Source organism: Amblyraja radiata, chromosome 10, assembly GCF_010909765.2.
Source record: "Amblyraja radiata isolate CabotCenter1 chromosome 10, sAmbRad1.1.pri, whole genome shotgun sequence".
Classification (NCBI taxonomy): domain Eukaryota; kingdom Metazoa; phylum Chordata; class Chondrichthyes; order Rajiformes; family Rajidae; genus Amblyraja; species Amblyraja radiata.
This window is the reverse complement of record NC_045965.1, coordinates 52,316,229-52,374,860: the sequence shown is the minus strand read 5'-3', so window position 1 is coordinate 52,374,860 and position 58,632 is coordinate 52,316,229. Positions and strand designations below refer to the sequence as shown.

Sequence of the window (58,632 nt, the reverse complement as noted above, 5' to 3'; positions counted from 1 at the left end):
TGTGATAGGGTGGGAATCTAGACAACATCCTTCTCTGCTAAAAACATTTCTGATTTGTAACTTTGCCCACTTGAGAAATATTAAGGAATATTTACAAATCTTTGCAAATGAGAAGATTAAGAAACTGAATAAATATTTGGTTAAATTGAAAGTGTTTTTGTATTTGTAAATATTTAATTATATATCATGTTTGTTGATACCTAATTAATGTATGCAGGTGGTTCATTATTACATTCTTTTCTCTCCTTTTCAGTGGTTATATATTGGTGTGTACATGTATCTTTTGAACTGGAGCGGCATGGTGGCTCAGCGGTAGAGTTGCTGCCGTACAACGGCAGAGACCCCGGTTCGATCCTAAACACGGGTGCAATCTGTACGGAGTCTGTACGTTCAAGTCAACTTTATTTACATCCACATACAAGATGAGCAGTGAAATGAAAGTGGCAATGCCGCGGATTGTGCAAAGACTACCGAACAGAATAGTATTTACGTGTTAGAAAATAATTTTTTACAAAAGACACAACACAACAGTAAATTAGTCCCTGGTGAGATAAGAGTTTACAGTCCTGATGGCCTGTGAGAAGAAACACCATCCCATCCTCTCTGTTTTCACAGCATGACAGCGGAGGCGTTTGCCTGACCGTAGCAGCTGGAACACTCCGTTGCTGGGGTGGTAGGGGTCCCCCATAATGTTGCTGGCTCTGGATCTGCACATCCTGGTGTATAGGTCCTGCAGGGGGCGAGTGTAGTTCCCATACATACAATACAATACAATAAAAAACAACAATAAACACATATTAACATCCACCACAGTGAGTCCACCCAACATCTCCTCACTGTGATGGAGGCAAATGTGTTAGGTCTCCAGTCTCTTCCCTCCTCTTCTCCCTCTTCGCTGAGGCGATACCCCCCGGGCGATGTTACAACTGTCCCGCGGCTCAAACACGGGATGGTCGAAGCTGCCGCCCACCAGTCCTGCTGACGCAGCCGCTGGCCCGCGGCCGAACCCTGGACTCAGACCGCCGCCAGAACACCGTCCCAGCCACCGGAGCACCGTTCCAGCCCCGAGCCGGATCGCCCTCACGTGAGTACCGTTACCGTCTCAGCCTCGCACCAGGCCGCCCCGACATGGGCGCTGCTCCTCCCTCGGGCTGAGAACGCCGTACCTCCCCGAGCTCGGCCACTCCGACGGGAGCACCGTTCCTTCCTCGGGCCAGGCCGCCCTCCCGGGAGCGTCACAGCCCCTCACGAAAGCACTGTTCCAGCCCCGAGCCGGGCCGTCCTCACGGGAGCGAGCCCAGTGCGAGTCCTGGCGGGCTCTGCCTCCTGAGCCTTGAGGTCGCCAGCTCCGCCATTAGGCCTCAGCGCAGACGGAGGCAGAGAAGGGGAATACGACAAAAAAAGTCGCATTCCCCCGCAGGGAGAGACAGCAAGCCCCGTTTCAACCCCCCCCCCCCCCAAAACAGAAACTAAAAACCAAAACTAGACTAACCAAAACGAAAATAAACAACACAAAAAACACAAAACAAACAGGACTGCCGGAGAGCCGCTGCAGCCAGAGCCGCGCCGCCACTAGGGACTTCGGTCTGAATGACAATAAAGGCTATCTAATAGTGCATTCGGCCGAATGCACTACTCTCTGCAGAGCCTTCCTGTCCTGGGCAGAGCTGTTCCCAAACCAGATTGAGATGTTACCGGACAAGATGCTTTCTACAGCCCCAGAGTAGAAGCACTGAAGGATCCTCAAAGAGACTTTGAATTTCCTCAGCTGCCTGAGGTGGTAAAGGCGCTGCCTTGCCTTACTCACCAGTGCGGCAGCGTGTGTTGTCCATGTCAGATTCTCTGTGATGTGATGTGGACTACCAGGTATTTAAAGCAGCTCACCCTATCCACAGTAGTCCCATTTATCTCCAGTGGCGTGTACGTCCTCAGATGTTGTGCCCTTCTAAAGTCCACAACCAGCTTAGTTTTTGTGACATTCAAGAGGAGGCTGTTGTCCTGACACCAGAGTGCCAGGTCAGCCACCTACTCCCAGTAGGCCTTCTCATCATTATCGGAGATCAGGCCCACCACCACAGTGTCATCAGCAAACTTGATGATGGAGTTGGAGCTGAACCTAGCCACACAGTCATGTGCATACAGGGAGGACAGTAGGGGGCTGAGGACACAACCCTGGGGGGATCCTGTGTTCAGGGTGAGGGGGTTGGATGTATGTCTCCCCATCATGACTACCTGGGGCCTGGCGGTGAGAAAGTCCAGGACCCAGGCACACAGGGGAGTGCTCAGTCCCAGTTTCAGCATCTTCTCAGCCAGTCTGGTGGGGACTATCGTATTGAAAGCTGAGCTGAAGTCAATGAACAGCATCCTCACATAGCCCCCCTTCTGGCTGTCAAGGTGAGAGAGAGAGCGGTGTGCAGAATCTGGGAGACCGCATCATCCGTGGATCTGTTCGGACGGTATGCGAAACGCTGCGGGTCCATGTACGAGGGAGGAAGGCGCAGATGTGGTTCTTGATCAGCCTCTCGAAGCATTTCATGACTACCGAGGTGAGGGCCACCGGTCGGTAGTCATTCAAGCAGGCTGGAGAGGCATTCTTTGGCACTGGAACAATGGTGGATTGTTTGTAGCAGGCAGGGACCACAGACTTGGCCAGGGAGAGGTTGAATATTGTGGTGAACACTGGAGCAAGCTGAGTAGCACAAGACTTTAGTATTCGTCCGTCTGGGCCTACAGCTTTCCTCATGTTCACACGCACCAGAGCCCTCCTCATGTCGTGCTCGGCCACCGAGAATGTGTGCACATCCCCAGCGGTGGGCCTCCCTCCAGCCTCGCTAGCCAGCGCGCTGGCGGTGTTGTTGTTAACCGGCGAGCTGGGGGTGATGTTGCCCGTCTTGAATCGTGCGTAGAAGGAGTTCAGGTCATCAGCTAGGGAGGTGCCGGCACTTCCGGTTGAGGGGGGGCTGCTCCAGTAGTTAGTTATAGTCTGTAGCCCCTGCCAAAGGCGTCTGGTGTCCTGCTGCTCCATCTGCGACTCCATCTTGTCCCTGTACCTCCTTTTTGCGTCCTTCACCGCCCTTCGCAGTCGGTAGGACTCTGCCTTGTAGACGTCCATATTGTAGGTATGTTGCAAAGCCTAGCTGAAGCGTCGCTGAAAATCTGTCCCAGCCCGTGTGCGCGATTTTAGCGCCGTTTAGAGGGGGGCGGGTTTAAAACGCGATTTTCCCTAGGCTGTTCAAATCGCGGTTTTTCAGCCTAGTTAATTATTAACGAAAAATCACTGGAAGATTCCCTCGCTTGAGCTATTATAAGTTTTAAGGGCTTTCATTACTTGTTATAGTAGTTTAAAAATTAACCTCTAAACCCCCGACCGCCGACAACGGGCCGGATCTCATACAGGGGAAAACGGAAGTTAGGCTGTTTATTTTTACGTTAAAAAGGGCTTCTTAAGATCTCTTTATACAAAGTTTAATATTGCGAGTAGCTAATTTTGGGTCCATTATATCCCGCAGTATTTTTCTGGGCATTTGGGGGCACAAATCTACCGCAATGTGAACGTTCTAAACCAGCGCGTTCACAGGAACCCACTGGAAAGCTGATTTAAATGGACTTTAATTTACAGCAATTGAACACTAAATTCCTTCCATTTGGCCTATAAATTAATGTAAATGAGATTTAAAAATCATGTTTTATTGTGAATTATTTGTGAATATTATTTGGACACTTAGGCTATTTAAAAATGTTAATCATTTATTAAGAAATGGATAGATGTTTAGATCTAGTAATTGAAGTTTGTAATTAGCTACAATTAGGTAACTAACTAATTATATGCTTTAATTTCATCCAAGTAAGATTATTTTATATTTGTTTCAGAATGGTTCAATCTATGATAACTGAAAATTTCATTCAGTTCTCTTAATTTTTAAGAAAGTTATGGGCTTTTGACTGTCCACGATCACAGCTTTTTTGTTATCTCCATAGAAAATCAATAGGGAACAAGATGCTAATTTCCGAGTATGAAAATGGCCATAACTTTTTAAATACTTGAGATATGAAAGTGAATTAGGTGTCAAATTAAACTTATTTTTATGCTTTATCTGATGGGATAAATTGCAGACTTGATTTTTTAAATCTCAAAATTTTGTAACATTGCTACATATTGCCGGATGCAAGGCCAGCGTTGTAAGCAGCGGTGCGAGCATTCAAGGCAACGCGAATGGACCTGTCCACCCAGGGTTTTTGATTAGGAAAGATGCTAATCCTTACGTGGGGACAATGTTATCGGCTATTGTTGTAATGTTGCTTCCGTGAACTCACTGATGTCTCTGGAACTTGCTTGGAACACATTCCAGTCAACATCGCTCAGTGCATCTTGCAGCATGGCCTCTGAATGGTCAGACCACCGCTTTACGTCCCTCGTCACTGCCACTTCCCAGCTTCCCCTACTTTCCGTTGTTTATACTCTGGCAGCAGGAAAATGGCAGCGTGGTCAGATTTTCCAAAAGGAGGGAGAGAAACAGCCTTGTAGCCTTTCCTGAATGGCGTGTAGCAGTGGTCCAATGTTCTCTCCCCCCTGGTGGCACACATGATGTGTTGGCAGAAGTTAGGCATGACCTTTTTGAGATTTGCCTTATTAAAATCTCCAGCCACCACCATAACCGCATCAGGGTTCTTGTTTTGGTGTCGACATAACACATCGTGTAGGGCCGATAGTGCCACGTCGGTGTCCGCATGCGGTGTAATGTAGACGGCTGTGACGATCACTGAGCCGAACTCCCGGGGAAGGTAGAATGGACGGCATGAGATCGTCAGATGCTCCAGGTCTGGCGAGCAGGTACGAGAAAGTGTCTTAATATTCCTAGGGTTACACCAGTTATTGTTGGTCATGAAGTAGTCTCCTCCACCCTTGGATTTCCCAGATTCTTCCATTCTGTCTGCATGGAAAACAGTGAAGGACCCAGTTGGGCAGATTACCTGATCCGGCACCAGCGGGGTCAGCCATGTCTCGGTCAGACAGAAGATGTTGCACTTCTCCCCATGAGCTGCTAGGGTTTTCTCCGGGAGCTCCGGTGCCCTCCCACACTCCAAAAATGTACAGGTTTGTAGGCTAATTGGCTTTGGTAAAATTGTAAATTGTCCCTGGTGTGTGTAGTGTTAATGTGCGAGGATTGCTGGTCGGTGTGAACTCGGTGGGCCAAAGGGCCTGTTTCTGTGCTGTATCTCTAGACTATAAACTAAACTCAGTCCCGTTATTAACTAATACTAGACTAAGTGGGACCCATTGGGTACCAGTCACACGGGAGGCCTGGTCCCCCAACGTAACCCATTCCCCAACGCAATATTCCACCACTCACCCGTTCCCCCAATGCAAACCGTTCCCCTAACACAATATTCCACCACTCACCCATAGCCCCTAACTGCGCAGGCGCGGCTCATTTCCCCTCGTCCCCGAGCACCCCCTCCCCCTCCTCTTCATGTGTGGGAGGGGAGGGAAGTGGAGTGTGTGGCGGGCAGAGGTGTGGGGCGGGAGTGGAGGAGGGGTGTGGGTGGACGGGGAGGTGCAGGAGGGAGGGGAGAGATGGTGGGGTGGGGGGAGGGGGGTGTGGGGGTGGGGGGGGTGTGGCGGGGAGGTGTGTATGTCGACGGGAGGGGTGGGGGAGGGATGTGAGAAGGGGGGGGGAGGGATGTGTGTGAAGGGCGGAGGTTGTGTGTGTGGGCGGGGGGTTGTGGGGGCGTGTGTGTGGGGGTGGGAGAGTTGTGGGGGAGAGGGGTGTGAGCTCGGGGAAAAGACGGGGGAAGAGCCTTGGGCGAGAGGGGGGTATCACGGGGGGGGGGGGGGGGGGGGGGGAAGAGCCAGCGAGGGGGACCAGAGGGATAGTGGCTGGAATTGTCAGTCCGATGGGAACTCACAGCAGGCGCTGGTCGCAGGTCGTTCTCCTCCGCTGGGATCAGAGTCTCTGCTTTACGTTTGGCGACATCGGCGACATCTCCGACTCTGGGCTGGGTCTCCGACTCTGGGCTGGGCTGGGCTGGGCTGGGCTGTGCTGGGCTGGGTCACCCATGCTGGGTTGTTGCTTGGGGCTGGGCTGGGTCTCCGACGCTTGGCTGGGTCAGGTCTCCGATGCTGGGCTGGGTCTCCGACGCTGGGCTGTTTGAGGCTGGGCTGGGCTGCTTCGGGTCCCTCTGAAAATTGTGTCTGGTTGGAAACCTCCGCCGGCCATCCTCAGCTCCAGTAAAGACACGATGGCGCAGGAAGGGGCGGACCGTCCCAGTGAGTGACAGGGGAAGAGACTAATCCACGCTGCGCTGAACGGCAGGAGAAGAGATTCAACCGATCGGAATGAAACTTGGTTCAATCGTAGCACAGGAGAACGGTGAGTGTACTGGTGAAAAATCATAGTGCTATTGCGAACCGTTTTTGCGCAAATAGAAAGACCACACAAACCGGAAGATAACAAGATCAGAGTTTTAGAGATAGATAGATAGAGATAGAGAGAGACAGACAGACAGACAGATAGATAGATAGATGCAAAACCCCACGGCATCTATTTTTAAACAGAGTATGGCCATTCGCAACATGGGAATATTCTCTCATTAGACAGATAATGAACTTGAACTGTTTAATTCATAATGAAGCTTGAGGAACAAATAACTAGAGTGCCAGCTGGATTGAACAGTAACTTGGCAATGTGAAGCTGGTGATAAAAGGAAATGTCTCTGCTCCAATGACAGTGAACAACAGCACAGCATACAGATCTACACTGGTTCCCTGCTGTTCACATAATTCATAAGTAACCTGGAGGAATGTTTGTGCATCAGTGTTGGTGATGATTTCCAGCTAAGTGGCTAGGTAATAAACCTTAGGAAGATAATCAGTGCTCAGAGCCCCAAACCAATTATACATATGTGCTCAGAAACCATAGGTGGATTCTAATGGGGTTTTATGCAACATGAAACCACAAATATCTGCATTAGGAAGGGAGACACTTGTAAAGAAAAACTTTACCAGCGCAGTGGCCCAGCGGTAGAGTTGCTGCCTTACAGCGCCAGAGACACGGGTTCGATCCTGACTAAGGGTGCTGCCTGTACGGAGTTTGCATGTTCTTCCCATGACCATGTGGGATTTCTCCGGGAATCCGGTTTCCTCCCACACCCCAAAGACAAAGTTGTAAATTGTTCCTAGAATGTAGGGTAGGGTTAGTGTGCAGGGTGATCGCTGGTCGGCGTGGACTTGGTGGGCCGAAGGGCCTGTTTCCGCACTGTATCTCTAAAGAATAACTGGAACTAGGAAGGGTGGAGATGCAATGAGCTATCCAGGAGACATTTTCTTTTGGCCTTCTAATTAAGGTGAAGGAAAACAACTTGAATGTTTAGTTTAGAGTTTTGAGATGCAACATTGAAACAGACCCTTGGTCCCACGCTGACCATTGGTCACCTGTTCACACTAGTTCCATGTTAGCCCACTCTCACATCCACCCCCTACATACTAGGGGCAATTTACAGAGGCCAATTAACCAACAAACCCACACATCTTTGGGATGTGGGTGTAAACCGGAGCACCTGGAGGTAACCCACGCGGTCACAGGGAGGACGTGAAAACTCCACACAGACAGCGCCCAAGGTCAGGATTGAACCTGTGTCTCTGACGCTGTGAGGCAGCAGCTCAACCAGCTGTGCCACTGTGGGAACAACAACAAAAATAATACCGGGAACTACAAAATGAACTGCAGAACTGAAATTTGATTTTTATTAAACTGGGGTAGGGACTCGATCCAAGGCGTTTAAACTGTTGAGCTACCATTCATGCAGAATAAAGCAGATTATTTGAATGCGAGTCGATGATACATCATATGGGTTTAATAATTAACTCTACTTAGTTAAAATGAGGGATTAGATTTTAAAACCAAAATCTACAACTGCTGGAAATTGGAAATAAAACCAAAACATTTGTTTTACTTTATGATGAATTAGAAGATTCCGTGTTCATTACAGCGTCAGAAAACAATCAGAAAAAGCTGCTGAAGCTGAGAAGATTAATTCTTTTTTTTTATGGAAAAGCTGATTACATATTTCGAATCATCCAGTTACGATGACTAACAGAGCGATGGACTTGTTCTGCACTATCTTTTCAGGAATGGATACAATGATAACCGACGAGCGTCACCGAATCAAATGAACATCGCCGAGTTTCATTCGATTATCTGTCGGGATCACGACATCTTCTTGTGGAGCTTTACCAGGTGAGGCGGGTCCCACACCACCCAAGGCTGGTGAGCCAAGCTGCAATTTGGTATTTTCCAGCTCATTTTCCAGTTCTCTGGATTATTTGACGAACATTTGCTCAAAGAAATTTGTTCTTGTCAGCTAGCTGCATTGTCGGACTGAATTAGAAACTGATTGTGCAGAAATTAGACGGTTATTTGCTGGTTGCTTAGCCATCTATTCTTCACCCTCATTGGCAACATTCAGCAGGACCAGTCAATGTTCTGTCCATTGGGTCCTCAGCCAGCCAAGACCATCTATTGTGTTGCCTGTTTTAAGTAAAGATAATAGAGATTAAGTCCAGGTTTTCTAAAAATGTATCTGCAAAACCTCGCGTTTTGTCTTTATTGTTCTGATGTACAAACCTGATGCTCTGAGAATTCATTGGCAAAAATAATTAAACAGAGGCGACGGTTATTGACGATTTTTGTTTCAATCTTGTGAGTTGCAATGATCTGGAGTGAACTGTGGGAAAGGCTGGTGGAGGAACATTTTTTTGAACTTTATAAAAAGAATGGGATGAATTCTATAAGAGAAAGAAATTCCTGATCTATGATGAAAACATATTTGTATTTCTCTTTCAATAATCAACCCTAGGGTTAATGGGCAAGATGTGTGGGAAGAAACTGCAGATGCTGGTTTATTCCGAAGATAGACACAAAATGCTGGAATAACTCAGTGGGACGGGCAGCATCTCTAGCGGGAAGGAATAAGTCTGAAGAGAGGTCTCAATGCAAAACGTCAGCCTGTCCCGCTGAGTTACTCCAGCATTTTGTGTCCATCTTTGGTGCTGTAACAGAGGAAGATTACTAACGTATTCCTGTTTGAAGAAGGGTCCCGAACGGAAACGTCACATATCCATGTTCTCTAGTGATGTTTCCTGACATGAAGAGTTTCTCCAGCACTTTGTGTAAACCAGCATCTGCAGTTCCTTGTTTCTACTTACTAACATATTCTATGTTTGATGTCTAAATAAAGTCAGCTAAAATCAATAATTTCCCAGGTAATCTTACCTTTGGGAGTATATTCGCAGCCGATATACCCTTGATATCCTAAAGTTTCCAGCAGTTTGAATATGTAGCTGTAGTTGATCTCTCCAGGACTGTCTGGTTCATTCCGGTTGGGGACCTGTGCGACTTGGACGTGTCCTGAGGCAAAACACATTAGACGAGTACTTTATTCTTCGGGAATCTCAACTGAAAGCACATAAAATTGTCTATTGGAGATCTACGCGCATGTTACTGAGTGTGTGATGGCATGCAAAGTGCGATGCATCGTTTTAAAGAACGGCAGGAATGTTTGGCATATTGATTACACTAATTGAATAGATATTTAGTGGCCAGGACAGGGGAGGCGAGGCGGAGAGTGGCCGTGGCCGTGGGGGCTGTCCCGAGGGATGCGTTCCTTCGGCCACTTACAACTTGGTGCTTGGGTTCAGAGTGCTCAGTCACCTATGGCTTGTGTTGGAAAATGACCCCCACCCTCCCGTCTCCATCGGCCAGTGATGTGATGGACGCGGGGGTCTGGACTAATCGCTGACAAGTCCCGTCCACCCGGCGACGTCATGTCCATTATTTGACTTTTCGGATGAGCGGCCATTCGGTTAGTTGGCTTGTAGGCGACGCAGCCTTTCGGTTAGTTGGCGTTTCGGCAGAGCGGCCTTTCGGTGAGTTTGCTTTTAGGCGACGCAGCCTTTCGGTTAGTTGGCTTTTAGGTGTCCCGCCCTTTCGGTGAGTTTGCTTTTAGGCGTCCCACCCTTTCGGTTAGTTGGCGTTTCGGCTTTGTACGCTTTCGGTTAGTTGGCGTTTCGGCTTTGTACGCTTTCGGTTAGTTGGCGTTTCGGCTTAGTTTCTGTTTGGTTATTTGGCTTCCACTTCTTTGCTTCGGCTTCTCATCCTTCAACGCCACTTCCGCACACGGATAGACACAAAGTGCTGGAGTAACTCAATGGGCCAGGCAGCATCTCTGGAGAAAAGGCTGGGTGACTTTTTGGATTAGGACCTTTCTTCACACGGGAATCTGAAGAAGGGTCCTGACTCAAAACACACACAAGCTTTTTATCCAGAGATGCTGCCTGGCCCGTTGAGTTACTCTAGCAGTTTGTGCCTATTTTTGGTGTAAAACATCATCTGCAGTTCTTCGTTTCTACAGATTACAATCCACTTCAGGATCCCCTGTGTGTCAATGAGGACCTCAGTCACATTCTGTACCGCAACTTATTCCATTATTTTGCAGAATAAAGAAGTTTGTTACTTTCGAAATTTGGATTCCCAATGGCACATTAGAACATTTCTCGATTAGCCAATGTTAGCTGATAGCAAGTTCCAGGCCCCCAATGCATAATATAGGGTCACAGTCGAGAACTGCACTGAATGAAAACTTAGTTTGTGTTTCTTGAAACTTGCTTTCCTTGGAATGAGATGTTAAACCAACCACATCTGCCCATTTCTGCAGGAACGTAACACATGATGGACACATTTTGTCCCGTTGAGGGTTTAGTTTGTAGCGGGTTTTTAAATGTGTATGTGTGGGGTGTGGGGTGGGTGGGGGAAACTTTTAAATCTCTTCCCTGCATGGAGACCCGACCTTTTACCTGTCGGGTCTCCGTTGCCGTTGGGGCCTAGCGGCCTCCAACCGGAAAGACCTGGAGGCTCAAGTCACGGAGCCTGTGGAGCTGTGGAGCTGTGGAGCCGCAGAGCTGTGGATCTGCGGACTTACCATCGTGGAGCTAGCCAGCTTCGGAGCGTGGAGAGCTGCGGTGGCGCGCTGCTGCGACCCGACTCCGGTGGATGGTGACACCGGGAGCCCGCGGGTCCCTGCTGGGCACCGGCAACGGCGACCTCTCCCGCTCGAATTGCGGGGTTCAGAGTGACCTGGAGCGGGGCCTTACAATGCCCGGCATGGCTTTAAATTGCCGCGGACTTGCTAGCGCCCGCCGGGGGCTCCAACATCAAGACCCGGGGCAGGGCCTTACATCGCCCGGCGTGGCTTTGAGTGGCCGCGGACTTGCTAGCGCCCGCCGGGGCCTTTGACCTCGACTTCGGGAGAGGAATGGAGAGCAGGGGAGAGATAAGACTTTGCCTTCCATCACAGTGAGGAGGAGACTCACTGTGATGGATGTTTGTGTGAATTGTGTTGGTGTGTGTCTTGGTTCTTTTCTTGTATGGCTGCAGAAACCAAATTTCGTTTGAACCTCATGTGAGGTTCAAATGACAAATAAAAGGTATTTTATTGTATTGTAGTTGAGGCTGGGATTATCCCAATGTTTAAGAAACAGTTAGACAGGTACATGGATAGGACAGGTTTGGAGGGATATCGGACGCAGGCAGGTGGGACCAGTGTAGCTGGGACATGTTGGCCGGTGTGGGCAAGTTGGGCCAAAGGGCCTGTTTTCACACTGTATAACTCTATGACTAACTATGATTTTCAAGGGAGTTTTTCCGCAGTCCCGCCCAAAGAGCCTCATCTCAAAGACCAAGGAGAGACTTGCAGACCCGTTGATGTTATAGCCAGAAACGCCAATACATGTAAAACCAGGGATGAGCAAATTGGACAGAACTGCAGGACTAGTAAAGATCCCACCGAGATCAATTGATCAACGCAAGATGGATTTTGTAGAAGTTCCTTTCAAATGGTAGAATTTTGTATGACCTCCAGTTTATGAAAGGTAGAATCTCAGATGCTGATCATGAATTTGAATTATTAAATGTAAAGGGAACAAAGGCAATGAGAAAGGCAATCTTTAAATGTAATTCACGTTTTCCTTTTCAGTCAGCTAGATATTTAATTTATTTGACGATTACTTCTGCATCACTGCAAAGGGGATAACAACTAACATTCATACTCTAGAGAGCTCAAATCATAAAAATGTTGCAGGTTCATATTTATGCATTGCACAAAGCATAATGTGCAATGTATAAATATGATTATGCATTATGTCCCACATCTATAATGCTCACATATAATGTTCCACATCTATAGGGCGTGAGTAGCTATTGCTATGTAATGGTTTCAATAAAGCTTCACTCTGGTACATGGGGAATTCATTGGGCAACTTCTTATAAAACACACCCAAGGCCTGGATTCAAGGGTTTCAGCTACAGGGAGAGGTTGGATAGACTTGGGCAGTTTTGTCTGGAATGTCGGAGGTTGAAGGGAGTCTTGATAGAAGGATATAAAATGATGAGGCGCAGATAGGGTAGACAGTCAGAACCTTTTTCGCAGCATAAAAATGTCCCAACATTAGAGGGCAGAGCTATAAGGTGATCGGGAGAAAGTTTAATTGAGATGTGTGTGGCATGTTTTCTACACAGAGAGTGGTGGGGACCTGGAACACATTGCCAGGGGTGGGGGGTGGAGGCAGATACAATAGTGGTGTTTAAAAGGCTTTTAGACAGATACATTAGAAGTACAAGGAATAGAGGGATATGGATCATGTACAGGAAGATTAGATCAGTTTAGCATTGTGGTGTACTGTTCCGTGTTCTATGTGCACTGAAAGATAGTACTTGCCTATGAGAGGGAAGTAGTTGGTGATGTTCTGAGTGAGATTCCCATCCATAATCTGCCAGTGAAACAGGTCCTGTATCCAAACACAGCAGTTATCACAAAGGCACAACCCACCGCGTATTGTCACCACATTAGGCATCAAACACAAGCGCAATTATATGTGTAGAAAAGTAGTCACTCACCAGAAAACAATTCACAGCACAAGAATGCGGACGGTATCCTGAGATCAATCGCTGGGTCACCAGGTGGAGTTTCCCTTACCTTCCTCCCATCTTTGTTGAATTTAGTAACCCATTCATCCCAGTTTTCCTGTCTCTCACGCTTATCTACTTGCCCTAAATGCATCAATGGAATCTCCTCTCTACTATCCCATTTAGTAGTAAGCATTTTTACCATTCCCCTGATTCCATTACAGGATGGTGATTCTCAATTTTGGGCAAGAATGAGGCAGTGTTTTCATTCAGAGACTGCGGATATTAACGAGATAAGAGTATGAACCGAGAGTATATGTTGTGAGCTGTGACTTTCAAAGAATTCGTGCCACTGATTCCTTTGGAACATTGCAGACAGAGGCAGCAAAGTGGTTTTAGTGGTAGAGTTGCTTCCTCACAGCCCCAGAGACCCGGGTTTGATCCCGAGTACGGGTGCTGTCTGTGCGGAGTTTGTACGTTCCCCCTGCCCAAAGCCGTGCAGGTTTGTAGGTTATTTGGCCTCTGTAAATTGTCCCTTGGGTGCAGGATGCAAAAAGTGGGATAACATTGAACTCGTGTGAACGGGTGATTGATTGTCAGCATGGACTCGGTGGGTCGAAGGGCCTGTTCCCCATGCTGTGTCTCTAAAATATGTCATGCAGATAAGATGCATGCTTCGCACAAAGCCAACTTGTGGTAATGAACCCTTGCAAATATAAGATCATAAGGACACGAGGAAGACCTCAGCTCCTCAGGTCAGCTCCACCATTCAACATGAAAACTGTAAATAAATCCAATCTTGGCCTCAAGGCCGTTTCCAGGCTCTCTTCACATACCCTTGAATATGTTCACTGCCTCTTCCTCCACAGCTCCGAGTGGTAGGAAATCCACAGAGTCATGATCATGATCTTCAGGGAAAATAAATTCCTTTTTATCTCTGCCTTCCAAGATCTCCGCACTCCGGAAAACATCCTCACAGCATCCGCCCCATCGATCCGCCTCACAATCCTTCCACCTTTCAATAAGACTATGTTTTATTCTGCACTGAGTATATGCCCAAACTGTTCAAAGTCTCCACATGCATCAAACCTTTTGTTCCAGAAACCAACTGAGTAAACCTTCTCTACACTGCCTTGGGTGCAGGAATATCCTTTCCTTTAACATGAGGAACAAGTGTGGTCTCAACAGGCCTCTGTAAAGCCTTCGTACTTTTAGAATCAATACCCTTTGCAGAAACAGCTAACATTACATTCGCTTTTCCAATTACTTGCTATACCTGAGTGCCAAGCCTTTGCCTTTCATGCACTGAAACGCTAGGTCCCTTATCACACTGCATCTTGTGTTCTCCTTTAAAAGAATGATCTGTTTTTTTTAATTCTTCCTGTCAATGTGGAGAACCTCATATTATCCTCAGTCGTGTTCGACCTGTCATTTTCTTGCTCATCATACCTAGATTCCTCTGCAGGCCTTTCTTGGCTTCCTCACAGACTGCTAAGCAACCTACTCTTGCATCAGGCTACAGAAACACTCGGTCCCTTAATCCCAGACAATGATGTAGATTGCAAACAGCGGCAGCTCCTACACTTGCCCCTGTTGTCCTGTTATTGCAGAAATAACTGCTGCAAAATAGTTAATAATAAACGGTTAATACAGCCGCATGACATTTCCCTGTCTGTTATTTTAGCTCCTACGTATTGCCCAAAGTAATTCAGCACCTAATAGCATTAAAGAATGCTTTTATTCATAAAGTGCGACTGCAGTGATCAGAAGAAAATCACGGCAAACCATCACACGCCGGCAGAATCGGCAGCGCTTCCTTGCCGATGAGTTTCATTTGTGATTACTTCACCCACACTTATTAATCATTTACAATACCTAAAGCTATATTAATATTAAATAAGGAAATTAACCGTGCTCCGCGCGGCTGTGCTTGTTCCTGCGGTCGGGCTTTGCCAGCTGGGACGATGCCTTTACTTGATGTGGACCCACGTCCTCACCGCAGGTTCAGGATCCCGACTTGGGGAACTTCAAATTAGTAGAGATTTCTCTGCGCTGGATTGCCCCAGCAATAATTCTGTCACTTTATAAACCTATAATGGCCATGAGAGCAACATCAATCGAGGCCGAAGCCTCAGAATATAAGGACGCACCTTTCGCAAGGAGATGAGGAGGAATTTCTTTAATCAGAGGGCGGTGAATCTCTGGAATTCATTGCCACAGAATGCTGTGGAGGCCAAGTCAATGGATATTTTCAAGGCAGAGTCTGGCAGATACTTGATTAGTACGGGTGTCAGGGGTTACGGGCAGCAGGCAGGAGAATGGGACTGAGAGGGAAAGATAGATCAGCCATGATTGAATGGTGGAGTAGGCTTGATGGGCTGAATGGCCAAATTCTGATCCTAGAACCTATGAACACAAACTTATCAATATTCTGGCTGCTATCCCTCGTCAACTGAGATTTCAATATTGATTCATTGGAGTTCCCATTGCTGCTCCTGTAACCCACCGGATTAATCCCGCTAAACCCCTAGCTTCTCCGTCCTCAATCTCTGGTTGTTTGGGAAGGACGGGGACCGTCGTCAGTGTCCAGTGTCACTCACCAGCTGCAGCTTCAGGTTGGGCCGGTCCACCTGCTGCAAGATCTTCACAGCTGCAACAAACAGCACATCCTCTTTCAATCTTCCTATTGATGGACAAGGACGGCAGCTACCACCAGCAAACTGTACGGAGTTTGCACGTTCTCCCACTGACCCGCGTGGGTTTTCTCCGGGAGCTCCGGTTTCCACCCACACTCCAAAGATGTACAGGTTTGTGGGTTAATTGGCTTTGGTGTAAATGTAAATTGTCCCTCGTGCGTCTGGGATAGTGGGCTGCAAGGTGGTGCAGCGGCAGAGTTGCTGCCTTACGGCGCCAGGGACCTGGGTTCGATCCTGACTATGGGTGCTGCCTGCACGGAGTTTGTACGTTCTCCCCGTGACTGCATGGGTTTGCTCCAATATATTTGGTTTCCTCCCACACTCCAAAGACAAACAGGTTTGGAGGTTAATTGAAGGTACACAAAAATGTTGGAGAAACTCAGTGGGTGCGGCAGCATCTATGGAGTGAAGGTAATAGGCAACGTTTCGGGCCGAAACCCTTCTTCAGACTGATGGGGGGTGGCGGGGAGAAGAAAGGAAAAAGCTTTTTAAGCTGTAAGAAAAAGCTGTAGGTTAATTGGATTGGTATAAATGTAAATTGTCCCCAGTGTGTGTAGGATAGTGTTAACGTGTGGGGATCGCTGGTCTGTGCAGCGTCGAAGGGCCTGTTTCCACGCTGTATCTCTAAACTAAACTCAACTAAACTAAATTGTCCCAGGTGTGTAGGATAGTGTTAGTGTGCAAGGATCGCTGGTGGTCGCGGACTCGGTAGGCCGAAGGGCCTGTTTCCATGCTTTATCCCTAAACTAAACTAAATTCCCCCTGATGTGTGTAGGATAGTGTTAGTGTGCAAGGATCGCTGGTCGGCGAGGACTCGATGGGCTGAAGGGCCTGTTTCCGCATTGCGTCTTTAAATTAAATAAACTAAACTAAACTGAGCCGCAAAGCTCCATTGTGATTGCAAGCCCCATTGCTGCAACTAATTATCCAAGTGTACGAACTTTACAGGCTGGTGGTTTCGTTCCATTGGGACTCGGCCGAAGGCTACAGCTCTTGGAGTGTCAGAGTTGGTAGTTTATGTGAACTCAGTGCAGAGGCAAGGGGGCTGGTATTTACATCGAGTGATTGATTGAAAACTGCAGAGAAAACTTAGCAATTAATTTCATCGCCAAGACAGGTATTTTATGGGAAAATAACAGCAAAATTATACCCCACCAAAGGAAATCACTTCACATCACTTTGCTGACAGCATTTCATATAACCATCCAATTAGTCCCAGGACCCTGCTCATTCCCCTTGCCTCAATTATCCATCTACCTCTACGTTAAACTTTGTGTTTCCACAGTCTTGTTTCCACAACTATCGTGGAAACAAGACTACTTCTACTACCGTTTGAGGGAGAGAGTTCCAATGGCTCGCACAGAGAAAAATTCTACATCCATTTTAAGTGGGCAATCTTCTCGTTTTTAACTAGTGCGCTGCTGTTTAGTTTAGTGAAAAGATACAACATGGAAACAGGCCGTTCGGCCCACCAAGTCCGCGCCACCCAGTGACCACCCACACACTAGTTCTATCCTATATATTAATGGACAATTTACAGAAGCCAATTAGCCTACAAACCTGCACGTCTTTGGAGTGTGGGAGGAAACTGGAGCACCCGGAGAAAACCCACGCAGTTACAGGGAGTACGTACAAACTACGTACAGACAGCAGATTGAATCTGGCGCTGTAATGCCCCTGTCCCACTTAGGAAACCTGAATGGAAACCTCTGGAGACTTTACGCCCCACCCAATGTTTCCGTGCGGTTCCCAGAGGTTACTATACACTGTAAATGGCTTGATTGTAGTCATGTATTGTCTTTCTGCTGACTGGATAGGACGCTACTATCCAGGTTTTCACTGTATACGTGACAATAAACTAAACTAAACTGAAACTTCTTCATGAAGCTTGTGAAAGTTCCCCTCCCAACATCCACCCTTCTTGTCCCATGCCTGTACCTTATTTTAAATCATTCCTGAAAAATGCTGTACGACTCTGGGCAGCACGGTGGTGCGGAGGTAGAGTAGCTGCCTAATGCCCCTGTCCCACTTAGGAAACCTGAACGGAAACCTCTGGAGACTTTGCGCCCCACCCAGAGGTTTTTGTCAGTCTCCCTACCTGCTTCCACTACCTGCAACCTCCGGCAACCACCTGCAACCTCCGGGAACCGCACGGAAATCTTGGGTGGGGCGCAAAGTCTCCAGAGGTTTCCGTTCAGGTTTCCTAAGTGGGACAGGGGCATTAAGGCATCAACTCTGCCGCTGGGCCACTGTGCCACCTCATCTTAAACCGGCAAATAACGCCCTGTTATTCTATATTTTCTACAAGTGAAAACATTTTCAGACACCTGTTCTCTCATATGCTTCAATCAACAAACTAGTGCTTCCCCCAGTGCTCAGGTTTCCTCCCACATTCCAACGAAGTGCAGGCTAATTGGCTTCAGTAAATTGTCCCCAGCGTGTAGGATGCGGATGATCGCTGGCCGTCGCCGACTCGGGCGTTTCCTCGCTGTGTCTGTGAACTAAAACTAAAACTGAGCCCCTCAGAAATATAGCAGATGCATCTCAGTCCCAAGCCTGGGTTACTGCCCAAGACACATCCTCAAACAAATGCTTCAGTGGGGAAAAAGCAGCGCAGTTTTGCAATTGGGAGTGATTGCAAAGGTTTTACCTGGGGAGAAGCCAGGGAGCGGAGAGACGTGGAACTGATGATCTACCATGTCATCACTGCAGGGTTAGTGCAATTACAGGAAGTCAAATTTACACGGGCAGTTCCCATCTTAAATATAGCCAAGTGGACATGAAAAGCATGCAGACAGAATCTTTTTAATACACTAATAGTTCATAGATTTTCCATTCATTAATTTTTAAATCATGTTACGTTCCTACTAATCAGGTAGCACTGGGGAAAGCGAGCCCGAGGAGATTTCATTTGTGATTCCATCTAAAAGTGTGCAAATTTAAGCTCAATCATAGAAACATGGAAAATAGGTGCAGGAGTAGGCCATTCGACCCTTCGAGCCAGCACCTGATCATGGCTGATCATCCAGAATCTGTACCCCGTTCCTGCTTTCGCCCCATATCCCTTGATTCCATTAGCCCTAAGAGCTATATCTAACTCCCTCTTGAATACATCCAGTGAATTGGCCTCCACTGCCGTCTGTGGCAGAGAATTCCACAGATTCACAACTCTCTGGGTGAAAAAGCTTTTCCTAATCTCAGTCCTAAATGGCCTACCCCTTATTCTTAAACTGTGACCCCTGGTTCTGGACTCCCCCAACATCGGGAACATTTTTCCTGCATCCAGCCTGTACAAACGCTATATGTTTCTATAAGATTCCCTCTCATCCTTCTAAATTTCAGTAAATATAAGCCCAGTCGATCCATCATTTGTCAGTTCCGCCATCCCGGGGTCTTTTTGAACTTTGAATAAAAATAACCCAGCAGTGTGGGCTCTTTTGTTGACTTTTCCCTGGCAAGTTCCCTCTTACCTTGGTGCGGGGTGTTCAGGAAGTAGCAGGGATCCGTGATCCTCGTGTTAATGGGTTCGATCAACCCCATGATTCCCTCCTGGTTGAAAGCAAGAAAAAATGAACAGTCCAGAATTCATAGAAACATAGAAAATAGGTGCAGGAGTAGGTCATTCGGCCCTTCGAGCCAGCACCGCCATTCAATATGATCATGGCTGATCATCCAACTCAGTATCCTGTACCTGCCTTCTCTCCATACCCCCTGATCCCCTTAGCCACAAGGGCCACATCTAACTCCCTCTTAAATATAGCCAATGAACTGGCCTCACCTACATTATGTGGCAGAGAATTCCAGAGATTCACCACTCTCTGTGTAAAAAATGTTTTTCTCATCTCAGTCCTAAAAGATTTCCCCTTTATCCTTAAACTGTGACCCCTTGTTCTGGACTTCCCAACACCGGGAACAATCTTCCTACATCCAGCCTGACCAACCCCTTAAGAATTTTGTAAGTTTCTATAAGATCCCCCCTCAATCTTCTAAATTCGTGAGAGAACAGAGAAGGAAAGTTTCAGGCAGTTTTTTTTGGACAGGTGGGTAGGTGTTTTTTATCAATAGCTGATATGATTAGATATTAGTAATCGTTAAACACACAATACACATAATTGTCATGTCACAATGTGGATGGTGTTTCCTGAAGATGTTGCGGCCTGAAGAAGGGTCTCGACCCGATACGTCACCCATTCCTTCTCTCCAGAGATGCTGCCTGTCCCGCTGAGTTACTCCGGCTCTTTGCGTCTACCTTTTGTTCATACCAGCATCTACAATTCCTTCCTCCACTCCTGATCTCCACTCCTCCCTGGGGCCAGAACAATGGAGTCTCATAATGGACAATGGACACATACAGGCATGAATTGGATACAGGGGACTGTTTATGCTTCAGTAACAACATAGCAGGCAAAAGAGGAGAACACAATGGGGTCAAAAGATCAAAGTTCTACAAAGAGAATCCAGTTACTAGTATCAATAGTGCAATCTCATTAATCACTCATATTGATAGTGTTTGAGTTTAATTGTCACGTGTGCCGAGGTACAGTGAAAAGCTTTTGTTGTGTGCAAACCAGTCAGCAGAAAGATAATACATGATTACAATTACAATCAAGCCAGCCACAGTGTAACATGACAACAGATGGCACAATGGGCTAAGTGTTCGACTGGCAACCGGAAGGTAGCCGGTTCGAATCCCGCTTGGAGCGCATACTGTCGTTGTGTCCTTGGGCAAGACACTTCACCCACCTTTGCCTGTGTGTGAATGTGTGTGAATGATTGGTGGTGGTCGGAGGGGCCGTAGGCGCAGATTGGCAGCCACGCTTCCGTCAGTCTGCCCCAGGGCAGCTGTGGCTACAGAAGTAGCTTACCACCACCGAGTGTGACTGAGGAGTGAATGAATAATGCGATGTAAAGCGCCTTGAGTATTAGAAAGGCGCTATATAAATCCCATCCATTATTATTATTATTAATTACGTGCATTGTGTGTTTTACGATTGCTAATATCTAATCTTATCAGCTATTGATAAAAAATAATGGTAGGAACATTCATAGTTTCTATTCTCAACGTTAATGTTCTAGTATTGTGAATCTGTACCTAATGTCACCAACTATTGCAATCAATGATTCAGTTTGGTCAGTGATGGAAATGGGGGGGTACGCAGGGGGACGGCGTTCCCCTACTTTTCAGTTTCCAGTTTATGTCCAATTTCTGTACAAGAAGGGAGTCAGAGTTGTTAAATACGGATTCAAAAAAAAAATAACCATGGATAATCATTACAACGACCATGAGACAAAACCGATTTGTCAACTACCACTGTTAGCACTTGTTAACAGCCGGTAGTTAACACGTAGTTATACAATGTGTCATCAATACATCGATCCACATTCCTCAGTAAATGTAATTGTGTTTTGACCAAGTATTAAAGACGCCGCGTTCCTTTCAATAAAATTCATGGCAGAATTTCTTAAAACTCTCTGTCAGGGCTCTGGACCGCGAGCAAGGGCTCAGGTAAAGTCACATTATTTTATCCTCTTCCCCCCCCTCCCCCCCTCCCCCTGGCCTTCCCTCTCTACCCCCTCTCTCTGTCTTTCGCTCCCTCTCTCCCCCCCTGTCTGTCTTTCATTCTCTCCCTCCCTCCCTCCCTCCCTCCCTCTCTCTCTCCCGCTCCCCATCTCGTCTCTCTCTCTCTCGCTCTGCGGGGGCGACTGCATCTGCGGTTCCTTCCTGTTGGGGGGGGAGCCCTAGCCCGTGGAGGCCAGCAGGTGCCGCCTGGCCTACTGAGTTCCTCCAGCACTCTGTGTTTAATTTAACTCTTGAAATTGAAGTTAGACATAAAGCTGGAGTAACTCAGCAGGACAGGCGGCGGCGATGGGGAGTAGGTGGCGTTTCGGGTCGAGAACCTTCTGCAGACAATCACAAGTACTCTCACCGACGAGAATTCAGTTCAGTCTGAAGAAGGGTCTTCTCTCCAGAGTCGCTGCCTGTCCCGCTGAGTTACTCCAGCTTTATGTCTAACTTCAATTTCAAGAGTTAAATTAAAAACACAGAGTGCTGGAGGAACTCAGCGGGCTAAGCGGCATCTGTGGAGGGAATGGATTAGGAGATGTTTCGGGCCAGGTTTCTTCTTCAATAGGAAGGAACTGCAGATCAAAGATACTAGAGCGGATACTAGTATCTTTGCTGCAGATCAGGCATGATATTCTTCCGATATTCTCCCGCTGTGCCTCTCTCTCGCTGTGCCTCTCTCTCTCTCTCTCTCCTGTGTGTGTGTGGCTCTCTCTCTCTCTCCTGCGCCTCTCTCCTGTGCCTCTCTCTCTCTCCCCTGTGTGTGTGTGTCTCTCTCTCTCTCTCTCTCTCCTGCGCCTCTCTCTCTCCTGTGCCCCTCTCGCTCTCTCTCTCTCTCACCTGTGCCCCCCCCTCTCTCTCTCTCTCTCTTTCCCCGTGCCTCTCTCTCTCCCTCTCGCTGTGCCCCTCTCTCTCGCTGTGCCTCTCTCTCACCCTCTCTCGCTGTGCCTCTCTCTCTCGCTGTGCCTGTCTCCCCCTCTCGCTGTGTCTCTCCCCCCCTCCTCACCCCCTTTCCACACCCCCTCTCCATCCCCCCTCTCCACCCCCTTCTATACCCCCCCTGTCTTTCGCTCCCTCCCTCCCTCTTTCTCTCTCGCGCGCTCTCCCGCTCCCCATCTTGTCTCTCTCTCACTCCCTCTCTCTCACCCTCTCGCCTCGGCATTCCCGGAATCATTTGCCATTTTGCGGGGCGGTTGTATCTGCAGTTCCTTCCTGTTGCGGGGGGGGGGAGCCCTAGCCCATGGCGGTTCCTGGTCCATTCCCTCCGCAGGTGCCGCCTGGCCCGCTGAGTTCCTCCAGCACTCTGTGTTTTTTGTTTGGCTCTGGAGTTGAAGGTGTACACGGAGGGGCTGGGGTGGCTCAGCAGGACGGGCGGCGGCTCTGGGGAGTGGGTGGCGTTTCGGGTCGAGAACCTTCTGCAGACAATCACAAGTACTTTCACTGACGAGAGTTCAGTTCAGTCTGAAGAAGGGTCTTCTCTCCAGAGTCGCTGCCTGTCCTGCTGAGTTATTCCAGCTTTATGTCTAACCAATTTCAAGAGTTAAATTAAAAACACAGAGTGCTGGAGGAACTCAGAGCGGATACTAGTATCTTTGCTGCATATCAGGCATGATATTCTTCCGATTTAAATCGGAATTTCGATTTTATTGTTTTCCTATTTGTCAATTTTTTGTGCCCGATTATTTGGTGGCCAATCAATCGCTGTCTCTAAGGGGGTTGCGTCCAATCACCGACCAGCTTCCCTTAAAATTCCCGTCCAATCAACAAATCGGTCTCCTCCCGTCCAATCAGGCACTGTCTCCAAGGGCATTGTGTCCAATCACATAATGCACTGGTCGCTCGGCGGCCAATCTCCGAGGGGCCTTGTGATCAATCACCGACCTGCTTCCCTCACTGAAGCAAATTACCCCCCCCCCACTCCTTCCCAACCTCAGCCTCGCGGACTTTAGAGTACCCCTAGTTCCTAAAACACATTTCCATCACTGAGTTTAGTTTACATAGAAAATAGGTGCAGGAGTAGGCCATTCGGCCCTTCGAGCCTGCACCGCCATTCAATATGATCATGGCTGATCATCCAACTCAGTATCCTGTACCTGCCTTCTCTCCATAGCCCCCTGATCCCTTTAGCCACAAGGGCCACATCTAACTCCCTCTTAAATATAGCCAATGAACTGGCCTCAACTACCTATGAACTGGCCTCAACTACCTATGAACTGGCCTCAACTACCTTTAGTTTAGAGATACAGCGTGGAAACAGGTGCCCACCAAATCCACACCGACCAGCGATCCCTGCACATTGACACTATCCTATGCACACACTAGGGACAATTTACACTTATACCAAGTCAATTAACCTACATACCTGTACGTCTTTGGAGTGTGGGAGGAAACCGAAGATTTCGGAGAAAACTCATGCGGTCACAGGGAGAACGTACAAACTCCGTACAGCCAGCACCTGTAGTCGGGATCGGCCCAGGTCTCTGGCGCTGCAAGCGCTGTAAGGCAACAACTCTACCGCTGCGCCACCGTGCCTCCCTTACTATTGCCGAATGTCGAATACTATTACCAGTATATAATCTCCCTGGTGACAGCAATAAGCACCAACCAATTGTTTTTAACCATTAAGCTGCCAGATATGAATTACTCGGATGTAGCAGGGAATTTCACCAACAGTGAGAGCTGGGATGTGATCAAGCTTACAGACACATTTAGTGAGAGTTTCACATAGTCATCTTCACCATGCTCTACATGAGCCACTTGTCCTCGACCTCAGTCTACCTTTGAGAGGACATCTGCTGCATATTTAAGATTTTCAACAAACGTGGCCTCCATCTCCATGGCAACCGTTGTTCTGCACAGGCCCGTTGGAACACGTCCTGCCATCAAATGGATCCTTTGCAGAAAGAAGAGCAGTGTAGTTATGAAAAACATCTCGCAGTGTAGATAATATCTGTTGTTTTATTCATTCTGAAGCCACAGATATCTCTGGCAAAAGTTGGCATTTATTCTTCATCTTTAATTGTCCTACTTTGACCCAATTTTGTGGTTTCTTAGGTCACTTTCAGAAGATGATTCAGTCGCCCACAAAGGTGTGAGGTGCAAATCGTATATCGGCTTGTCACTGTATGGAACACAGGCTCCTCATTACCTAACAGGTATTTGGGAACCGCGTAGGAAGGAACTTCTTTACTCAGAGAGTGGTAGCTGTGTGGAATGAGCTTCCAGTGGAAGTGGTGGAGGCAGGTTCGATTTTATCATTTAAAAATAAATTGGATACGTATATGGACGGGAAAGAAATGGAGGGTTATGGTCTGAGTGCAGGTAAATGGGACTAGGGGAAAATAAGTGTTCGGCACGGACTTGAAGGGCCGAGATGGCCTGTTTCCGTGCTGTAATTGTTATATGGTAATATGGTTATATGAACTGCAGATGCTGGTTTAAACCGAAGATAGACACCAAAAACTGGAGTAACTCAGAGGGTCAAACAGCATCTCTGGAGAAAAGGAATAGGTGACGTTTCGGGTCAAGACCCTTCTTCAGACTGAAGAAGTCGTTAGAAATTACTCCAGTTTTTGTGTCTATCTTCGGATGTTTGGGAACCTGTCGGTATTTGTACTAATGATCTAATTGCTTTATGGGGTTTATTTCTAGATTTTATTTTAATCCGAACTCTAACCGCCTGATTACAAACTGACTTGCATCACTCAGATTATGATTCCAAAGTCAGGGAATACTGGGAACACTTGGCAAAAAAACGAAATGCTGGAAAAACACCGTGGGTTCGGCAGCATCCGTGGAAAGAATTGACAGGTGACATTTTGGGCTGGGACTTTCCTTCATACTGATGGGGGGGGCTGGAGTAGCTGGAACAGAGGGGTGGGGCAAAATATGGCATGTGGTAGGTAGATAAAGGTGAGGAGGGAGGTCTTCTTCTTATTGAGTCCACACACAAGATTGGGAGTTGTTCAGCCAGAGCTGAACCCACTTCACAGCATTGGCAAACAATGGTGTCTGTCTTGTCGCTTCTTGTGCGTGGTGGTGGAAAGATTGGTGGAAACAGGGCCGCGACGTGAACGCTCTTTTCTTGACCCCATTGGGGGGAGGGGGTGATTAACAGAGGGGTGGAGTGTGGTAAAGGCTAGAGGTGAAAAGCAGGCAAGAGAGAGACACATGTAGAGAAGGGTAGTGAGATGTGAAGCCGGATGGTGGGATATGGGTGGCAGGGGGGAAAGGGAAGGAGAAAATAAAAATAATGGGAGCAGAGGAAGGGAGATGAGTGTCAGAGGGGATAGGAGCAGGGTGACGAGGGTGATGGTAGGAGAAATGGTGGGCTGGTGGGGGAGGGCATGGGAAAGAGAGAGTGGGGGAAAGAGGTATTACTTGAAATTGGTTCAATGTTAATATTGGTGGGTATAAGGGATCCTAGTGGGATAGGAGGTGTTGTTCCTCCATGTTGCGTGTGGTCTCACTTCAACAATAGAGGAGGCCCAGGACGGAAAGATCAGTAAGGAAAAAAGTGCTGGAGAACTAATTGGGTCAGACAGCATCTCAGGAAGATATGGATGGGCGATGATTCGGGTCGGGACCCTTCCTCTCTTCGGATCAGCGTGGATGGAAATGGGAAGGGGAGTTACATGGTTAGCTCCTGCATTCTCCCTCCCCCCCTCTCCCAGCCCTGATGTGAGACCCTCCTTCCCTCTCTGTCCCAGATCTGGGAACCTTCTCGCTTCCTCCAGCCTTGCTTTCATAGAAACATAGAAAATTGGTGCAGGAGGAGGCCATTCGGCACTTCAAGGCAGCACCGCCATTCATTGTGATCATGGCTGATCGTCCCCAATCAATAACCCGTGCCTACCTTCTCCCCATATCCCTTGATTCCACTAGCCCCTAGAGCTCTATCTAACTCTCTCTTAAACCCATCCAGTGACTTGGCCTCCACTGCCCACTGTGGCAGGGAATTCCACAAATTCACAACTCTCTGCGTGAAAAAGTTTTTTTCTTACCTCAGTCTTAAATGGCTTTCCCTTTATTGTAAGACTGTGGTCCCTGGTTCTGGACTCGCCCAACATTGGGAACATTTTTCCTGCATTTAGCTTGTCCAGTCCTTTTATAATGTTATATGTTTCTCTAAGATCTCCCCTCATCCTTCTAAACTCCAGTGAATACACGCCTAGTCTTTTCAATCTTTCCTCATACGACAGTCCCGTATTCCAGGGATCAATCTCGTGAACCTACGCCGCATTGCCTCAATCACAAGGATGTCCTTCCTCAAATTCGGAGACTAAAACTGGACACAATACTCCAGATGTAGTCTCACCAGAGACCTATACAACTGCAGAAGAACCTATACTGAAATCCTCTTCTTATGAAGGCCAACATTCCATTAGCTTTCTTCACTGCCTGCTGTACCTGCACGCCAACTTTCAGTGACTGATGTATAAGGACGCCCAGGTCTCGCTGCACCTCCCCCTTGCCTAACCTAACCCCATTGAGAAAATAATCTGCCCTTTTATTTTTGCCGCCAAAGTGGTTAACCTCACATTTATCTATATTTTCCTCCCCCCGACCTTCCTCCTTGTCCCAGGTTCAGCTCTTTCCCTCGTCTTCCCCCTGTGCTTGCAATCCTCACAGAGGGATCAATTGTTAAAGCCTATTCAACACAAGCGGGGAGACAATGCTTACCGCTTGCAGTGCACAGCCTTGGCATACTGCACCGCTTGGTCCAGCCCTCTGCGGAATTCGGCCCGCTGCTTCGGATCTGCTCCAAGCCCAAGTTCTCCTCTTTCTTTATTTCCTACAAATTAAAAGACCGTCATAAAATAAAAGTGGTGGGAAGGCCATTTAGGACTTAGATGAGGAAAGACATTTTCACCCAGAGTGTTGTGAATCTGTGGAATTCTCTGCCACAGAAGGCAGTGGAGGCCAATTCACTGGATGTTTTCAAGAGAGAGTTAGATTTAGCTCTTAGGGCTAAAGGAATCAAGGGATATGTGGAAAAAGCAGGAACAGGATACTGATTTTGGATGATCAGCCATGATCATATTGAATGGCGGTGCAACCTCAAATGGCCAAATGATCTACTCCTGCACCTATTTTGTATGTTTCTATGTTTCGAACTCTACACATGGGTGAAGGAAGGGCAGCAGTGATCTGTACAGGGCAGTGGTGTGTGGTTACGGAGCAAAACCCTGGAGATGCAGATAGCAGGGTGAAGGTAGACCCAATCTACCTTGTGGCCCTTGGTCCCATAAAGCCAAGACTGAGGTAGAACTGGGGCTGGGACATAAGAGGGAAGGAGGGTCCCAGAGCAGACTGGGAGGAGGATCCTAGAGCTAACCATTTAACTCCCCTTCCTATTTCCACACTGATCCAAAGAGAGGAAGGGTCCCGACCCAATTCATCACCTATCCTTGCCTTCCTGAGATGCATTTGACCCAATTAGCGGGAGAATCTGGGACCAGAGGTCATAGCCTCAGAAGTAAAGAATGTTCCTTTAGGAAGGAGATGAGGAGGAATTTCTTTAGTCAGAGGGTGGTGAATCTCTGGATTTTATTACCACAGAACACTGTGGAGGCCAAGTCAATCAATATTTTTAAGGCAGATTTATATCGATTCTTGATTTGAGTGTCAGGGGTTACGGCAGGAGAAGGCAGGAGAATGGGGTTAAGAGGGAAAGATAGATTGGCCACAATTGAAAGGCGGAGTAGACATGATGGGCTGAATGGCAGAATTCTGCTCCTATCACTTGTGAATTTCTCCAAAACTCTGCCTTTTTTCCACATAGATCATTCTGACCTGGGCCTTTTCCTTTGAGAGCGTGCAAACCCCACGCAGACAGCACCCGAGGTCGGGATCGAACCAGGGTCTTTGGCGTGGGAAGCAGCAGCTCTACCAGCTGCGCCACTGTGCTGCCAGTGGCATTAGTTCAGTCGGTATATTTACCTGGCGGGGTATTAATCAAGACAAGCTCCATTCCATATTTCTCCAACACTTTGTTTAGCTCTGTGGCTTCAGTATCGTAGGGCCAGGCGACCTCCACTGCCTGGAACCCCGCGCAGGCAGCGGCATCCACCCGCTGCGGCAGCGAATCCACCTCCGGGAAAAGCCAGGAGACATTGGCAGCAAAATTGTGGGGACACGGCATTAGTACTGCAAAGAAAATGGGAATCAACGCTAGATTGAGAGTCTGGATTACTCTGTATGGAACTATTACCGCACAGTTATTACACATATTGAAGAGTAGGACTGAATTACTATGATTCAGCTTTGTCACACAGTTTGCCTTTAATGGATATTCCTCATCGATTTAAAAGACAATAAACAGCTATGATTAAGACAAGTCAGATTGTTCTGCGGGTGTTCTATTGAGCAAATTCAACAGATGAAATCATCAATACTATTTGTAAGGAATATCTCCCCCCCTTTTTGTGATCACACACATAAAGATTGAATTATGGGCCATTATTCTTCTTCAACATGACTCCACGCCTGGTGCGATCGTTCTTAACCATTAATTACATTTTCAGTTGCCGATATCTTAAAAGTTAACTCCAGAATGTAAACGTAATCTTCCGCATTCATGTGTATTGTGCCCTAGATTTGCTGTTTACTCCAGAGGTGGTGAATGCATCTACATTACAAGAACACCTCAAGTCAAGAGTGTTTCATAGTCATAGGTACTGAAGCAGAACAATGAAATCTTCACTTGCAGCAGCACAACGGGTTTTATAATCGCAGTACTCATTAGGTAATATAATGAACTAATATATATGAAATAATAATATGGATTATTTAATAACAATAAAAAAGATGTTCAATAAATAAAGAAGCATAGAAACATAGAAAATAGGTGCAGGAGTAGGCCATTCGGCCCTTCGAGCCTGCACCGCCATTCAATATGATCATGGCTGATCATCCAACTCAGTATCCTGTACCTGCCTTCTCTCCATACCCCCTGATCCCTTTAGCCAGAAGGGCCACATCTAACTCCCTCTTAAATATAGCCAATGAACTGGCCTCAACTACCTTCTGTGGCAGAGAATTCCAGAGATTCACCACTCTCTGTGTGAAAAATGTTTTTCTCATCTCGGTCCTAAAAGATTTCCCCCTTATCCTTAAACTGTGACCCCTTGTTCTGGACTTCCCCAACATCGGGAACAATCTTCCTGCATCTAGCCTGTCCAACCCCTTAAGAAGCAAACATAGATCAAAGAGCAAAACAAAGTCTGAAGCCCCTAGTGTATCCAAGGCAGTTTGTATATGTGGAAAGGAACTGCAGATGCTGGTACATTACCAAAGATTGACACAAAGTGCTGGAGTAACTCAGCGGGTCAAGCAGCATCCCTGGAGATAAAGGATGGGTAATGTTTCGGGTCAGGACTGAAGAAGGGTCCCGACCCGAAACGTCATCCATCCTTTTTCACCAAGGCAGATTGTAGTTCGGAGTGTTGTTGGACTTGGTAGTGTTCAATAGCCTGATAGTTGTTGTTCCTGAAGCTGGATGTTACAGTTTTCAGACTCCTGTACCTCCTTGCCGATCGCAGGAGTGAAATGAGGGTGTGGTCAGGGTGGTGTGGATCCTTGATGATGTTGGCTGCCTTTTTGAGCCAACTGCTCCAATAGATCCTTTCGGTAGTGGAGAGGTCATCGCCCGTGATGGACTGGGCCGTGTGTTCACCACTTTTTGTAATCTCCTTCATTCCTAGGCGTTCGAGTTCTCTGATGTTCCTTGCGTGCTGGGGTGCGGAGTCGTAGCCGTGCATACGGTCTGTGAAACACGGAGTTGTAAAGATTTACTGCAGATATTTTCAACGCCGAATTGAATTGACTGGAAGGAATCTCACTGGGTTCAGTCTTTAACTGCAGTGGGCCATCAGTTACGAGTGGCATTCACCAGTGTCCCGGTAACCATGACAACCAATACTCACGTAGCACTAGGACAATTTATTAATTGTGCCAAAATCAGTGAATGTTATTCAGCGTTATCACTGGTGCTGGTGTTAGTTGACCCAATAATCAGAGTGTACTGATGTAGAGAATGCATCAACGTGGAACTGAGAGAAGTGGGAGGAGGGGGAATAATGACTTTCATAAACAATGTAAACCTTTGGTGGAAGCAGTCCATTAACCCACAGTCATCGCTAATGAATACTGATCGCCAACCCTCCCCGCCACCAAACAGCCAGAGAGGAAAGGTTGCTGGAAAGGGTCTGACACAGGCCACTCTCTCTGCAAAGAAATACCGCCACAGACCACCAAAATGGCTTGATGTTGGTTCGGTCCTGACCTCGGGTGCTGTCTGTGCAGAGTTTCTACGTTCTCCCTGCGAACGCGTGGGTTTTCTCCGGGTGCTCCGATGTCCTCCCGCACTCCAAAGACGTACAGGTCAGTAAATTGCAAAGAGCTCCCTGGTCGTAGGATAGTTGGGGATGATCGCTGGTCGGCACAGACTCAGTGGGCCGAAGGGCCTGTTCCATGCTGTATATTCAAACTAAAATGAAATTGTCCGCCAGGTATGGTGGTGGAGGGGCGTCACAGTGTCGCAGCAGTAGAGTTGCTGCTTTATAGCACCAGAGACCCGGGTTCGATCCTGATCGGGTGTTGGCTGTACGGAGTTTGTACGTTCTCCATGTGATTGCGTGGGTTTTCTCCGGGTGTTCTGTTTTCCTCCCACACTTCAAAGACGTACAGGTTTGCAGGTAAATTGGTGTCAGTAAATTGCAAATTGTCCTTAATGTGTATGATAGTGTTAGTGTACGGGGTGATCGTTGTTTGGTACGGACTCGGTGGGCCGAAGGGCCTGTTTCTGCACTGTTTCTCTAAAGTCTAAAATCTAAAGGCCCAAGGGACTGCCTAAGAAGATGCCACAAGGATCTGGATTCGACCTTTGTGCGGGCTTTGTGTGAGTTTCCTCCCACATCCCTAAGACATGCGGGATTGTAGGTTAATTGCCTTGAGTGAGAAAGTGTACACAAAAAGCCAAGGATTACTGGTCTTAATGACCACAGGCCTGTTGCACTGACCTCTGTAATCATGAAGACCCTTGAAAGGCTTGTGCTGGCCCACCTGAAAAATATAACAAACTACCCTGCTGGAAGCCTTGCAGTTTGCAATACAGGCCAATATCTCAGTGGATGATGCAGTCAAACCTAGGCCTGCACTTCATCCTCCAGCATCTAGATCGCCAGGAGACCTATGCAAGGATTTTGTTTGTGGATTTTAGCTCAGCATTCAACACCATTGTGCCAGAGCTACTACATTCCAAACTCTCCCAGTTGACTGTGCCTGAACCCCTCTGACTTTGGATCACCAGCTTCCTGACAGACAGGAAGCAGCATGTGAGGCTGGGAAAGCACATCTCAGACCCGCTGACCCTCAGCATAGGAGCACCGCAAAGCTGCATACTCTCACCTCTCCTTTACTCTCTCTACACCAATGACTGGACTACCACAGACTCCTCTGTCAAGCTACTCAAGTTTGCGGACAACACAATCCTGATTGGACTGATCCAGGATGGGGAGAAATCTGCTTACAGACAGGAAGTGACGCAGCCGGTGTCCTGGTGCCATCGCAACAACCTGGAGCGCAATGCTCTTAAGACGGTGGAATTGATTACAGACTTTAGGAGAGCTCCCCCTCCCCTCCCTGCACTCACCATCAACAATACCACAGTCACATCACACCATTGACTCCACAGTCAAAAAGGCCCAACAGAGGATGTACTTCCTGCGGCAGCTCAGGAAGCACAATCTGCCACAGATAATGATGGTCCAATTCTATGCGGCCATCGTAGAGTCTGTCCTCGCCTTCTCTATCATGGTCTGGTTTGGCTCAGCCACCAAGCACGACATCCGGAGGCTGCAGCGTATCGTTCGATCAGCTAAGAAGGTTGTTGGCTGCAACCTTCCCCCCATCGACGAACTGTACACTGCAAGGGCCAGGAAGCGAGCGGGTAAAATAATCTCTGACCCCTCTCACCCTGGCCACATAATCTTTGAAGCATTTGCCTCTGGAAGGCGACTCTGGACTGTCAAAGCCACCACAGCCAGACATAAAAACAGCTTTTTTTCCACGAACAGCTCTACTCAACAACCAAAAGTCTGTTGCCTCCTTTGGCTCTGGTATTTTATTTCATTCACATGTTTGAATGATAATGTTTTATTCCTAATTGTCTACTGTATATCGTGCTGTTACTTACGAGCAAAGCACCAAGGCAAATTCCTTGTGTGTGTACATACTTGGCTAATAACATTCACTCAATTCAATTCAATAATATAGAACAAAAAAGCTCACAAAGGGCCTGGTTTCCATGCTACATCTCTAGAGTCTAAAGTAAGTTGTACAAGGCCTTTGGATTTGTCCTTTTGTCGCAAAGGTTAACATGTAATGAGATTCTTCTCTGGGGAGCAGTCTATTGATCCATACAACCGGGCCCTATTTCACCTGATATGTATCCACAAGATAGGAAACATAATCGTCTACCACACCTAAGCCCATGCCAGCGTAGAAGAGAGAAAATTGCAGCAAATTGCCCAGAGCTGACAGCATATAGATATAATTACCTATTATTCTTGTGTAAAATATAGATAGAACAAACACACTGCAACTATCCCAACACTGCCTCGGAGAGAGAGAGAGAGTGGGAGATAATGAATTCCACAATCATTAACTTTTATGGTTAATTATTAAATGTTATTCCATCAACAAGGATTAAAATTCCCGAGTTCTGGAACTTGGCAGTTGATATATTATTGATATTTTTGTTCACTCTCTTGCATATAAATTGACTTAAATGAATCAACCCCATACTGGTTTTAAATTAAGTCATTCCAGCAGAAGACCTCAGGGCCAAACATCTTGTTACATAAAACACAACCTGCTTGGGTTTCCATAACAACAAAGCACTTAGGAAAGGAACTGGAAGAATGTGGGGGGGGGGGGGGGTGCAGAGAAAACTGTGATAACTGCTGAAGATTTTAGCAAAAAAATGACAAAGACGGGATTTAGAGAATTTGCCTGTAAAGGCACCATTTTAAGATTGTCAATCTGGCTCCGAGATCTCTATCTAAGTGCAATTGAGAGAGGAGATAGAAATCAAAGTTAGCTCCACGCTTAGTGGAAGGTGTGGGGTCTATTTTGAACCTATTAACTGTGGATGCTTTGGACAATGATGACAGTGCACACAACCTGGACTGATTCAAAATGATACCGTGGATGGAAACAGTCATTTCGGAAAACACAGTAAGGGGGAGATATCAGAACAGAATAGGCAAACAAAACAATTCCGCCAACCAGATTATTTTAAGGCAGAGATTGACAGATTCTTGATTAGTATGGGTGTCATGGGATTATGGGGAGAAGGCAGGAGAATGGGATGGAGAGAGAAAGATAGATCCACCATGATTGAATGGCAGACTAGATTTGATGGGCCCAATGGCCCAATTCTACTCCTATCATAGAAAATAGGCGCAGGAGTAGGCAATTCAGCCCTTCGAGCCAGCACCGCCATTCATTGTGATCATGGCTGATCGTCCCCAATCAATAACCCGTGCCTGCCCTCTCCCCTTATCCCTTGATCCCACTAGCCCCTAGAGCTCTATCTAACTCTCTCTTAAATCCATCCAGTGACTTGGCCTCCACTGCCCTCTGTGGCAGGGAATTCCACATTCACAACTCTCTGGGTGAAAAAGTGTTTTCTCACCTCAGTCTTAAATGGCTTCCCCTTTATTCTAAGACTGTGGCCCCTGGTTCTGGACTCGCCCAATATTGGGAACATTTTTCCTGCATCTAGCTTGTCCAGTCCTTTTATAATTTTATATGTTTCTATAAGATCCCCCCCCCCCCCCCCCCCCTCTATTCCCTCTAAATTCCAGTGAATACAGGCCTAGTCTTTTCAATCTTTCCTCATATGACAGTCCCGCCATCCCAGGGATCAATCTCGTGAACCTACGCTGCACTTCATCAATCACAAGGATGTCCTTCCACAAATTAGGAGACCAAAACAGTACACAATACTCCAGATGTGGTCTCACCAGAGCCCTGTACAGCTGCGGAAGAACCTCTTTACTCCTATACTGAAATCCTCTTGTTATGAAGGCCAACATGCCATTAGCTTTCTTCACTGCCTGCTGTACCTGCACGCCAACTTTCAGTGACCGGTGTACAAGGACACCCAGGTCTTGCTGCACCTCCCCCTTACCTAACCTAACCCCATTGAAATAATAATCTCCCTTGTTTTGCCGCCAAAGTGGATAACCTCACATTTATCTATATTATACTGCATCTGCCACGCATCTGCCCACTCACTCAATCTGTCGAGGTCACCCTGCAACCTTCTAACATCCTCTTCACAGTTCACACTGCCACCCAGCTTTGTGTCATCTGCAAACTTGCTAGTGTTGCTCCTAATTCCCTCTTCCAAATCATTAATATACATGGTAAACAGTTGTGGCCCCAACACCGAGCCTTGCGGCACTCCACTCGCCACTGCCTGCCATTCTGAAAAGGACCCGTTCACTCCTACTCTTTGCTTCCTGTCTCCAACCAATTTTCTCTCCATGTCAACACCCTACCCCCAATACCATGTGCTCTAATTTTAGTCACCAGTCTCCCGTGCAGGACCTTATCAAAGGCTTTCTGAAAGTCTAGATACACTACATCCACTGGCTCCCCTTCGTCCATTTTACTTGTCACATCCTCAAAAAATTCCAGATTAGTCAAGCATGATTTCCCTTTCATAAATCCATGTTGACTTGGACTAATCCTTTTACTGCTATCCAAATGCCACATTATTACCTCTTTAATAATTGACTCCAGCATCTTTCTCACCACCGAAGTCAGGCTAACTGGTCTGTAATTCCCCGTTTTGTCTCTCGCTCCTTTCTTGAAAAGTGGGATAACATTAGCTATCCTCCAATCCACAGGAACTGATCCTGAATCTATTGAACATTGGAAAATGATCATCAATGCGTCCACTATTTCTAGAGCCACCTCCCTGAGGACCCTGGGATGCAGACCATCAGGCCCAGGGGATTTATCATCCTTCAATCCCATTAGCCTACCCAATACTATTTCTTGCATAATGAACATTTATTTCTTTAGGCGAGAAATCACTTCGTTGGAAGAGGGAATGAGATCAAATCACCGTCTCCGGCCCTGTCCAATTACAATGGAGGGCAATGGAGTGACTGAGCCTTTGGGAATGGCTACACAAGGAACTGCAGATGCCGGAATCTTGAGTAAAAGATCGACAAAGTGCTGGAGTAACTCAGCGGGTTCGGTATCACCTCTAAAGGACATGGATATGTGATGTATCGGAGCGGGACCCGTCCTCAGATTGATTTTTGTAGGGGGGTGAACACTGGAAAAGAGGTGGGGGTAGGACAAAGCCTGGCGAGTGATAGGTGGATACAGGTGAGGGGAGTTTGATTGGCTGATGAGTAGACAAAGGTTAGGGATGAAAAGGAGACAAAAGGGCGTCAGATAAGGAGATATAAGGCCAGAGGGAGGGATATAGGTGGATAGGGAGGAGGTGGGGGGGATGGTATAGTGGGGAAAAATGGGTGCGTATTCGGGTGGAGGGTGGCACAAGACAAGTCATAAGTGATAGGAGCAGAATTAAGCCATTCGGCCCATCAAGTCCACCACCATTCAATCATGGCTGATCTATCTCACCCTCCTAACCCTATTCTCCTGCCTTCTCCCCATAACTCCTGACACCTGTACTAATCATGAATCTATCTATCGTGGCCATTGACTTGGCCTCCACAGCCTTCGGTGGCAGAGGAGGAGAGAGAAAAAGGAGCCTAAAATTAGCGAATTTGGGAATGTCTGCTTGCGGAAGTGGAAGGAGTGGTGGGATCACACACTCCATCCACACTCCCATCCTTTATAGTAACGTTGTAGCACTCCATTACAATGGCAATCAATTTTATATCCTTTCAATTGCTATTCGGAGAGCAGAAATAATGATATCTTCTTCCTCCAGTCATAAAAGCCATAAAAATGCCGCTATTTCTGTTTGCTTCCCCGTAGAGCAGCTGCCTCCCAGCGCCAGAGACCCGTGTTTGATCCCGATCTCAGGTGCTATCTGTGTAGAGTTTGCATGTTCTCCCTCTGACCGCGTGGATATCCTCGGGGCGTTCTGATTTCATATGATTGTAAGGCATTGGAGCAGAATTAGACCATTCAGCCCATCGAGCTGATCTGTTTTTCCCTCTCAGCCCCTTTCTCCTGACCGCCTGATAACCTTTGACACCAATACTAATCAATCTCCGCTTATGAAATACCCAATGTCTCAGCATCCACCACCGACCGTGGCAATAAATTCCAAAGATTCACCACCACATCCCAACCACATGTAGCTTCCTCCCACATCCCGAAGGTGTGCAGGTTTCTCGATTAAAGTGGCCTCTGTAAAATTGCTCCTGGTGTGCAGGAAGTGGATGAGAAAGTGGGATAACAGTGGGATCTTGGTGGTCAGTATGGACAAGATGGGCCGAAGGGTCTATTTCCAAGCTACAATCTCTATAACGAAAGCCAATTGGAATGACATGTGGCACACACATTTCTATGAATTTAAGTAACTAAAATTTGCATTTGGAACTTAATAGAGTCGAATGTTTCATGCCACTTCACAGCAGGGTCACCAAACAAAAAAGATATTGAATCACATTAAGAGACATTTGACCAGGCAACACAAAGCTGGTGCAAAGAGGTTGTTATTTTCTTTAGCATATTATGACATTTGCATTATTTTCTAATTGAAGATAAGAGTTCTACATCGTATTCAGAAGAAGCAGATGCCATTTCAAGGCCATAAAGTGTGTTTGTAGTTTAGTTTAGTTTAGTTTAAGTTTAGAGATACAGCACGGATACAGCCCCCTTCGGCCCACCGAGTCCGCACCGACCAGTGATCCCCCCCCACACTAACACTATCCTACACACTAGGGAATACTTACAATTTTACCAAGCCAATTAGCCTACAAACCTCTGCGTCTCTGGAGTGTGGGAGGAAAAACGGAGCTCCCGGAGAAAACCCACCCAGGTCACAGGGAGAACGTACAAACTTTGTTCAAGCAGCATCTGTAGTCAGGGTTGAAACCGGGTCTCTGGTGCTGTAAGGCAGCAACTCTACCACTATGCATCCTTTGACACCCTTACCAATCAAGAACCTTTAAAAAATATCCAATGACTTGGTCTCCATAGCCGTCAGTGGCAATGAATTCCATAGATCCATGTGACAATAAAGTATCATCATCACCATCACTGACACAATGAGTGAGTGAGTGAGTCTGCTCAGCGCTCCCAGCTCTCCATTGACACGGCTCAAGAGGCTGGGGAAGAGAAGGCGTGCGGATATGCTCCATTCCCACACGGCAGAATATGCTTGCAGCCCTGCAGCAGCCGGTAGATTCATCTCCCCCCATCCAGTGTCCCAAATGTTCATCCATCTGTGTACGGTGTTCATTACCACAAAAGAGGTTCCACAGAACCAGATAACAAGGTATTAAGACAGAGGAGGGGAACCAAGCGCAGGCTCGGCGATCGTTTCGCTGAACACCTCCGCCTAAATCTCCCGGTTGCTCAACACTTCAACTACCCTCCCCCCCCCCCCATTACCAATCTGACCTTTCTGTCCTGGGTCACCTCCATTGTCAGATTGAGGACCAGCGCAAATTGGAGGATCAGCAGCTCATATTTCGCTTGGGCAGCTTACACCCCAGCGGTATGAACATTGACTTCCAAATTCAGATAGCCCTTGCTTTCCCTCTCTCTCCGTCCCATCCCCCTTCCCAGTTCCCCTACCAGTCTCCGACTACATTTTATCTCTGTACCACCCACTCCCCTGACATCAGTCTGAAAGAAGGGGCTCGACCCAAAACATCACCCATTCCTTCTCACCAGAGATGCTGCCTGTCCCGCTGAGTTACTCCACCATTTTGTGTCTATCTTCAAGACAGAGGAGGAGGTGGGTTTGAAGTGGTGATGGGGGTTTGGCAAGTGGGTTAGGAAGCTTAAGGAAGAGACAGCTGAGACGGATAAATGTTGTTTCTGAACAGCGGGGCTCAAGTCCACCAGCCTTTCTCCATCCCACATCTCAAGGGCTCTGGTTCCAGAATCTGTATGACTGGTCACTTATATACAATACAATACAATACAATACCTTTTATTTGTCATTTGAACCTCACATGAGGTTCAAACAAAATTTGGACGCACAATCTCTGGATTTTTACTGAACGGCCGGTCTATCAACCAGACTAGGCTCTTCCACCCTGGGAGTAGAACAGGCTTTCTCTGTGTAGTTCAATCATTTCTCCACATTACTCAGCCTGGGAAGTTTGTAGACCATTTGAGGCCTTATTCCCGCTTCCCAGAGCTATTTCAACCAGTCAAACATCACCGCCAGCAACTTCCATTCATCTGACTGAGGTTAACAGCCGATTCACCTCTCTCATGGCACTACACAATGTTCTCTTAAATTCTCACTCAGAACCAAACTGCTTCACACATCACTCGCTGCCTGAAAAATCCCTTGGAAAGCCAGCCTTCTGAAGTGCCGAACCACTATCTACGTAATTGGTGACCCTCGGACTATCCTTGATCGAACTTTGGCATTACCTTGCACTATACATTAATCTATTATCATATAACTATACACTGTAAATGGCTTGATTGTAATCATGTATTGTCTTTCTGCTGACTGGATAGGACGCTACTATCCAGGTTTTCACTGTATACGTGACAATAAACTAAACTAAACTGAAACTTCTTCATGAAGCTTGTGAAAGTTCCCCTCCCAACATCCACCCTTCTTGTCCCATGCCTGTACCTTATTTTAAATCATTCCTGAAAAATGCTGTACGACTCTGGGCAGCACGGTGGTGCGGAGGTAGAGTAGCTGCCTAACGCCCCTGTCCCACTTAGGAAACCTGAACGGAAACCTCTGGAGACTTTGCGCCCCACCCAGAGGTTTCCGTGCAGTTCCCGGAGGTTTTTGTCAGTCTCCCTACCTGCAACCTCCGGCAACCACCTGCAACCTCCGGGAACCGCACGGAAACCTTGGGTGGGGCGTAAAGTCTCCAGAGGTTTCCGTTCAGGTTTCCTAAGTGGGACAGGGGCACTACCAGAGACCCAAGTTAAATCCTGACTACGGGTGGTGTCTGCATTGAGTTTGTACCTTCTCACCTTGACCGCGTGGGTTTTCACCTGGTGCTCGGTTTGCTCCCACACTCTAAAGACGAACAGGTTTGCAGGTTAATAGGCTTCGGTGAAAATTGTAATTTGTCCCTCGTGTAGACTCAGAGGATGTACGGGGATCGCTGGTCGATGTGAACTCGATGGATCAAAGGGCCTGTGTCTGTGCTGTATCTCTAAACTAAATTAAACTAGATAAGTTTCAATTTTCATCAGTAACTTGCAAAAGACTGATCTTTTGTGCTTCAACCTCAGGCACATTACTGACCTGGAGTTTGCTAACAGAGCAAATACGTGACTCCTTATAGATATTTTCAACCAAAACTAATACGTATTAATAAATCCCACAAAGTTCAACAGTATTGCATGCAGATAATTACAGATTCCTACATTCTTTTCTGTCAAGACTCGAGGTCTGTCTTTAAGACTAGGCCTCAAAGACCAGCACCCTGGATTTGAACACCAATCCCAGCTACGGCACTCTGTCAATGGGAGTGCAAGCTAACAGGGCTGGAGGAAATTGAGGCCTACTACATCCCAATCCAAAACACACCTAACCACAAATTTATTATTGCCAAAGACAGCTCTCGTGAAACAAAATACGTTTGTGCGGAATTTCTATCTTAAGAATACCTTTACCCAAAAAGTATAGAGTTAACTAATTCCACATACTTAGCTGCTCATTTACCTTAAACCAAAGATGCCTTAAACTTCCAGCTCAAATTAACCCAGCAAAATCCGATGCTCCACAGCACCACTCAGTGGCCTATGTCGCAGTGGCCTATGTCAAATTCGTTGTTTCCCCTCTCAGTTGATCTCCCAGTAAGGACAGCACGTGCCATACACAAACAGCTTGGTTATAATGTGTAGAAAGGAACTGCAGATGCTGGTTTAAACCGAAGTTGGACATAAAATGCTGGAGTAACCCAGCGGGACAGGCAGCATCAAAAATGCCCTTATTCATATCTGTCAATTGGAAGCACTCATTCCTTCTATCCAGAGATGCTGAGTTACTCCAGCATTTTGAGTCCTGTACAATGGTAACATATGCTTTAAGTCCACTTTCATTTTGGTAGCATTTACCGTACATTGTGGAGAAGCCTACGACTCTATCATTCTCTCTGTGAAAAATGCCCTTATTCATATATGTCAATTGGAAGCACCCATTCCTTCCGTCCAGAAATGCTGCCTATCCCGCTGAGTTACTCCAGGATTTTGTGTCTGTAATTGGATGCACCTAATCATTTGCACTGCAAAGTTTGCATTTCATTGCAAAGTTATTATTCTATTCCTTTCTGCTTTCTCAAGAGCACATTGTTTGTTTTTATTAATGGGATGTGGTGATCACAGATACAGCCAACATTGAATGTCCATCTCTAGAAGGATCTCGACCAGAAACATCACCCATTACTTCTCTCCAGAGATGCTGCCTGTCCCGCTGAGTTACTCCAGCATTTTTGTGTCCACTCTAACTTCCCGGGAATAGCTGGTGGAAGTATATATATTATAAAATAATACACAATCTAGTGTTCATTAAGGATAGTGTGTGACCAGGAGAAACATCACTGAAATTCGAGCACAGCCTTGAATCCAATACAGTCATAGAGTTCAACAGCCTAGGCCCTTGGGCTCATCACATCTATGCCAACCATCATGCGTATCTACAGTTTTGTAGGAGAAGGAATAGTGAATAGGAATAGGAATACTTTATTGTCACATGTGACTAGGCACAGTGAGATTCTTTGCTTGCATACACAATGTATACAAATAGCAGCCACCTATGGCGCTGACAAAGTTACAAGGCACGCCGTCTCCTCCTTTTGGCTCCCCCCCCCCAAGCCGGGTCCTCCATTGCTCTTCCCCTCCCCCCTCACGGTGGTCCTCCACGCTCTCATTGACCGCGGATCTACCCACCGCCACGAGGCTTCACCACCGCCGAGGCCCCATCGTCGCGAGGTTTCACCGCTGTCGACGTCCCACTTCACGCCTCCGTGGTGCCGACCCGGGCCCCAGCCGCGTGCTCCGCCAACCGGGCCCCAGCCGCGTGCTCCACCAACTTCGCCAACCCAGGCTGTTGCCCGTGAGGCTACGGCCGGGCCCCGACCTGGGCTTCTCTGCGGCGATCCGGGAGGCTTTGAAACCGCAGCACCTCGTTGCAGATTGTGCTAATATCGTGACCGGGAACCGCAGGCAAAACCTAAAAATAGGGACAGCAGTGACGAAACCCAAGTTTCAGGAACTTCATTGATTATGTTACAGCGTGCACCCATCGGGATGGATTGGATCTACTGTCAACCACATGAGACTTGTGAATAATCATTTTATTCTGTAGTTTGTTGCATAATTAAGTCTTTCTATAATCAAGGCCTAGTTTTGCTGTTGATCAAATTTCTGTGTATCAGGCCAGCTGAGAATGTAAACTCTGCACCAAAGGCACACTCAGGGGATCAGCGTAGACTGGTCTCCTGGTGCGCACCAGTTTTAATATTACTTCTCCTATGTCTGATGATGACCCATTACTTCTCCTATGTCTGATGATCTTGTGAGGAAGGGACTCACTGCCATAAGGAGACGTGGTCATGTACGAAAACAGTTCAGGATGTCCGAGACACAGCTCTATTTCCAGTGCTGGCAAACAGAGAAGATCTACTAATTGCAAGATCTACCAATTGGGCGGCATGTTCACGGTGCGCAGCGGTAGAGATGCTGCCTTACAGCGCTTGCAGCGCTGGACACTCGGGTTTGAATCCGACTACGGGTGCTGTTTGTACGGAGTTTTTACATTCTCCCTGTGACCGTGTAAATTTTCTCCGAGCTTTTCCATTTTCTCCCACACTCCAAAGATGTACAGGTTAATTGACTTGGGTTTGTATTCTTGGTATAATTGTAAATTGTCCCTAGTGTGTGTGGGGCAGTGTTAGTGTGCAGGGATCACTGGTCGGTGCAGACTCGGTGGGCCGAAGGGCCTGTTTCCGTGCTGTATCTCTGTCATCAACTAAATGGCATTCTACCAACTACTACAACTGAAATATTTTGTGGGAAAATAAAAAGAACATATTAAAATATGGTTAACGGGTTTAAAAGAAAGAAAATGCTGAGAGGGCCCGCTACAATTCAGTTTTATATATGTATGGGCAGCACGGTGGCGCAGCGGTAGAGTTGCTGCCTTACAGTGGCAGGACCTGGGTTTGATTCTAATTACGGGTGCTGTCTGTATGGAGTTTGTACATTCTCCCCGTGACCTGCGTGGGTTTTCTCCGGGTGCTCCGGTTTCCTCCCACACTCCGGATTTGTAGGTTAATTGGCTTGGTAAAATTGTAAATTTTCTCTAGTGTGTGCAGGGTAGTGTTAATGTGCGGGGATTGCTGTTCAGCCCGGTCTCAGTGGGCCGAAGGGCCTGTTTCCGCACTGTATCTCTAAACTAAACTAAACTAAACTAAAGTAAACATAGATGGAAGCAGCTTATTCTGTTAACCGTGTCAACCAGTCGGAGGTCCAACTTCCCATTTCCCCGAAATGACATCCATAGATAGCAAACTACAAAAGATGTTGCTAATACATGGGGTGAATTAATTGTTGTCAAATGGTGTTTCTTCTTAGCACAAAGAGAAAATTATTCATTTCCATATCTCAGCACTGGAATAATTTATGACATCTGAACGAAATGGCAGGCTAGGCTTACTGTGCTAATGAGCCAAATAAACATGTTCTTGGAAGGCAAAAATGATGTCTTCTGTTAAGAAAGAGGAAAATTATCTGCGTGGGTGAAGCAGTACGTGGAAAACCACTGCTGTCCTCATGACCAGTTCATGCTGTCAACTACTTCCACCAGATGAAGCCCAAATTGCTTCTGTGTAATCAAATGTTCTCACATTACTCCCTTTATCGGGTATCTGTACCAAAGAAGGGTCTCGACCCGAAACATCACCCATTCCTTCTCTCCAGAGATGCTGCTTGTCCCGCTGAGTTACTCCAGCATATCCAGTGTTACCCAGTGTCTACCAATAACTAGAGAGCAGTTCTAGAGACCTCATTGGAGACCCTCAGACTATCTTTGATCGGACTGGCTTCATCTTGCACTAAACGTCATTCACATTTTTTCCCTTTATCATGTATCTGTAGACTGTGGATGGCTCGATTTTAACCAAGTATTGTCTTTCCGCTGACTGGTGAGCGTGCAACAAAATCTTTGCACTGTACCTCAGTGCATGTGGCAACAAATAAACTCAATTTTTTGGGGCTATCTTACATCATATGCTGTACTCTATTGCTGACAATCTTTATTATATGTAACAGAATTTATGCAGATATTTGGAGATCTGTTTTTTAGTGTTATGGGCCTGCAAGCTAGGAAAAGCCAAACCCACTTATGCCAGTTGTGGAACTCAAGTAACCATTAGCTTCTCAAGACGTAGATTCACAGAGTGTGGTGGGTGCCTGGAACACAATGCCAAGGGTGGTGTTGAAGGCTGATATAAGATATGAGAGTGGCATTTAAGAGACTTTTAGATAGGCAAGAGAATCAAGAGCTCAAGACTGGTATATATCCCAAAACGGAACAATGAGATTCCTGCTTGCAGCACCACAACAGATATGTAAACATAGTACTCCGTAAAACCAATTCAGGCTCCAATACCTTCTTACTGATGGCTGGATGACTAAGTGCGTGGCCAGGGTGGTGTAGGTGTAGGTGGTGTAGGTCTCTGATGATGCTGGCTACATTTTTGAGACAGCGACTCTTGTAGATTCCTTCGATGGCAGGGACGTCGGAACCCGTGATGGTAGTGTTCGTCACCTTTTGCAATCTTCGTCGTTCCTGGGCATTCAAGTTGCCAAACCAGTCCTTGATAGAATCAGTCATACATATGCAGGATGGGGAGGCAATGGGGGGGATATGGATCAAATGCAAGCAGAGGAGATTAGTTTAAGTTGGCATCATGAGTCAAGAGAGAGTCAAGTGTTTAATTCTTACATGAACTGAAAATGAAAGAATAACATTCTATACTTGCAGCAGCATAACACGCTTATGGGGCTTTTTCACGGGGCGAGTTGACGCAAGATGTCACCAGAGAGAAGTGGTCGTGGTCCAGCACGAGTCTCGCACGATATAACGGTGGGTAGATAAAGAGTTCCCACGGTACTCGGCATTTCTGTTATTTGTGCGAGTGACTTGTCCGTCTCCCGAGCTTTCGCGTTAAATCTTGAATGAACATCGTGAACTACACGTGACACAAATGATGTAACTTTTTTTTCACACACTATAAATATCCTCCCTTGGTTGAATTGGCTCATTTGGAGACATGTTTTACTGTGTATGTGGGAGACACAGATGGACTGAGCACAGTACCTCGGTCTTACTGTGTGTGGGAGAGGGGGAGAAAGAGACGTACACTCACAGAGGCAGAGTCTCTCAGCCTGTGTAAGAGGGAGGGAGAGTGAGAGAGAGGCACACACAAGGTGGATGTGAAATCTCACCTGCCTGTTTCAGTGACAGACACCCGCCGCCAGTAAATGAAGACACCCCCATCTGTCTCCCCCTCCTCTCCCACCTTTCCCTCCCAACTCCAGTCCCGTCCCGACCCCCTGGGAAACTGAATAGAGCAACAATATAGATATAGAAACTGAAACAATATAGAAACTGAATAGAGCAACATGGCAAAAACATCTCTGGCACGCTTTACCCCCTTTCTTTGAGATTTTCTGGGAGCCATCTCTGCAAGTGTTCCTGTTAAAAAGATTATCCAACAATGACAATTAGGTGGGACGTCCTCGAAGGACACATGTTCCCTTGTCGATATTGAGACCACCATTATTTATTCACCTTCTGTCCCCTCTGTCCAGCTTCCGGGTTTACCGTTCGCAGGAGTTCCCACGCGCTATATCTCTAAAATCTGAAGTTAGGTAATGTCTAAAGGAACTGCAGACGCTGGTTAATGCTGGTTAATACGCACAGAAGGACACAAAATGTTGGTGTAACTCAGCAGGTAAGTCAGATCTGGGAAGAAAAACATAAAAAGCTGGAGTAAGTCAGCGGGTCAGGCAGCATCTCTGGAGAAAAAGAATAGGTGGCGATTCGAATCGGAACCCTTCTTCAGACAGCCTAATCGGAATTGAGTCTGAAGATGTGTCTCATCCCGAAACATCAGCTATTTTTCTCCAGAGATGCTGCTTGACTCGCTGAGTTACTCCAGCTTTTTGTGTCTGTCTTCGGTTTAAACCAGCATGTGCAGTTCACTCCTTACACGGGTCTCTGCACAACATTGATTGGTAGCGTTCCGGACCCTGCTTCGGAAAGGCATCGATCGCTAGTCGGCGAGGACTCCGACCTGTATCTCTCAAAGAAGTACATGTGAAAAATTTCTCACGGACCATAAAAATGCGTAACCTTTCAGTAAAGTCCCTTTTAAAGTCCCTTTTAAAGATTATAGTTATTTTCTTGAATCTCATTAACATAACTCATGAATAAGTTGATGTCCATATGCGGAAGCAAATCTTTATTTTTATTTATTTTTAAAATTCAATCCCACAGAAGACAATTTTTACTCACCTTCTATCCCCTCTGTCCAGCTTCCGGGTTCACCGTTCGCAGGAGTTCCCACGGTACCCGCAAGAGTTATTACGGATATCGCACTGGCCACTACGTCCATATAATGTTGCAATGCTCAACCACAAGTGTACAAGTCACTCTTGGAGAAATTCAAACTTTCTTGAATTTTCTCCCGAGTGACCAAGATACACGATTACCTGCCGTTAGCGCTACGGTGGTCCACGGTGGTCCACGAATGCCGTACTGTTATCGCACGAGGTTCCCACGATGTTAAACTCTGGTTAACTCTTGCGTAAAGTCGCCCCGTGAAAAGGCCGCTTAATAAACACAATACACATTGATAACATCTAACAAACACAAATACAATAAATTAATAACTCAATAAAGGGAGGTACAAAGAAATGCAGATGCTGATTTACAAAACAAAAATACAAAGTGCTGGTGTATCTCAGCGGGTCAGGCAGCATCTCTCAAGGATATGGTTGTGACCCTTCTACAGATTGATGAAAAAGAAAGGAAATCATGTTTGGCACGGACATTGTGGGCTGAAGGGCCTGTTCTGCTGTTGCACTGTTCAATATAAACAACACAGAAACTGGCTCAACAGCCCAACATGTCTATGGTAACTATCATACCAAACCGTACTCATCCCACTTCCCAGCCTGTCCATTCTTATCCCTATCCCCAGATTTCACCTTATTCACCAGTTGAGAGGATAATGGTTTCAACATAAAGGAGGCTGACATTTATGCTGCATCTGTCTGTGCAACTGACCACTGTTATTCTGACTGTGAGAGTAATTATCGGGCTGGATCATCCTCAGACTGATCCACATCTCACCATTGCCTCCTGAGAATGCTCGTGGTCACACTTGTCTCAGGAAGTGACAACCCCTCAAGGTCTCACCAAGGTGACTGGACAGGGCCAACTTGAGGATCAACCAGATGGCCTAGTGACAGTTCATGCTGTTAAAGGTGTTTCCCACTGGTTCTAAACATCTCCCATGATCACAGCACAATTTTGAAATGGTGGAAGTACATTGAAATAATTCCAAAAATATTGATAAACGTTTTACAAAATAATACATTTATTTTAAGAAACATTTGATTCATACAAGTTTATTTTTTTAGTTTAGTTTAGTTTAGAGTTACAACGCAGAAACAGGCTCTTCGGCCCACCAAGTCCGTGCCGACCGTGCCGATCATCCTGCACTATCCTACACACACGAGGGACAATTTACAATTTTTACCAAAAGCCAATTAACCTACACACCTCGTACGTCTTTGGAATGTGGGAGGGATTAATAGTATTAATATTAATTAAAGTATTCAAACCAGAATGCTTTGTTCCACAGCTTATTAATGGCGGTTGACAAGGCCATTCATACGAAGGTTGGTGGGGAGGTGAGGATGGGTGAGACAAACATGTCCTAACTGGTAGACACAAAATGCTGGAGTAACTCAGCAGGACAGGCAGCATCTCTGGAGAAAAGGAATGGGTGACGTTTCGGGTCGAGACCCTTCTACAGATTGATGTCCCAACTGGTACAAAGCTGAGGGGCCAGTCAAGATGGAGCAGCAGTGAGACGAGGAATTTGTCCCGAGACTCAGCGGCTCAGCGGTGTATGCAGGGCAGTGGGGGGGGGGGGAGACTGAATGAGTCCTGCAGAGTTTCAGCCACAGAAATCTAAACGTGCACAGAGCAGTTAGCTGCAATTTTGCTATGGGAGTATGTTAGAGTATAGATTTGCTGTCACTGTAAACAGTTCCCGTAAGTGAGTGGGGTAGTGAGGGGGCAGGGGCAAGGTTGCAGGCTAGCTAAGTTTACTTTAGTTTAGAGATACTTTAGTTTAGAGAAACAGGCCCTTCGGCCCACTGGGTCCGCACTGTCCAATGACCACCCATACACTAATTATATCCTAGACACTAGGGACAATTTACCAATTTACTAAGCCAATTAACCTGCAACCGGTACTGATTTTGGATGATCAGCCATGATCATATTGACTCAAAGGGTCATTGTTGGCTCAAAGGCCGAAAGGCCTGCTCCTGCACCAATTTTCTAACATCATTGGGATGTGGGAGGAAACTGGAGCACCCGGAGAAAACCCAGGCGGATACAGGGAGAACGTACAAACTAACTACAGACGGCACCCGTAGTCAGGATCAAACCCGGGTCTCTGGCATTGTTAGGCAGCAAGTCTACCGTTGCTCCACCGTGCTGACCATTTAGTTGCTCTGAAGCAAAATAATACAGAAGTTGAAGATCAACCCTGTCTCCATGGAAACTGCTGATATTTTCCAGCATTTCCTGTGCTTGTAATTCTTGAGAATCTGACCACAAAACAAATGGGATTAATAAAATACCCAAGAGAAAAGGTTATGATTGAGGTCTACCAAATATTAAACGGAGCAGGAATGCCAAGCTTCAAAAGGCAGAAAATAGGGATTAGAATAGATGGCATGGAGGAACAGCTGGTAAAACCGAGTGCATTGCAATAAATAAATTAGCCTCTGGAGAGGGCAACTTTGCAAAGTTTGCTTGGTCCCATATGCTGATCATTCAAGGAAAGTGCTGGTGGTAAAATGCTCTTGCCTTCACACCTACACGTTACTGTGTTTCTCCCAAGTGGACTGAGAAAATTCATTCTTTTTTTGTAAACTCCTAGTGATCCAGCCCCCACGGCTGATCCTGCAGGATGATGGCATGAATGATTCCAGTTAGGCAGCTCTCACTCGCCTTTCCCGACATTCCCCAGACGGCGTTGGGAGAGCGCGGAGTGAGCTCTGCGTGCGAGTGATATGCAGCGGTGGGACGGGGCAGGTTGTGGGCTGATGAGCCTTATTGAGGTTGTCAGGCAGCTGTTCCGCGGAGACCAAGCTGCCAAGAACAGTCGCAAGAATGCTCTAGTGATAGATAGGAATTGTCTGTTCAGCTGGCATCGACAGCGATGGCACAACGGTTTGCAAAAACTCCCTCAGACGCTTCCAGGATTGTAGCTAAGTTGCAGATACCTCCAATAAACCAGAGCCAGGCTGCATGCTTCTCTGGGGGAAAAAAAGTGGATTTATTTTACCTAGAATTCCTGCATTTCATGTACTGAAACATTATTACAGCCTGTAAATGTATTGCAATTGCAATCCCAAAGGCACAGCTGTATTTGGGTGGTTTAATAAAACATCCTTAGGACTTGAAGAGTAACTCTTCCAAGACAGCAGGTGTCCCTTTGAACTGCTCCCCTTACTTAGTCTCCTTACACTTTTCTCAATGCTGCACCAATAATAGATCTGTTAAAAGAAATCCTCCCATCTTATCAGTACATTAACCCTTCATCCAGGAAGCTTGCTATTAGAGCAGATCTTGTATCTCTGCTTCCCTCTTGCAAGATTTTTTGGCCATTCTACTATATAACTCCCTTTGCAGTATCGGCAATGTATTTTCAAGAATAATTTCCACGGGATAATCTGGGCAGGGAATGTAAAAATGGTTACGAGTGCGAAGCATTGTTTTTCATTGAAATGGGCCTCTGTGTTACTCCTAAAGAGGGTGCTGTTTTACTTGCAGCTGCATCTGCAGTCAATAAATACTGCCTTCATCCACATCTATCACCAGCACTGCGGTGAACTGTGCCATCGACAGATTTCCTGTCCCTTCAATTGAAATACTTTGGCTGAGGAACATCTGCAAAGTCTGAAAAGATCAGCATTTTTTATGAATAGAAATATCACCCCATGAACGGTTAAAAAAAAGACACAAAGTGATTAACGTTAAAGGTTATGACTATTGATTTTATTAACTTCAAGTAACCCCGGCATCCCCTCTCACTCTATCCCTCCCCCACTCAAGTCGCACCAGCTTCTTGTTTTCACCCAACAAACAGCTAACAATGACCTGTTACTTTTATCATCGTTACTTATTTACAAATCTTCCCGTGGGCCCAGAGAGAGGGAAAGAGTTGGTCCCGAGAGGGATAGTCGGTCCCGAGAGGGAGGGAGAGAGAGAGAGAGAGAGGGGGTATGGAATTAGGGGATATATCCCCCCACTTTTTGAGTTGGGGGATGACCTGTATTATCCCCCAGTTTTTGGAGGTCGAGCAACAACAAAAAATGATATTTGTGCCACCCTCCCCCCGCTCGGTTGCTCCCCTCCCTCACCGGGTAGCTCCGAGGCCGGCGATCAGTGATCGCTCAGCCCCCCCACTTTCAAAAACACTCCGCGGCCCCTGTTTCCGCTACCTGAATGTACACAATGATACTTTATTGCTCAATAATCCCTTACTTAGTTATAATGGATAATCGGCAATAATGGATACCCCCCCCCAGCCTGTAACAAACTAACTGCAAATGCTGGAATTCTGGAGAAGCAGAATACACTCAGCGGGTCAGACAGTGAGGGTCATGGATATGAAATGTAAACTCTTTTTTCTTTCCACAGATTTTCATGGAATCAGTCTCACCATCCAGAGATTCTACCATTTTGTTGATCAATAGAAGTCATCCTAATGTAGCTGGAGGACAAATAGTTGTCAGGAATGTATTAAAATGGAACTTAATTTTTCCTCCCAACAGATAAATGCTACAGGTAGCAGTATTATTTTCATGGGTAATATTATTTGTTTTAAATATTTGACATTTTCATCGTGTATCAAGTCTACTAGGGTAGATATCAGGCAACATCTGTGGGTGAAACTGGACAGATGATATGTGTAGGAAGGAACTGCAGATACTGGTTTATAACGAAGATAGACACAAAATGCTGGAGTAACTCAGTGGGTCAGGCAGCATCTCTGGAGGAAAGGAATAGGTGTTGTTTTGGGTCGGGTAAGTCTGAAGAAGGGTCTCTCCAAAGATGCTGCCGGACCCGCTGAGTTACTCCAGCATTTCGTGTCTATGGGCAGATCGGGATCCGTCTTCAGATTAAAGCAGTGTCCCGTACGGAAACACTGTCTGATCATTTCCCTCCACAGATGCTGCCTGACCTATTGAGTTCCTCCAGCAGTCTTTTTTTTTTGCTTAAGATTCCAGCAGCGGCATCTCTTGCATCTTCGGGGTGGGGTTATCAAGGTGCAAAGGTTCCTTTAAGAATGTACCAGGTGGCGTGAATGCCATGTAACGTCCTATTGCACACTGTTATATAGCAGGAAGTTTGCTGCTACTAGTAAAGGGTGCTTATTGATAGCTCTAACTATGTTATTTGCCTTGGTAAGCAATAACACCAAAGCTTCTCTGAAATAACGGCTGACCCTTGATGTTGGTCCGAGCAACTGAACAAACATTTGAAGCTCTTACAATCCGTCAACATCACCAGTGTAAAGGCAGCTCCATTACTGCTGATCTGTAAGGACAAAAGTTGCAGGCAGGGTTAAGAAGAGGCGGTCCAGTAAAAAGAAAAACCCTGCTTGGCTTGGCTTTGTGCAGGGACACAATGGCTATTTACTTGGATTCATCTTTATTCCGCAGTGAGAGTGAACTGTGGTGATGCTGGCTGCTCACAAAATGTCTGGGCTCCCAATAACATACACAGCACTCGGATTCACCAAACAATGCCTATCATTATGTCCCTGAGCCAAAGTACAGGAATCCCAGCCTTCATATTTCTTTATGTTTCAACTCTTGTGGCTAATTATGTTGTCACCGAAAAGATGTATTCCTCTTTTTACGGTCCTCACTGGAGAACTTGTTGTAAGCATTCTTTTTAGTAGCTTCAATTGTTTAGAAACCGGCTGGAAGTATAAATATAAACTGTTTATGGAATATAATGTTAGTTATTTTGGATTAGGCAGCCGAGTAGTGCAGCCAGTCTCACAACACCAGACGCCCAGGTTCAATCCAGGTGCTGTCTCTGTGGAGATTGCACGTTCCCCCATGGCTTTCCCCTATGTGCTCCCGTTCCCCCTCCCACATCCCAAAGATGTGCAAGTTTGTAGGTTCATTGGCCCCTGTAAATTGCTCCCAGTGTGTGGAGTGCGGACACATTAATGGGATAACATAGAACTACTGTGAACAGATGATCGCTGGAGTAACTCAGTGGGACAGGCAGCATCTCCGGAGAGAAGGAATGGGTGACATTTTGGGTCAGAATAAGGGGTTTTACAGGAAACATGGTCTGAAGAATGGCCTTGAGCTGAAACATCACTCATTCCTTCTCTCCAGAGATGCTGCCTGTCCCACAGAGTTATTCTAGCATTTTGTGTCTGTCTTCAGTGTATACCAGTACCTGCTGAAAGATAATGGAATGTTGGCCTTCATAACAAGAGGATTTCAGTATAGGAGTAGAGAAGTTCTTCTGCAGCTGTATAGGGCTCTGGTAAGACCACATCTGGAGTATTGCGTACATTTTTGGCCTCCTAATTTGACGAAGGACATCCTTGTGATTGAGGCAGTGCAGCGTAGGTTCATGAGATTGATCCCTGGGATGGCGGGACTGTCATATGAGGAAAGATTGAAAAGACTAGGCTTGTATTCACTGGAGTTGAGAAGGATGAGGTGGGATCTTATAGAAATATATAAAATTATAAAAGGACTGGACAAGCTAGGTGCAGGAAAGATGTTCCCAATGTTGGGCGAGTCCAGAACCAGGGGCTACAGTCTTAGAATAAAGGGGTGACCATTTAAGACAGAGGTGAGAAAAAAACCTTTTTACCCTGAGAGTTGTGAATTTGTGGAATTCCCTGCCACAGAGGGCAGTGGAGGCCAAGTCACTGGATGGATTTAAGAGAGAGTTAGATAGAGCTCTATGGGCTAGTGGAATCAAGGAACATGGAGATAAGGCAGGCACGGGTTATTGATTGGGGACGATCATAATGAATGGCGGTGCTGGCTCTAAAGGGCCGAATGGTCTCCTCCTGCACCTATTTTCTATGTTTCTATGTTTCTATTCAGTTCCTTCCTACACAGATGATCAATAGTTGACGTGGACTCAGTGGGCCAAAGGTCTTGTCTCCAGGTCGTATCTTTCAATCAATCCATCAAAAGCAGAAAATGATTCAGAAGAAAATATGCTTCATTTTTTACACAGCTACAGAAAACTCTGCGTTTTCTATCAATCTTTGTTCATGGGTCCTGACAGATGTTTTTGTCCATTTATCTGTCTGTGGATCTCTGTTTGTGGAGCTATGGGCCTCACTCTGGGCACAGTGGGGCCACTGGTGACCTTACTGTGCCACTATACATGTAATGCAGAGACTCCAGCAGCCTTTGGGAGCCTAAGACAAATTATGTTTCTTGGGTTTCAGCTCCTACTGCAGTGACACGGCAGAGTTGTGCATCACAGCGGAGTATTTGGAGATGGCTCGTCTTTCCTGCTCCAATGAGTTCCTAATCTTGGTCTTGCAGTGACAAGGAAAAATAAAACGATTCGACCAGGGGTATTCCAGATGTGACAAAGGGGCAAATGCAATGTAAACTGTGGCTAGCTTGATGGTTAACCAACCACACAGTACATTTGTGGACTGAAAATGTTTTACTGAAAATGAAAATAGAAAAAGAGAGGAAGGTAATTTAAGCGATTAACATATGAAAACAAAAATAAGAAGTAGGTGAGGATGAAGGAAAAACATTTGATTTAACCACCCCTGCCATATGGTGTGAAACCCAGTCGCATTAGTTTGCACTTGTTAAAGTCTGCATTGATTTTCAATGCCAGCGCACCACCTGGTTTTCGATAGTTATATTAGTGCGCAGGAGAAGAGCACTGAATATTAATTTTATGATAGTCTGGAAGTAGGACAGTGAGACTACCTGCATATGGCGGGCCTGATATCATCTAATTTACACCTTTAGTTTTTAGAAATATAGTGCAGAAGCAGGCCCTTCGGCCCGCCGTATCCGTGCCGACCAGCGATCATCCCATGCACTAGCATTATCCTACACACGAGGGACAATTTACAATTTACCGAAGCCAATTAACCTACAAACCTGCATGTCATAGAGTCATAGAAACATAGAGTGATACAGTGTGGAAACAGGCCCTTCGGCCCAACTTGCCCATACCGGCCAACATGTCCCAGCTGCGCTAGTCTCACCTGCCTGCCCTTGGTCAATATCCCTCTAAACATGTTCTATCCATGTACCCGTCTAACTGTTTATTAAACGTTGGGATAGTCCCAGCCTCAAATACCTCCACTGGTAGCTTGTTCCATACACCCACCGCCCTTTGTGTGAAAACGTTACCCCTCCAATTCCTATTAAATCTTTTCCCCTTCACCTTGAACCTATGTCCTCTGGTCCTCGATTCCCCTACTCTGGGTCTTTGGAGTGTGGGATGAAACCGGAGAAAACCCACACAGTGACAGGGAGAACATACTAACTCTGTACAGACAGCACCCTTAGTCAGGATCCAACCCGAATCCCTTTCCAGGATTCCCAAACAATTAGGCTAAGTCAATCTGATAACAACACCCACAACAACATTTGAGCTTCAAAGTTGAAAGGCACATTGGATTGTCGATGAATCATAGAGTGATAGAGTCTTACAGCATCAACACAGGTATTCAGCCAACTCATCCATGCCAAACAAATTGTCTCATCTAAGCTATCCCATTTGGCCCATATCCTTCTCAAACCTTCCTATCCATGTACCTGCCCAAATGTCTTTTAAATGTTGCTATTTTACCTGCCTCAACAACTTCCACTGGCAACTCAGTCCATAGAGACCCACTACCCTCTTCTGCCATTCTTTCAGTTTATGCCCCCTAGTTATCTTGGCAATACATCCCAAAGAATTCAGAAAACGAACGGTTGATGTTCTGAGGTTGCTCTAAAGTTCAGCAATTACTTGCTGGATGTCATGGTGTGAGTTGTGAGGGGTCTATAGGGGCAACATATTCCCGGCTGATGGAGTAACAAACAAGCCAGCCAACAAGGCAGTGAAAACAAAAAGACTGCAAAAAAAAAACACAGCATAGATCGAGTGGACGCACAGTCTCTTGTCCAGAGAGGGGGAATCGAGAACCAGATGGGAAAGAGTTTTATAGGAAACTGAGGAGTAACTTTTTCACGCAAAGGGTGGTTGGTGGGTGTATGGAACGAGCTGCCGGAGGAGATACTTGAGGCAGGGACTATTGCAATGTTTAAGAAGTAATTAGATAGGTACATGGATAAGACAGGTTTAGGGGGATATGGGCCAATCGCAGGCATGTGGGGCTTGTGTAGCTGGGTCAGTTTGGGCAAGTTGGGTCAAAGGGCCTGTTTCTACACTGTATTAATATATGACTCTATGACTCTATAACTGCAAAACACAATTGGAAAAATAGCTCACGGTAATGCAAGAGATAGTCTGTAGTTTTCCATTGTCGAGGTAAGATTAGGTTTGTGCAGGTCTGTTCATGAACCTGGTAGAACACAGAACATGGAACAGTGGGGACGGGCTCTTTGGTCCACAATGTTTGTGCCGCACATGATGTCTAGTTAAACAGATCCCATCTGCCTGCACATGATCATATTCCTCTATTCCCTGCACTTCCATGTACCTATCTAAAAGCCACTTAAATGCCACTATAGCATCTGCCTCCACCACCACCCTTGGCAGTGTGTTCACGGCCCCCACCACTGTCTGTGTAAAAAACCTGTCCGCACATCTCCATTAAACTTTCCTCCTCTCACCTTATAGCTACAGTACAGCCTCTAGTATTGGACGTTTCCACCCTGGGAAAAGGGTTCTGACTGTCTACTCCATCAATGCCACTCATGATTTTATGTACTTCTATCAAGGCTCCCCTTAACCTCCAATGTTCCAGAGAAAACAATCCCAAGTGTATCCAACAATGGGGATAGTCAGCATGGCTTTATACAGGCAAGGACAGGTTCAAAGGTTCAAAGGTTCAAAGGTTGATTTATTGTCACATACACCTAGATGTAGTGAAATTCCTTTTGCCAATGCAGCACATAAAAAAGAATACAGACATAACAATAATAAATAGTTTTAACATAAAAACATCCCCCCACAATGGTTCCCATTATGAGGGAAGGCACAAAGTCCAGTCCCATCCCCAATGTCCACCCATAGTCGGGCCTATTGAGGCCTCCACAGTTGCCTCTACGGAGGCCCGATGTTCCAGGCCGTCCTCGCCGGGTGATGATGTTCCGGCGTCGGGAGAATCCTCTCAGCGGCATGGGAACCCTGAAACGGCCGCCTCCCTACTCGAGGCCGTGACTTCCGGAGCCGACAAGGCCGCGCCGAATTGAGCTCAACTGGCGATCTCGTCGAGAGATCCCAGGCTCCCGATGGAAAGTTCAGCGCCGCCGCCCGCAGCCGCTCCTCAGACCCGCAGCTCCGCAACGGACCCAGCTCACCGGAGTTCCAGCTCAGCGACCCAGGCAAGGCACCGCCCGCCCCGCAATGGCGCTCCAGTGCTGCACCGCCGTCCTCAGGTTTACAAATGATGGAGTTTTTTTAAGGAGGTATCAAAGAGTAGGCTTCAAAATAGCCATTGACAAAGTCCCTGGTGGTCGTTGAAGGCAGAGGTATTATTCTGAGTGGAGGTCTGTGATCAGTGATGAACCATTGGGACTTTGTTGTTTGTGATATATATGAATGATTTGGACAAAAGTATAAGGCAACTCTTTGTGCACAGAGATTGATAGGTGCCTGGAATTTACTAGCAGGGAAAGTGGTGGAAGCATATACAAATGCATTTTTAAGAAGCATTTAGACAGACATGTGAATGGACATATTTGGATCTTGTAAAGGCAGATGGGATAAGTATAGATTGGCATCTTGGTCAGCACAAACATTGTGGGCTGAGGGGCTTGTACCTGGTGCTATAGTGAAGACAGACACAAAATGCTGGAGTAACTCAGCAGGACAGGCAGCATCTCTGGAGAGAACGAATGGGCGAGGATTTGGATTGAGACCTTTCTTCAGACTGAGAGTCAGAGGAGAGAGAAACTGGAGATATGGAAGGGTACAAAGAGAATGTAAGGTGTGAAAATGACAGATCAAAGCAGGCAATGATCAAGGAAATGTACAATGGTTCATTGATGGCTGAGGGGAAGTTGACAACGAGGCATACAAACAGTAAACGGGGACGACAGATGGCACAATGGGCTAAGTGTTCAGCTGGCAACCGGAAGGTAGCTGGTTCGAATCCCGCTTGGAGCGCATACTGTCGTTGTGTCCATGGGCAAGACACTTCACCCACCTTTGCCTGTGTGTGTCCTTGGGCAAGACACTTCACCCACCTTTGCCTGTGTGTGTGGATGTAATTATGTGAAGCACTTTGGGGTCAATGCAAGTTGACTAAAAATGTGCTATATAAATAAAGAAATTTAATTTAATTTAAAATTAATCAGGAGGACAGTGAAACTAGTCGGAGAACTATGATTGGGGATGAATGGAGAGAGAGGGAAAGCAAGGGTTACTTGAAGTTAGAGAAATCATAAGTTCATAAGTTCATAAGTAATAGGTGCAAAATTAGGCCATTTGGCTCATCTAGTCTACACCATTCAATCATCTTTCCCTCTTAACCCCATTCTCCTGCCTTCTCTCCATAACCACCAACACCTGACACCCATCAATATTCATACCGCTGGGTTGTAAACTGCGCAAGCGAAATATGAGGTGCTGTTCCTCCAATTTGCACTTGGCCTCACTCTGACAGTGGTGGAGGCCTAGGTCAGAAAGGTCAGTGTGGGAAAGGGAGGAGGGGTTAAAGTGTTTAGCAACCGATCGCATAGGCCCAGGCGGCCTATGTTCTATGTTCTATGTAGAGAGTAAATTGAGAGCAATGGTTATTTTGCATGATCCCTGGAGCTTCCTCGGACACTGATGTTCAGACTTGCTCGCCTCTGCCCAGCCTCCTTCAAGCTGCACCTCCCCATTGACTCCCTGTTGAGCTTCCTCCTGTTACACTGCTTGTTCCCGAAGCTCTCAGAGTCTGATCATTGTGACCCTCCTCTGGGATGCAGCAAGGCGACAGAAGCAGTGCAACAGGCGATGGTGTTGTGCAGAGCTGTGAAGCACAGAGAGAGCATCAAAACAGAGAAAACGTGACCAAGTCAGCCCAAAATATACCTCGCCCACCATCAAGGCTTTCTCAGTACATTCATGGAATATAGACATAAACATAGAACATGACACAAAATGCTGGACTGACATCAGTCTGAAGAAGGGTCTCGACCCGAAAAGTCGCCCATTTCTTCTCGCCAGAGACGCTGCCTCACCCGCTGAGTTACTCCAGCATTTTATATCTACCTTCGATTTAAACCAGCATCTGCAGTTCATTCTTACACTTCTTAAACATAGAACGTTGCCGTGCACGATTGCAAGAAGCCCTTGCATTCAGTCACTGAGGGATTTGGAGTTTGCCATTATCTTCCCTTATCTGCATCATCAGGTCCCTGATTTGGTTTCACTGTTGAGTTACAGAGACTTGAGAAAAGCCATGTGAGCAGTTCCAGCTCAGAACTCCTGGTAATATTGTTCTTAATGAGCAATTAACATGCTAAAATTGCTCCTCAGAGCCCAAGGTTCTTTGGCAACAGTACGGAGGCTGGCTTTTCCGATAAATTCAATTAATTTTGGCCCATATGTTGTCAGTGGGTGGTTGCGGTGAGAGTTGAACTGCTGTCTCACATCGTTACCTCAGGTCTCCGCGCTCTAGTCCGATATTTTAACTATCCTGCTACTTCGTGGATTGGAGAAGTGAAAAATACGGGGCCAGATTTCAGTCTT

General features: G+C 46.6%; 1 protein-coding gene and 1 long non-coding RNA gene across 5 annotated transcripts; one reads left to right on the top strand and one right to left on the bottom strand.

Moving 5' to 3' along the window:
- Positions 1-7,279: 7,279 nt before the first annotated feature.
- LOC116977936 lies at positions 7,280-12,625 on the top strand. The gene is made up of 3 exons (XR_004413333.1): positions 7,280-7,290; positions 11,691-11,693; positions 12,533-12,625. It is a non-coding gene; the product is annotated as an uncharacterized LOC116977936 (long non-coding RNA).
- hyi (hydroxypyruvate isomerase (putative)) lies at positions 7,718-40,187 on the bottom strand. Of its 4 annotated transcripts, none has more exons than XM_033028837.1 (9): positions 40,102-40,187; positions 28,161-28,367; positions 26,901-27,012; positions 23,997-24,111; positions 19,126-19,204; positions 15,560-15,609; positions 12,772-12,841; positions 9,273-9,407; positions 7,718-8,528 (listed from the first exon to the last, which is right to left on the bottom strand). In XM_033028837.1, the coding sequence occupies exons 2-9, from the start codon at positions 28,360-28,362 to the stop codon at positions 8,476-8,478; spliced, it is 816 nt and encodes a 271-aa protein (XP_032884728.1). In that variant the 5' UTR covers positions 28,363-28,367; positions 40,102-40,187; the 3' UTR covers positions 7,718-8,475. The 4 variants fall into 4 exon arrangements, with proteins under 4 accessions (XP_032884728.1, XP_032884729.1, XP_032884730.1 ...); XM_033028838.1 differs by having other exon boundaries at positions 40,086-40,166; XM_033028839.1 differs by lacking the exon at positions 40,102-40,187 and adding an exon at positions 32,780-32,861.
- Between the last annotated feature and the right edge of the window lie 18,445 nt (positions 40,188-58,632).

What these genes read in the sequence shown, in the direction of transcription:
- hyi (XM_033028837.1), bottom strand. Translation starts at nt 28,362, where the DNA reads ATGCCGTGTCCCCACAATTTTGCTGCCAATGTCTCCTGGCTTTTCCCG. An exon ending in CTTGATTAATACCCCGCCAG is followed by an intron (nt 27,013 to 28,160) that starts GTAAATATACCG and finishes TTTAATTTGTAG; the next exon opens with GAAATAAAGAAAGAGGAGAA. An exon ending in AAGGCTGTGCACTGCAAGCG is followed by an intron (nt 24,112 to 26,900) that starts GTAAGCATTGTC and finishes CTTTCTGCAAAG; the next exon opens with GATCCATTTGATGGCAGGAC.